Source organism: Pan troglodytes, chromosome 16 (genome assembly GCF_028858775.2).
Source record: "Pan troglodytes isolate AG18354 chromosome 16, NHGRI_mPanTro3-v2.0_pri, whole genome shotgun sequence".
Lineage (NCBI taxonomy): Eukaryota > Metazoa > Chordata > Mammalia > Primates > Hominidae > Pan > Pan troglodytes.
Genome location: NC_072414.2, coordinates 51,646,376 through 51,718,464, shown reverse-complemented (window position 1 = coordinate 51,718,464; position 72,089 = coordinate 51,646,376). Strand labels below are relative to the sequence as shown.

General features: G+C 39.1%; 2 protein-coding genes and 1 pseudogene across 8 annotated transcripts; 2 read left to right on the top strand and 1 right to left on the bottom strand.

The window, feature by feature from the left end:
• Positions 1 to 18,275: 18,275 nt before the first annotated feature.
• BNIP2 (BCL2 interacting protein 2) lies at positions 18,276 to 44,934 on the top strand. Of its 6 annotated transcripts, XM_063795086.1 has the most exons (12): positions 18,294 to 18,671; positions 25,299 to 25,405; positions 27,504 to 27,571; positions 28,036 to 28,212; positions 29,724 to 29,900; positions 35,040 to 35,142; positions 36,465 to 36,596; positions 38,421 to 38,507; positions 38,793 to 38,891; positions 39,647 to 39,682; positions 42,340 to 42,432; positions 43,667 to 44,934. In XM_063795086.1, exons 1-11 carry the CDS (start codon positions 18,459 to 18,461, stop codon positions 42,428 to 42,430), a joined length of 1,290 nt encoding a protein of 429 aa, XP_063651156.1. In that variant the 5' UTR covers positions 18,294 to 18,458; the 3' UTR covers positions 42,431 to 42,432; positions 43,667 to 44,934. The 6 variants fall into 6 exon arrangements, 5 of the variants coding, with proteins under 5 accessions (XP_063651156.1, XP_024204999.1, XP_510453.2 ...); XR_010151719.1 differs by lacking the exon at positions 39,647 to 39,682 and having other exon boundaries at positions 18,276 to 18,671; positions 42,180 to 42,432; XM_024349231.3 differs by lacking the exon at positions 42,340 to 42,432.
• Positions 30,395 to 31,053, bottom strand: LOC107968633 (phosphatidylinositol N-acetylglucosaminyltransferase subunit H-like; annotated as a pseudogene).
• Positions 44,935 to 50,175: 5,241 nt separating the features above from the next.
• GTF2A2 (general transcription factor IIA subunit 2) lies at positions 50,176 to 69,033 on the top strand. Of its 2 annotated transcripts, none has more exons than XM_001173111.6 (5): positions 50,176 to 50,364; positions 55,446 to 55,566; positions 56,979 to 57,083; positions 65,477 to 65,603; positions 68,742 to 69,033. In XM_001173111.6, the coding sequence occupies exons 2-5, from the start codon at positions 55,495 to 55,497 to the stop codon at positions 68,765 to 68,767; spliced, it is 330 nt and encodes a 109-aa protein (XP_001173111.1). In that variant the 5' UTR covers positions 50,176 to 50,364; positions 55,446 to 55,494; the 3' UTR covers positions 68,768 to 69,033. The 2 variants fall into 2 exon arrangements, with proteins under 2 accessions (XP_001173111.1, XP_016783801.1); XM_016928312.4 differs by having other exon boundaries at positions 50,340 to 50,652.
• The last annotated feature ends 3,056 nt before the right edge of the window (positions 69,034 to 72,089 follow it).

Below are 72,089 nucleotides of genomic sequence, written 5' to 3'. Positions count from 1 at the left end.
GACTTTGACAGTCTCTTATGGAGCTAAATATACATCTACCATACAATCCAGAAATTTCACTCCTAGGTATTTACCCAAGAAAAACAAAGACATAGATACACACAAAACCTTGTACTTAAATGTTTATAGCAGCTTTATTCATAATCATCAAAAACTTAACCCAAATATACCTCAATTAATGGATAAATTATGATACATCCATACAATGGAATACGAGCAATAAAACAGAATCAACTACTGATACATGCAACAACATGGATAAATCTCAAAAAGCATTATGCTAAGTGAAAAAGGCCAAACTAAAAAGACTACATGCTGTGTGGTTCCATTTATATGATATTGTCAAAATGGCAAAACTGTAAGAACAAAGAGTAGATCAATGGTTGCCAGGGGCTGAGGGTAGGTGGCGGGTAAAAGGATTCTCAGGATAATGGAAATAGTCTCTATCTTCATTGTAATGGTGATTACAAGACTGTACACATTTGTCAATCATGGAACTGTATATCCAAACAGGGTGAATTTAATAGACAGAAATTATACCTGACTTAAGACAAAAAAAAAAAAAAAGAGAGAGAACTGGCTGGGCACGGTGGCTCACACCTGTAATCCCAGCACTTTGGGAGGCTGAGGCAGGTGGATCACCTGAGGTCAGGAGTTTAAGACTAGCCTGGCCAACAAGGTGAAACACCGTCTCTACTAAAAAAACAAATATTAGCCAGGTGTGGTGGCGGGTGCTGTAATCCCAGCTACTTGGGAGGTTGAGGCAGGAGAGAATCCCTTGAACCCGGGAGGCGGAGGTTGCAGTGAGCCGAGGTCGTGCCATTGCACTCCAGCCTGGGCAACAAGAGCGAAACTCCGTCTCAAAAAACAAAAAGGTAAAAAAAATTAAGCACTGTATAGTAGTTTTAGTATCTGTCTAGTGAAACAGGCCTCTGTCTAGATCTTTAGGGCTTTTCAAGGCTGGAGTCACAACATACTATGTAATATCCTCCCTTCTTCTACCTCCCAACCCCCAACCTCTGCAAGAAATATATGTGTATTGAATTAAGTAAAATAATTTATTTTTACACAGAGAAATCTAACAAAACAACAACAATTGTTGTTTTAAACAGGAAAAGAAGAAGAGGAAATATTTCTTTTTTTTTTTTTTTTTTTTTTTTTTTTTTTTTTTTGAGCCACAGTCTCACTCTGTTACCCACGTTGGAGTGCAGTGGCATGATCTCGGCTCACTGCAACCTCCACCTCCCAGGTTCAAGTAATTCTCCTGCCTCAGCCTCCAGGGTAGCTGGGACTATAGGCGCCCACCACCATACCTGGCTAATTTTTGTATTTTTTGTAGAGACAGGGTTTCACCAGGTTGGCCAGGTTGGTCTCAAACTCCTGACCTCAGGTGATCCACCTGCCTCAGCCTCCCAAAGTGCTGGGATTACAGGTGTGAGCCACAGCACCTGGCCAGAAATATTTCAAAAGGCGATGTTCAGGGTGATGAAGAGGTCTGCGGTAAGAAGGGCTTCCAAGCCCAGACAGCATATTTATGCAAATATGCACCAGGATTTCCAGTTTGGTTTCGGCACCAACTGACAGCATCCTTTTCTCCTCCACTCTCTTTGATGCCATGTAGCAACCGCTGCTTAAATCCTGAAAAGTTTAGAACTCCAAGCACAGAATTCTGGGCAATTTTATCCCTATTTTTAACATCCTAGGGAGGTTCTTGCCTACAGGTTAACATGGATATCTGTGACAGGTCAAGCCTTAAGAAGGTCTGTGGCAGCATTCCCACGGTCATCCTTCTTCTGATACAAAATGCACATACAACTGGTGATTTCCTATTTATGTTTGACCTGACTTGAATGTTATCTCTGCATAAACAGAGGGAGTAAACTGTTGTAAGACCTATCACTCACCTTAAGGGAAACGGGAGGATTTACCCCCATTGTTTTCTTGCAATTTCATACAGAAGCACACAAACTTCCCCAGACACCCAAATGGCACAGTTTAGGAAAGAATGTCAAATGAGAAGTAGGTGACATGTGGGAACAGAAAGGAACAGTAAGAATAGTAGAAGTGTTTGTGAAAGCATTCATACTGAGAGCACATTAGAAATTAAAGGCAAAAGAGCTGTATTTTAGAATGATGGCAACTTGTACACTCTGATTTACTATATTGCTTGCCTTTCTTGAGTTTTACTTTTAAATTCAAGGTAGGGGTACACATTTTTTTAATGGTTAAGCACTGCTCCTCTGAGAATAAAGAAATTTGAGTTTTAAATTAACAATATTTTCAATATGTTGAAAGTTAACTACCGCCCATATTCAACATTTTCTTTAAAAATGATTGTATATAACAGGCCATTCTGAAGTATAATAAATGATGTCTTCTAAATTCTAATAATGGTTGGAATTACTTATGACCCTTTCTGTAGCAATAGCCAATAAAAAGGATCATATTTTTAGTATATACATATCATTTTGAAGACCCTAATGTTCAGAAGTGAGTCAATTTATTTAATTTATAGGTATATGAAAACCATTCTAGGAATAACATTTTATGATTCTACTCTCATCAATATCTGATACTCTAAATTTTCTTTTTAAACATCTCCATTTTCCATTGTCATGTCTGAATTACCTTCATTATTGTATTTTACCTATTTCAATGTCTACTTTTTTCTTCTATAAATGAATTCACTAGTTGAAGTCAAAATGAGCCAAAAAACCCTTAAGATTTAAGACACACTTTAGTTACCATATATCATGCTATTAAGAAAAATCAGATATAGCTCCCTCTCTGATACGAATTATGTTTACATTTATTTTATCATTAAATTGGACTTCTTAAAAATTATCTTTTAATAGCAATAAAATGGAAGTACATACTAAAATTGACTTTATTCTTATCTTATTATTTTTAAATTTTTAAACAATGTGAATGTTATTGTAACTGTATTTCCATCATTCTCACTGCTTGTTTTACTTAAGAAAAAGTTACCCACTGAAAGATATACAAGTAGCCAGGGGCAGTGGCTCATGCCTGTAAAAGAAAAAATTATCCATTGAAAGATATACAAGTAGCCAGGGGCAGTGGCTCATGCCTGTAATCCCAGCACTTTGGGAAGCCAAGGCAGGTGAGGTCAGGAGTTGAAGAACAGCCTGGCCAACATGGTGAAACCCCATCTCTACTAAAAATACAAATAAACTAGCCAGGCGTGGTGGCATGCACCTCTAATCCCAGCTACCCGGGAGGTTGAGGCAAGAGAATTGCTTGAACTTGGGAGGTGGAGATTGCAGTGAGCTGAGATCACACCACTGCACTCCAGCCTGGGCAACAGAATGAGACTCTGTCTCAAAAAAAAAAAAAAGATGCAAGTAACAGAACCTATACATAAATAAATACATAAAATGAATACAGACTATACTATAAAATGACTCTGTAAAACCAATACTATAAAAGATGCTTCAAATACCAGAGGTAAGAAAATTATCAAAGATTTTTTAGTTTAGAGAACAACATAATTAATTTCAGATGAGCCCTTGTCTGGTCAATGAAGTCCATGAAAACTTTCTTCTGGGTTTTCATTTATCATTTATGTTTCCCCACTGGGCATTTTATGACAAATCAGAAAAATAAATCCAATTTGTTATGTTCCAGGCATTGTGAGTGTTTACAACATCTTATTTAACCTTCACACTGTAAAAGATCCAGACATTTGCCTTCACTTTGAATAGACATTGAGAAAAATGAGAAAGAAATATGGCTTTATTTCATAAAAACTAAAAATCATCTAAAAAGTTAGTTTATTGTCCATGGTTAAATATTTGACACATAAAGAAACTGCATATGTTTTTAATCACTTCATATTATTAATTGTGTTAAACCTTTTTTCACTCCTATGATTATTTTCAATTCTCACCCATCCCTTCAATTAATTTTTCCTTTGAATAGTTTATTTTCATTATCATGTTCATTTTACTCAAACTAAATTTTATATTTTCCATTATAGAATGAATGAAATTATCCTTGCTCTAATAACCTAAATATGTTACTAGTATACATATTTTTCAGTGTGTTACAGCATTTTTAGGATAATTAAATAACAAAGACAGAAACTGATTCCAGGTTTTAAACATTTTACTGGAAGGTTTGTGACACTGTGCTCTGGTCTCAACCTATAATTTTAAAACTTGGAGCAAAATAACCCAATATACAGATCAACGAATAAACAGCCACACCTGATATAAATGCCTTATTTCTTACGAACATATCTCATCTCCTGTTAGATAATCAGCCTCTTCAGGACAGAGCCTGAGTAACACCCACAGCACCTAGCATATGCCTCATAAATATTAGGAAATAAATGTTAGTTGGCTTTGTAAAACCATTGAATCTTTGCAGTATATATTTATTTATCCCAAAATGAAATGTTCTATCATTTCAGATGTACAGCTGTAAAGTTATTTGCACATGTTATGAGCTCTGCAGAAGTCTAACAAACCAATTAACTTCACTGTCTATTGTGAGTTCTTGAGTTTACATTTCTTCGATACACCCGTCATGGGGGACTGGGGGTTGCTGCTCTTTTCTTAGATTGCATGTCAGACTTCACAACATTGCACAAAGCAGAACATGTTTTTAGAAAGTAATTTTTGTTCCTGACTTACTCTTTTTGCTTTTGACATTGTTTAGACATTTCATGCTGGTAGAAAAAAAGAAAATTATCTTAAATGTGTAAATGAAATAAAGGCCAACAAAAAAAACTGTTCCCTACATTGGATAATAGGGTTTTAATGTATTTCTGCTGTCGGATTGGTGTATTTATGTGATAATTTTATGTGACAGTATAATTAAATTGTAAAACAATTCCCATTTCCTATGTATTTTATCTATTTATCATCATTTATTTCTTTACCTTCTTTTTCTGCAATAAATATTATTGTAAGGAGAGTTAAGTTAAACCAATGCAATTACTTCTACAGACTGAAATTAACTTCATATATCAATTTGTACACATTTATACAAAGTACCTACAACTTGCCTGGTATAAATAAATGTGTTTATTGCAGTATATTTATGATGTCACTGTGGTTTCCATGTTTGCCTTCCTTTTGAGTAATGATCTATATGTTTAAACTTGACATTTTAACAGTATTTTCAAACAATTTCATTCATTATCAAATAACCATTTACTACACTATGGCAATTTCATACCATTTACTGTACCCTTTAGACACTCCTAAACAATGATTTATCAACCAATATATAGATTTTAATGCTTATCACAGCAAATGTAGAAAGTAACATTAAATAGTGACTTGACAAGAGATAACTAAATTATCTTTTAAAAAAACTTGATGAGTCATGTTAGTAATAGCCAGTATGCCTTTATAGCTGCACTGAAATTAAAAGAAGTATATTAGATTGTTATATTCCTTATGTATTAAGGTGGTTCATTTTAAAATCTATATGAACACCAGCTATATAAAACCTCAAGTGTTGATTTTAATGGAAAAAAAGCAGAAAGGGTATTTTAAATGTTTTAGATGTTAACCTGCCTGATAGATTTTTGTATCTTGGCTTCTCCATAGGAGGGAAAATATTCTGGCTCAGAGAAGTCATCTCTAGGTTGATCAAATCTGGGATGATTCAGATGGATCGTGTTGGGCGAGACAAAAGGCTACTTACAATAATCCTATCTGTTTGCTGCACACGAGACATACCCAGATCCTTTTAATCCTCATGAGGTCTGATCATATCCTTGCTGGAGCAACCCACAGAAGTTACATGGTTGTGAACTTTTATGAGAGGGGAAAAACTGAAGAATTTCTCTGTGCAAAGCAGTCAAATCAGCGGCAGAATGTGTTACCTTTGTAGGATCAACACAGTTGATCCAGTGAATGGTACTATAGTCCTGAGAAAATGCTGAGAGAAAGTTTAGGTTTAAAAACAATTAACAAGGACAGAAAGGGAGGAGGGAGAAACAAGACAACTTCCTTTCGAGTAGAATCATTTACATAAAACATTAAACCTGATAAAGGTGTCTGTCAGTGTGTGGGAGGGTCTGTATTTCTTCAGTTATTCACATCCAGAATGAATTAACTGACACTAATTGCAGAAGGATTAAATTTATTCAATCTTTATAGACTACTCCTTGACTATTAAAATTAAATGAAGATAAAAATGAATTATTCTTTCCTAGATCAAAAATGAAATACCAAACCATTTTATAAGGGTGTAGGAGAAGATGGGCAGTGAAGACCACAACCTGTGACTTAAAAAAAGATAAATAAACAGAAATAAGAAGCTTAATTTTGAATAGGTTTGTTAATTTAACAAAAAGATTCCTTATTTAAGAGGTCCCTAGGACACCTTCGGAAATATAGTGTACCCTAGCTAGAAGAACCTAAAAATACACACATTTTTATTAATACTTTACAAATATATATAGCTGAGCCAAGAAATTCATTTGCTAGGGAGTGGTTTTTTTAATAGTCAAAACACAAAAAAGAATTATTAAAATGAAAAAAAGAGCAAGTTTCAAGTGATTACATTTCAGCATGTGTTCTCTATACCACCAGGTTGGATAAGGAACTGAAGCAAAAACTATTACAAGAAGAGGCAGTCTTGGCCAGGCGTGGTGGCTCACATCTGTAATCCCAGGACTTTGGGAGGCCGAGGCGGGCAGATCGCTTGAGGCCAGGAGTCCAAGACCATCCTGGCCAACATGGTGAAACTCTGTCTCTACTAAAAATACAAAAATTAACCGGGCATGGTGGCACGGGCCTGTAATCCCAGCTACTCGGGAGGCTGGGGTAGGAGAATTGCTTGAACCTGGGAGGCAGAGGTTGCAGTGAGCGGAGACCATGCCATTGCCCTCCAGCTAGGGCAACAGAGCGAGACTCCGTCTCAAAAAAAAAAACAAAAACAAAAAAGAAGAGGCAGTCTTATAGACAAAACTTTGAAGGAATTCTGCATTTTCAGAATGGGCCTTAAACAAAAAACAATCAGTTCAAGGGAATGCCTGAAACTGTCATCTGTTTCTTCATATGCTGTTGCCTGGTTTCTAGTCTTAGGTAAGCAGATAGGAATGAAGTGGGAGGGAGTAGGGGGAGGAGGATCTACAAATTCAATGGTCGGATTGAAATTTTAAAGAAAATTTGCTGATTCTGAGTTCAGGGCTCTATCACCTATACTGTGCAAACCTGAAAACTGTAAATACCAACATACTTTGTAAATATTCAGATTTTTAAAATCTTTCCTATTACCTGGTTTGGAATTATGTACGTATTTGGATGGTCTTCTTGTGTTATGCCATTTTTTGAAAAGACAGAATATAGACATGTAAAATATAATTTTCAGATGCTTGTACTTAAACATCCACATAACATTTTAGTGAATTTCTAAAAATCGAGGAAATAATCATCTCAGCTTCAGGCAAAATGCTAACTTAGATGAGTCATAGGTACGTCAGAAATTAATGATAAGGAAACAATGTCAGGGGAAGTTAGGTAACTTGCCTAAGGTCACAGAGACTGTAGAAAAATAGTAATTAAAATGCTTCTCCTAACTCCAACCAAGTTCGCACGCCTTCCATTTTAGCATAAGGTTTATGTGTTGAGCCCTTCTATGAAAAAGAATTGCATTTTAACATGGATCAGTGTCATAAGCTAATTAAGGAAAGATGAATAATGTAATTTCAGGCATCAGTCATCTTACTGATTCAAATCCTGCCCCCATACCTCAAACTACACACAAGGCGTATAGATGGAATGGCATCTCATTCATGTATGTGTGTGTGTATGTCTTACATTAAAATCATTCATATTAAATGAGTAATCTGCTAAGGAATTAGTATTCCACTAAAAAAAAAAGAATCTAGATGTTAGATATTAAGGATCTTTTAAAGATGATACTTCATAATAAACTTCTCATTTCATTTCTCCCTATTATGTATATACCTGAAATTGGAAAGCTTTCTTCTTTTTCCTAGTAAGTACAATTTGGTGTTTTAGCAATTGTATTAGGAGAAGGTGTTTCTCCTTCTTTATCATAAAGGAACCACATAAATGAGAAATAATGTTACAATTTTAATATTTTCTTCTCAGTTATACTGAAATTCATTTTTAAAACTCAGTACATTTTTATCAATTTACAGAGTTCCCATGTTTTAAAATACAAACAATAACCTAGATTCTCTCAGCTGAGTAAGTTACTTTTAGGATGTAAACTATTTTTGGAAATACACTTGTAAAACATTTACCCATTGCAACAGTGCATTAGATGCCACCTTTTAATTTTTATATTTGTATTAAATAAAAATGCATGTGCCTTACATAGGGCCATATCAGTGCTTTGTTTTGTTAAATGTAATAAAATTTCCAATTGACCCAACAATTACTTGCGTATTTTGAAATGCATTTGTTTTCTCTAAACAAATAAGATTGCACTTTGACTCTAAAGATGCAGAATGAATGATTAATGCTTTGATGAAGGACAGTGTTATATCTAATTTTGTGTTAATCTGGATAAGGAGACTGAAACTGACCGCAAAACAGTTAACTTTAGTTGATCAATTCTTACTTCTACTTACCCACCCCAAAAATAATTTTAAAAACATTATCACTACTAAAATTATCAATCAATCAAACAAACTGCTTTTTTCTAATTGGAGGCTATTGCTTATTCATGTTTTTCTAAATATAGTTGATCACAGTGTTACTAACATTTCATATCCTGAAGAACAGAAGAAAGCAAAATCTACTTCCCTCATCAAGATTAATCTTTAATTATAAACCAAGCATGCAGATACTATGTATTAATACTTTTGCAAGAGCATTAATTATTTCAGTGAAGAATCATTTTTGTAATGACCCCTGTTGAGTGTAGAAGATCTTGTATACTATTCAGTGTAGAGGATTCAGTGTACATGCATCGCTATCCATCAGCTACTTTCCAAATGGCGACCATGACAGTAACCAAGTGGTTGCTATGATTTTGCCAAAGTTTATGATTTTATAATATAAAATTTATGTCCTCAGATAATTTTAAACTCATATTTGTAAGTTTTTATGACTGCAGAAATATCCTCACAAAGGACTTGAATATGAACTCTTAAGATTTCTTCACACTGGCCAGGCACAGTGGCTCACACCTGTAATCCCAGCACTTTGGGAGGCCGAAGTGGGCTGATTACCTGAGATCAGGAGTTCCAGGCCAGCCTGGCCAACTTGGTGAAACCCCATCTCTACTAAAAATACAAAAATTAGCCTGACGCAGTGGCATGCCTGTAGTCCCAGCTACTCGGGAGGCTGATGCAGGAGAATTGCTTGAACCTGGGAGGTGGAGGTTGCAGTGAGCTGAGATTGTGCCATTGCACTCCAGCCTGGGTGACAGAGCGAGACCCTGTCTCAAAAAAAAGAAAAAAAAAAGATTTCTTCACACTATTGGTTTTGATGAGTCATTTAAGCTAGTGTCAGCCTTTCTCAACTTCTGTTGGATGAAATGCACACCCCCTCCTCCTCAGCAAACACGACTATGTCGATATCTGAACGCTCAGTCTCACTTCACTGCAAATTATAACCTAGCTATTTCTTTGAATGAGTTGAATCTCTAAAGTTCTGTGCAATAAAATCCTCTGACAACTAAGCCTAGTTTTTCCCTTGAATGGCTACAATCTAATTGTATATGGAAGTATTTCTTTTTTTTTTTTTGAAATGGAGTTCCACTCTTGTTGCCCAGGCTGAAGTGCAATGGCACAATCTTAGCTCACCGCAACCTCTGTCTCCCAGGTTCAAGCGATTCTCCTGCCTCAGCATCCCGAGTAGCTGGGAATACAGGCATGCACCAGCATACCCGGCTAATTTTTTTGTACCTTTAGTAGAGACAGGGTTTTTCCATATTGGTGAGGCTGGTCTCAAACTCTCAACCTCAGGTGATCCACCCGCCTCGGCCTCCCAAAGTGCTGGGATTACAAGCGTGAGCCACTGCGCCCAGCCGGATATGGAAGTATTTCCTAGAAATGTATATTGCTACTTCTCTCTTGCACACTCTGGGATGTGGAAGCATCACACAACGGTGATGTGTAATTGTGTACAGTCCAATTTGATTTTCTGAAATTGGGAAGCACAAATTCTCTCTGGAACAATTTCTTTGACTGGTTCACTGTAGAAAGGAAACTTGTCACCATGCCAAAGACAAAACTGCTGCTGGGTTTAGTTTTGAATTTTATAAAGTGAACAAGTGAAAAATATGTACACGTTCATTTCAACTCAAGTTATGAATTATTAAATGAATATATAATTGTATCCAGTTTTACCCTCAAGCTTAACCAGCAAAGATATCTTCAGCCCATGTAAAAAGGTTACTTCATGTTTTTTTTGAAAATTATGAGCAAGCTGCCAAACATCACTGAATTTATATGCTTGTAAGTGAGAATAACAATCTGCCTATAAAATCCTACAGTGAAAAGTAAAGCAGCATGCGAGTTTTGTGCAATGTATCTTTTATCTTCTAAAATTTGAACTTACACAAGCATTTCCTAAGCATCGTCTCAAATATCTTCTTCATCCTCTCTCATCTTCTAGTCCAAGGTTGGCTTGGGTGCTGGGAAGCAGTTCTAGTGAACATCATTAAGTAGCATATGTAAATGTATCTAAAAACAGAATCTTCATGTAGAGATCCAATCCTCCAAAGATGCTTTATCGACAGAACAATAAAGGAGTCTTTTTTTTTTTTTTTTTTTTTTTTGAGACAGGGTCTCAGTCTGACGTCCAGGCTGGAGTGCATTGAGCGATCTTGGCTCACTGCAACCTCCGTCTCCTGGATTCAAGTGATTCTCCTGCCTCAGCCTCACCACTAGCTGGGATTACAGGCGTGAGTCACCACACAGGGCTAATTTTGTGTGTGTGTTTTTAGTGGAGATGGGGTTTCGCCATCTGGAACAGGTTCATCTGGGACTCCTAATCTCAAGTGATCCGCCGGCCTCGGCCTCCCAAAGTGCTGGGATTACAAACGTAAACCCTGGCCCAAGGAAGTCTTATTATAGGGAAAATAATTACATGCGATTCCAAAACCTTGGTGGGGAACCAGGGCCAGTCTGTCCAGCTGAGCAGGTTGTGGCCTACACACAGGACTCAGCTGAGGGAACATCTATTTATCAAGCCACATGCTCTGGAGCAAGGCTCTACCTGCCCAGGAGTGAGGCCTAGCTTTTGAAAATCTGAACAAAGACGTCTATTGAGCTTTATCAGCTCAAGACACCAAGGAGCTTTATCAGCTCCTTGGGGCAAGGTTGTTGAGCTGAACGGGAAGGGCTCAGCCCATTCTAAAGGCTTCTCCATTAGCCAGAAGAGATTCCTTGGCTAATCTACAGAAAAGTGTCACATGGGATGGCAACAGCTGTGTGAGGAACTTTCCCATTCTAATAGATACCTTCATTGTGCCATCTGTAAGGTAGGAATTATGAGAAACATTCAGAGGAAGACTGTGTGAGGAGATGCTTTTAATTATTTACAAAAATTATTTGAAGGAATACAACATGCCCTGTTAGTACAGGGTAATAGCATACCCCAAATTCTCCATCTGTTGGGAGATGCTATGAGGCTGGTTTGATGAAAGGAGGAAGGATGAGCAGTGGGAATAGCAAAGCACAAAGAAGCAGAAAAAAAGCTACCCAAGAATCTGTGTGCTGAACAGAACTTAGCACAAGACTCTCACACTTCATGGCAGAATGGGCCAGATGGAGCAGGGAAACAGGATACAAAATGTATCCCAATACAGAATAATTACAAACAAAAAAAGGAAATCTGGGGAGTGGGGGACCGGAGGAGTAATTACTAATTCCCAGGCTACACATGATCCTTCTCTGTGGAAACCATGTGCCTAATAACAGAGAGAGCTTCCCAGAGAAAAGCCGCTCCACCACTCACCCTGAACACTGTTATCATTCTTTGTTTTTTTTTTTTCTTTTTCTTTTTCTTTTTTGACACAGAGTCTCACTCTGTCGCCCAGGCTGGAGTACAGTGGCATGATCTCAGCTCACTGCAACCTCCGCCTCCAGGTTCAAGCAATTCTCCTGCCTCAGCCTCCCAAGTAGTTGCGATTACAGGCACGCACCACCACGCCCAGCTAATTTTTGTATTTTTAGAGACGAAGTCTCACCATTTTGGCCAGGATGATCTCAATTTCTTGACCTCATGATCCGCCCACCTCGGCCTCCCAAAGTGCTGGGATTACAGGTGTGAGCCACCACACCTGGCCTATTATCATTCTTTCAAGAAGTTGTCAGAGGGCCTGTTCTCATCAGTCTGATACATCACTCCCTGTTAGCGTAGGTCAGATGGTGTCTTCTGCCTCCCCGTCTAGCCATCATGTCCACGCCTTCAGCCTTTCATCACTACCCACCACTCTTGGCACAGGCTCAACACCTCTTCCAAGTCTATGTTGGCTGAGCACTTTCATTTTAATGTACAAAGTGTGACAAAGTATCATAAATGCTTTTAACACATACTGAAGCATATATTCAAATGAGTGCTGCCTTTCTCAAAGTTCGTTGTCTTAGGAGGACTCATCCTAACACTGCTGCCACTGTGCAGGATACCTTTCAATCTCTTCTTTTGGAATTCGATTATAAATTAATAGGTGATTGCTTTTCCACATTGCTCATTATATTGGCTACAAATAAATCCTTACCATTAAAAAATCCCTTTTTAATCTGACCTTTGACTACTTCCTTTTTGTTAAAGGCTGTTCACAGCCACCCCTTCTCCCATTGCTTGTGCTCTGGTCATGCTGAACACTGCAGTTCCTAGAAGCCTCTGTGAATTTGCATATGCCAATTCCCTCTGCCAGAAAGATCATCCTCTTGTTACTAAGCTCAAGATCTCCTCATTCAGAAAACCTCTACTGCCTTTATCTCCCACTCTCTAATCTGTTTAGCTCCCTTCAATTTGGCTGCACCTTAAAAGTACCAAGGTCACCTCAATCCACCAAATTCTTTATTGTCTTCATTGCTCCTCTCCCTAACCAGTTGATAAGTTCTTTGAATGCAGATACTATGTCTTTTTTTTCCTGCATCCTCGGGGCCCAGCAGCATTGATTTATTATATTGTTCAATAAAGATTTACTGGCCAGGTGTGGTGGCTCCCACCTGTAATCCCAGCACTTTGAGAGGCTGAAGCAGGCAGATCACTTAAGGTCAGGAGTTGGAGACCAGCCTGGTCAACATGGCGAAACCCTGTCTCTACTAAAAAATAAAAATAAAAAGATTAGCCGGGTGTGGTGGCACACGCCTATAGTCCTGCTACTCTGATGGCTGAGGCACAAACCTGGAAGGCGAAGGTTGCAGTGAGCCAAGATCGTGCCACTGCATTCCAGCCTAGATGGCAGAGTGAAACCCTGTCTCAAAATATATATATATATACATATATATCAAGCGGGCATGGCAGAGCATTTCGAGAGGCTGAGGCAGGAGGATTGCTTGAGGCCAGGAGTTCGAGACCAGCCTAGGTAAAATAGCAAGACCCCATTTCGAAATAAATATTTAAATAAGTAAATAAAGATGTATCAAATGAATGGATACTTGAAAGAAGTGGGTAATCTAAAATGACAACTTTGAAAGTAAACATGCATTTGACTGAGTCCTAGGTGAGTTCAAGAATTACTGGATTATTCAATAAATGCTTTTACACAAACTCTTTAGTCAGTTTAGTAAAGTCAGACTCCCTATTCATATCATAAGCACATACACAAAATGCCAATTGGATTTAATATTCATATGTAAAAAAAAAAAAAGAAAAAGAAACTATAAGACCACCAGAAGAAAACAACAGTGATGGGCCAGGCGCAGTGGCTCACTGTAATCCCAGCACTTTGGGAGGCTGAGGCGGGCGGATCACGAGGTCAGGAGTTCAAGATCAGCCTGGCCAAAATGGTGAAACCCTGTCTCTACTAAAAATATAAAAATTAGCTGGGCATGGTGGCAGGCACCTATAATCCCAGCTACTTGGGAGGCTGAGGCAGATAATTGCTTGAACCCAGGAGATGGAGGTTGCAGTGAGCCGAGATCACGCCACTGCACTCCAGCCTGGGCGACAGAGTGAGACTCCATCTCAAAAAAAAAAGAAAAAGAAAACAACAGTGACTATATAATTTTAGTGTGAGGAATGCCTATTTAAACATAACACCAAAAACTACACAAGAAAAGGCTGACCATGGCTCTGAGCTAATGTATCACTCTCCAAGTGTTACCTGCTATGTAGGGCATAAGGGCTGGAAGCCATGCTTTTTTTTCCACGGAATTTTTCCCCAATTTTTAAGAGCTTAAATATCTGCCTATTCAAGGAAACAATAAGTAATTGTAAAAATACCCTAAATCTTGTCCAAAAAGTCTGGAAACACAGGGAATACAGTGGGTTTTTTTGTTTGTTTGTTTTTTGAGACAGAGTCTCGCTCTGTCATCCAGGCTGGAGTTCAGTTGCGCGACCTCGGCTCACTGAAACGTCCACCTCCCAGATTCAACCGATTTCCCTGCTTCAGCCTCCCAAGTAGCTGGCATTACAGATGTGTGCCACCACACCAAGCTAAATTTTGTATTTTTAGTAGAGGTGGGGTTTCACCATGTTGGCCAGCCTGGTCTCCAACTCCAGATCTCAGGTGATCCGCCCACTTCAGCCTCCCAAAGTGCTGGGATTACAGGCGTGAGCACCACGCCTGGCCTACAGTGTATATTTAACATCGTATTTTGGATTAACAATTCCATTTATTTCTTTAGAGACACTTACCTAAGACAGTATGTGGAAGTCAAAGGAAAATATATTGAGCAATATTATTTCGAAAAGTTACTAATACATTGTTTGAAAATAAATTAGTCCTATGTTTCTGACTTTTTGAACAGCTATGAAGTGTTGTCCAGTGCTTTGGGAGGCCAAGGCGGGAGGATTGCCTGAGGTCAGGAGTTCAAGACTAGCTTGACCAACATGGTGAAACCCTGTCGCTACTACACAAAAATTAGCCAGGCGTGGTGGTGCATGCCTGTAATCCCAGCTACTTGAGAGGCTGAGGCAGGAGAATCACTTCAACCCGGGAGGCAGAGATTGCAGTGAGCCGAGATCGCACCACTGCACTCCAGCCAGGGCGACAGAGTGAGACTCCATCTCAAAAAAAAAAAAAAAAAAATTGAACAAGGCCGGGCGTGGTGGCTCACACCTGTATTCCCAGCATTTTGGGAGGCCAAGGTGGGCAGGAGTTCACTTGAGGCCGGGAGTTCAGGACAACCCCAGGCAACATGGCAAAAACCTGTCTCTCCAAAAGTACACAACTTAGACATGGTGGCACATGCCTATAATCCCAGCTACTCCAGAGGCTGAGGCACGAGAATCACTTAAATCAAAAAGTGGAGGCTGCAGTGAGCTGAGACCATGCCACTGCACTCCAGCCTGGCAACAAAGTGAGACCCTGTCTCAAAAGAAAAAAAAAAAAGGAACAATCTAAAAGTTCAATAAAGGATTGTTTAATATATACATTATCCATAATGAAAATAATAGCATTGGAATGTATTTATTGACTTGAAAAAGAGTTCATAATATATTTTATTTATTTATTTTTATAATATAGATTCCCATATCTTTCCATAGACTGTAGAGGGTGAAGCCTCAGAATCTGTATTTTTATTTATTTATTTATTTTTGAGACACAGTCTCACTCTGTTGCCCAGGCTAGAGTGCATGGCATGATTTTGGCTCACTGCAACCTCCACCTCCTGAGTTCACGTGATTCTCCTACCTCAGCAACCCCAAGCAGCTGGGATTACAGGTGCCCACCACCATACCCAGCTGATATTTGTAATTTTAGTAGAGACGTGGTTTCTCCACGTTGGCCAGGCTGGTCTCGAACTCCTGACCTCGGGTGATCCACCCACCTCAGCCTCCCAAAGTGCTGGGATTACAGGTGTGAGCCACTGCACCCAGCTCATATTTTAAATGAAAAGAAGAAAATGGAGATTATAAACCACTAAGTACATTATCTGATTTTTATAAAGACTTATATGTGCAATTTATACATAAAATATATATGTGTGTGAATATATATATATAATCTGAAAGGCTATACATAAATATATTAATAATAATTATCTTTTTGGCTTACTTGTAGTTTGTAATGTTTCAACAATAAGTATGGATAATTAACAAGATAGGGATAAAAAGATAAGTAATAGGATGGCTTACTCGAAACCAAAGCAAACACTGATCAAGCTTATTAAATAATAAAGTTACTAAAATGAAGAAGGAACTGAAGATCTTAAAAAAAAAAATCACATAACTATATATGATTTCCAATGATTTTCTGCCACCCTGTGGGGAATTCTGCACATTGCAGAACTGAAGAAGCAAAGTATGAAACTACAAAAACTTCTGTAAATCAAGATGAAATTTCTTGGCCCAAGTAGTTGTTTAGCTAAAGCTCTGTTGATCAGTTTTGTTTTCTCTACTAGCTATTTAGTGAAATTGCTAGACTAGGATAAAAAGAATACCTAATACTTAAATGTGATTACAATATGACAACCAAGGTCCTAATACATATATATGAATTCATCTCACAAAAACCCTATAAGGTAGGTACTATTTTCTTCCCATTTTATCAAAGAGACGGACTTTAATCTACCACTGGTGGGTAAATGTTGCCAAAGCAATGTGAAATCCAGGCAGAATGCTGCATTTTAAGTCAATGATTTAAATTTTTGAGCTTTTCTGTTCCCCTCAGGCCTGATCGTACCCCAATGGAATCACCCAAATACTTGATGCTGAGCCTTTCTATGGATTTATCAGATGAAACTTTGGAAAGGGACTTTTTTTTTTTTTTTTTTTTTTTTAAGACAGGGTTTCGCTGTCACCCAGGCTGGAGTGGAGTGGCGCGATCTTGGCTCACTACAACCGCCACCTGCCAGGCTCCAGAGAGTCTCCCACCTCAGCCTCCCAAGTGGCTGGGACCACAGGTGCATGCCACCAAGCCCACCTAATTTTCTTCTTTTCTTTCTTTCTTCCTTTCTTTCTCTTTGCTTCTTTTCCTTTCTTTCTTTCTCTGTCTCTTTTTTTTTTTTTTTTTTTTTAAGAGATGGGGTCTCGCCATGTTGCCCTGAGGTCTGGCGATCTACCGACTCGGCCTCTCAAAGTGCTGGGATTACAGTCATGAGCCAGCACGCCCAACTGAGAGAGACTATGATGTTCTCCAAACAAATCTCATTTGGTTGAAACTCTACAGCTGAGTATGGTCTAATTTGAGTAGTTTACCTTGAGTACTCTAACCATGGTCTATAGACCTGGGCTCTTCTGAGAACTGTTTGCAAATGGTCCACAGAGAGAGAGTAGAAAACTCTATGGCAATTTTGCAGGTAATTTTATGGCTGTTAACTCTAACGATAAAAAGTTTTGACTTGGACTTTGTATGTCTTTTCATTTTTCTGTTTTATCAACTTGTCAAAAACTAATTGAAAATTGAAAAAAATAAACCGACCGTTCCCCCAGTGAAGAGAAGCACTGCTGTAAAGCTTTTCACACTCAAATATTACCAAACTCTAAGGTCGCTTCTGAGGCCTAACTCCCCAAAATGAGGCCTCGGATATTTTTCCTCGCCTTATTTCTTTTTTTTCTTTTTCTTTTTTTTTTTTTTTTTTTCCTTTTTCCTTTTATTTGAGACGGAGTTTTGGCTCTGTTGTCCAAGCTGGAGTGCAATGGCACGATCTCGGCTCACTGCAAACTCCGCCTCCGCCTCCGCCTCCGCCTCCGCCTCCGCCTCCGCCTCCGCCTCCGCCTCCGCCTCCTGAGTAGTTGGGATTACAGACGCGCGCCACCACGCCCAGCTAATTTTTGTATGTTTAGTAGAGACGAGGTGTCACCATGTTGGTCAGGCTGGTCTCGAGCTCTTGACCTCCGGTAATCCACCCGCCTCGCGCCCTCCCAAAGTGCTGGGATTACAAGCGTAAGCCACCGCGCCCGACCTCCTCCCCTTATTTCATCCATTTTATAATTCACATTATTATTGATCGCTGATAATTGCACCTATTGTAATGATACTGATAATTGCACCTGTTGTAATAATATTGATATTGATAATTGCACCTATTGTATTACAATATTATTATTGATATCGATAATTTCACCTACTGTAATGATCAATAAAGGCAGGCAGAAAGAAAACAAAAATAACTGAAACTACCAGGCAGCGTCCCTGCGGACAGCAGAGGGAAGAAACGCCTTGAGGCGTAGTAACGCCACCAATAAGGAGTCGACGCGACGGGTCCGCCCACAGGCAAGGAAGGCCGACCCCGCGAGTGCAGGCGCGAGCGCTAGCCCGTGACGTCTGAGGGGGTTGGGGGGTTGCTGTGTGGGTTTCAAGAAGACGCCACGCCTCCGCCGCCGCCACGCCTCCGCCGCCTCCACCGCCGGCTGCCGCGCCCGGAGGAGGTCGGGATGTTATCACTTCCGCCGGGGCCTCTCACTGTGTCCGGGTCAGCTGCTGCCGCCGACGCCGTACCGCTGCGGCCGGGGGATTGGGCCGGGGTCTCCACCGCCGACCGAGGGGAGCGGGCTCCGCTCGGCCCTGCTTTTTGCGACCTGGCCGTCAGCCCCACGTCGCCGGCCTGGAGGGGCGAAGAGGACGAGGGGGCCAAGGCTTCCTCCGGGGTGAGTGCGGCCTGGGAGAACTCGGCACGGTGGCTCCGGAGCTGGACTGGGAACCGGCCTAGGGGCGAAAGTCTGTCGCGCGTGCCCACGACGTCCGGGGAGAGGAAACTCAGAGTTACCCTTGGTAGGGGGAGCCATAGAACCTGCTCGGGAGGTGCTTCCTGGATCCCCGCCCAGCTTAGGTCCCCGCCCTTGGCTTGGGTCCTGTTTGTATTTGGCAGTTTGGCCCCCCACCCCGTCGCTTTTCCGTTTCTGGTAGTTGTGCTCGGGATGGAACCTTGCCCCTCCTCCGCTCCCCCACCCTTTTACCCTGGTGTGGGTGAAGTGGCTGGGCTACGATGGTTCACTATTTATGACCAGCGTCCGTCCTGGTACAGAACAAAGAAACTTGCACTTCTGGTATGCCTCGTAACCTCGGGGAATAGACACGGAAGCAGCATAAGTAATCAGGGCTTTAATAGATCTTCCCTAGTACGCTAAACCAAATACAGAGTGTGTACGTCAAAAGCCGAGTCCCCGCGTGAATCTAGACACAACCCTTTCTGTTTAAATACCTGGAAAAATGGTTTGGATTTCTGGATGCATTTCATGCCGCTGGAGAGTTACTTGTCTGTGTGTCTTGTGAGCTCTTTGACGAAACAGCTTTTCCGGTGTTCATCAAGATAGTTACGGTGCCACCTATTTATTTAATTGAATAAACTATGTGATTGCATTTTAGTGTTGCTTTTTTCATTCTCACCTTCTCTTGATTAGGATCTCTATTTCACCTAATACCTGATTTCTTATTTTCAATTAAATGTAGTTTTTCTAACATTTTATAGGAATCTCTGCAATTGTAGAAACAAATTCTGTAATTTGTAAATGGATGTTTCCTCAAAGTTACAACTGACCTTACCCAATTAAGTTACCCCTGCAGACTAGTTTCTTGATCATTTTGCACATATTCTTAGTTCTTGTTGGTTTACATTTTCTCTAAACTCTATTCCTAGTCTTCATAATCTCTAGTGCAGCCTAATACTGCTGGGCTTAGACCGGAAGTATGACAGATCCACTTCTGCAAACGGAACTTGAACTAGATTATCATAAGTCAGTGCTATTATGGTCTTCAGGCATTACAAGACCTTTGAAGCTAAGTGCAGCCAAATCAGGCATTACAGGCTTATTCTGTATAAAATTGCCAGTGCACTGGAGACGGTGTGCTATATTAGAAACAGTTCCGGACTAGATATAGGGACCAGGATGTAGTGTCATTGCCTCGTATATAAGATAAAATGATGATAACACAAGTGTCATGCATCCCAAAGTTGCTGGTTGGAACATGAGATGATGGATGTAAAAGTGGTTAGTAAATGTGAAAAGCACTCTGGAAAAGTTCTGTTCATTCTATCTGGAGTAATGCTGGTAGAAGGAGCAATAGGGAGGAAGGTGTCAGAGAAAGTATATGTAACCAGATCTAGTAAGTTACCGGGCTGATAGATTGAAAGATGTCTTGTTACTTTGGGTGGCCAAGGTGGGCGGATCACCTGAGGTCAGGAGCAAAAAATGATAAAGCAATTAGATGAGACAAACCTGGCCAACGTGATGAAACCCCATCTCTACTAAAAATACAAAAATTAGCCAGGCATGGTCGCTTGTGCCTGCAATCCCAGCTACTCGGGAGACTGAGGCACAAGAATCACTTGAACCTGGGAGGTGGAGGTTGTAGCGAGCCGAGATTGCAGCACTGCACTCCAGCCTGGGCGACAGAGTGAGACTCCGTCTCAAAAAAAAAAAAAAGATGAAAAGATGTCATGTTACATCCTATAAAGTAAGTTTACATCCTGTAAAGCAGAATACTAGTATAATGTGGTGATAGTAATATTCCACGATTATAGTTTTATATTGCAACTAATATTTCTAACTACAACAAACTGAGACATCAGTTAGTAGATTATCTTTTTAAAGATCTCAGCATTTTCAGTGTGTTCCACAGTGACAATAAATGTAACTTTTATAGGTGGTACAGTCATCTTTTGATTTATTTTCACAATTTCGAGAGAACTCAGCACCATTCTAGTTTTTCCTCTAAATTTTGTGTTAACATTTATTTTATTTTATTTAGCTTTTTTGAGATGCAGTCTCGCTCTGTCACCCAGGCTGGAATGCAATGGTGCAATCTCGGCTCACTGCAACCTCTGCCTCCCAGGCTCAAGCGATTCTCCTGCCTCAGCCTCCCTGATCGCTTGGATTACAGGCCAGTGCCACCACTCCCGGCTAATTTTTGTATTTTTGGTAGAGATGGGGTTTCACCATGTTGGCCAGGCTGGTCTTAAACTCCTGACGTCAGGTGATCCGTCCCCCTCAGCCTCCCAAAGTGTTGGGATTACAGGTGTGAGCCACCACGCCCGGCTTGTGTTAACATTTCTGATAGAGCACTTCGTTTCATTGTTTGAAAACTACCCTCAAGGGAGCAATGACAAGCACATGTCTAGGATTTTTTCAAGCATGTTTGGTGATCTCCTAAACATACAGGCTGTTGGTTAAAAAGTGAACATAAATGTTTAGAATGAAACCTTTTTGTTTAAATGGGGAAGTGAAAGGCTTGCCCGGGCGTTTCCATCTGCCTACTGTAATTGATTTCCGCATAAACGGTCATTACTGGCACCTATTGCAGCACCAGTATTAAACTGCATATAGTAAAATCACTGTGTAAAATTGTGTTATAATCTAAACAGTTCTAATGCGATCTTAAAAAAAATTGTAGAGACAGATCTCACTGTGTTGCCCAAGCTAGGCTTGAACTTCTGGGCTTAAACCATCTTCCCACCTTGTCCTCCAAAGGTGTTAGGATTACAGGAGTGAGCCACTGAGCCTGGCCTAAATGTGATCTTAACATTTAATTTTTGCTTATGTTGCTAAACTGCCTGGGGAAAGCTGCTTCATCCTGGTTGGATTTACCAGTACTCCTCCCCCTTGAAGCTATGTCAGAAGGAATCAATTATCTCTTTGATTTTTAACCTAAGGTCAACAACTGTTTTGAATTTATCTTTATGACTGCAACTAGTAAGTGGCATAAGGATGTGCCACCACTACCAAGAGTCAATCTATTGAGAAATCAAGTTATTCCTGTGCCAACAGGTTATTTTAACAAATATCATCTTAAAGTGTTATTTCCCATTCTAATTTCCAAAAAAAAATACATGAACAAGAAATGGGAAGCAACAACAGTTAACTTGAGTCAGCAGTATCCTGATTTTCTTCAAAGTGGTTGTGGTTATATTAACTCCTTTCTTGTTTGTTTCCTGTTCTTAACAGCTGTTTGATGATAAAGTGCTTCCAAGAAACAGTACTCCCTCAATTGTTTAAATTGTTTTGATCTACCTAGTGTACTTTTCCCCTAAAATTCATGATGAAATGGTAGAGTAAATCTATCTATATCTCTCTCCCCAAGTTCTGTTTAACTAGATAATTGATTATCCTCAAACTAAATATCCATGTCTATGTGCTGAGGTATTAACACATGATTCAATATGATATTAAGGTAAAAATGGAATAAATAGGCTGAGATAGCTGAAAGACTTGGGCTGCCTGTGTTCCGAGGAGCTATTTAGTTTTTGTTGTTGTTTGTTTTGTTTTTTGTTTTGGTTTTGTTTTTTGAGACAGAGTCTCCCTTTGTCGCCCAGGCTGGAGTGCAGTGGTGCAATCTCAGCTCACTGCAACCTCCGCCTCTGGGGTTCCAGCGATTCTCCTGCCTTAGCCTCCATAGTAGCTGGGATTACAGGCAGGCGCCACCACGCCTGGCTGATTTTTTGTATTTTTTGTGGAAACGGGGTATCACCATCTTGGTCAGGCTGGTCTCAAACTCCTGACCTCAGGTGATCCGCCCACCTCAGCCTCCCAAAGTGCTGGGATTACAGGTGTGAGCCACCACGTCCAGCCTCAAGGAGCTGTTTTCACAGAGACAAACTTGTTCCATTGGTTAAGCAGCTGAAAGGAATGGATTGTCTTCTAGAATTTCCCAAGATAAACCTTTCCTCTTACCAGTGAGGAACAATTTTACAAACAGAAATTAATATTGCTGGTGTGTAGGTTCCCACAGAATATTTTTGTTACATTTTTATGGGGTAACACGTGACAAATCCTATTCATGTAGTTTAATAAGCAAAATAAGCCTAAGAGATTGAGCAAAGGTTTGCTGACCAGTGTCCATACCCTACAGGTAAGTATTATTTACTTAATTTTTATAGGCCTGTTATGTGCTAGGCACCATGGTAGGTGTTGGGAATATTTTGGATACAACTTTCAGTTTCTACTTTTATTTTTGAAATGCTAAATGTTTTTCTGAGTATTTGAGATATTTGAAAAAGACACCCAGACAACATCCTGGTATTTTTTTCAACACACAATAAAAAGGTACGACAAGATAATAGAAAGCTTTTCTGATTATTGAATTTAGGAAAAAACATCGTTCGCTTTAGAGTGAGTACCAAAGACTTAAGAAAAGTTAAACATTGGGAAATGCAGTAAATTAAACATCTAGAAAAGACTTACCAGTTTTCAGCCTTTAGTCATAGAATGCTTTGGTCTCACTTGAGCATTGTAATTCTAGAGTAGTAAGTATTTTCACCATTTGGGCTTGTTGATTGTAATTGTGGGCTCCTTTCTACTATTTCTGTTCTAAACAGAGGGGATTGTTTGGTAAGGTAGGTGTCCCTCTTTTTGTTTATTTTTCCCTCCCAACAGAGAAAGTGCTAAATAAGTAAAGATTATTTTAAATGTTTTTCATTAACTTATCAAAACTGCCTAGATCATTGTTTTCCCAGAGAATTAAAAACCTTACTCCTATATGTAAATGACTTTTTCAAGCAAATAAGTTGGTGTGGAAAAGTCAGCATCTACCATTTTTTTTCTGTGCTAACAAGTGTATCATCAAACATTGAAACCTTTTGGGAATGTTTAAAACCTTCTCTTGAGTATAAGTAAAAATTCAAACTGGGAAGAGAGCCTTCCAGCCTTGGCAGAGATACAAATTTAGTTTACCTTGTGAAATCTAACACTTCAGGATATTTCCATTGTAATTTTGTCATTACGGAACGTAAGGCTTTTTTCTATGTAACTTTGTGCATCTTTTGAATGTTGACGTAGCAGATAAGATAGCTATAGGACATGACCACATTTTTCTTTTAGAAGACTGGTTGATGTGAATGGCTGACATAATTGATTTTATTTAATAAATATCTTTTAAATTCACAGATAGTATTGTTTTAAAAATCAAATGGTATAGACGGACTTACTATGAAAAGCATTAGTCATTTTCTGCATTTCACCCTCTTTCCTCTTCTACTGGTTTTGCTCTGTCACCCAGGCTGGAGTGCAATGGTGTGACCTCGGCTCGCTGCAACCTCCACCTCCCAGGTTCAAGCGATTCTCCTGCCTCAGCCTCCCAAGTAGCTGGGATTACAGGCGCCTGCCACCACATCCGGCTAATGTTTTTGTATTTTTAGTAGAGACTGGGTTTCACCGTGTTGGCCAGGCTGGTTTTGAACTCCTGACCTCAAGTGATCCGCCCACCTCGGCCTCCCAAAGTGCTAGGATTACAGGCGTGAGCCACCGCGCCCAGCCTAGTGTCAACGACTTTTAACTTTATTTTTAGTACTGCTAGTGATGCTCCGTATCTCTTAAATATGTTACTGCAAAAAGAAAAGAAAAGAACAGAAATATGTTACTGCTGTTTGTTGAATAACTTTAGACATCTATTGACTTGAATGTAAATGAACTAAATACTTGTGTATACCTCTTTCCTTCTATAGTTTTCACTGTTTTGTTGCATTGTTAACCAGTTGATCTTTACCTTACCTAAACTTCTATTTCTTACTCCATCACCAGAGGGAGTATCTCTAGATTTCTTACTTTTAAAATGAGGATATTGGCACTCACGTGATTCCTTGGAAAAACTAAAACTAAAGTTCATGGCATATGTTAAAATATGTAGTTGCATAAAAGGGCATTCACCAAGTTCAGTGTTTGAAAACATATGCCGAGCTATATGAGAAGGGCATAGTATAGATATGAAACAAATCAAAAGATTGCATAATTCATTTACGGGACAAGTTATTGAATAGACTTCTTTAAGTGGCTCAGGAATTGTGGCATCAAACTATTGAGAAGGAAATATGAAAGACAGCACAGCACCTGACTCTGCTGAATCATGAGTTTAAATATTATTGATTTACTATTATTTACTGTGTAGAATCAACCTCTATCCAAGGGACAGAAAATTTAATTATGAGTCTGTAATAAAGAACATTTTTATTTCTTACCCCACTTCAAATTTTTTAATATAATCCATAGTATGAAATATATTTTCAATCATAACCTGAGATACTATACATGCAACTGAAAACAAGTATTTTCACTGAACAGTATCCTTACTATAAACAGTATTTAACTTTCCCAGAATATATGTAGTCTGAGTATTCTCTTTTCTTTAAAAAAAAAAAAAAAAAAAATTGCAACCCTGTAAATGAATTTCATGACCAGACCATTGTACTAAACATCAAGTATGAATTAATATATAAGATTATCATGCCTTTTCAGTGGATAAAAAGTAAAGTGGAAATTAAGTTATACATTTTTCTCTCTTCATAGGACATTGGCTCCCTGGATTATCAAGAGTTTGTAGTTGACATTGAATCCAGGCTGAGGATGGAAGGTGTGGAACTTAAAGAAGAATGGCAAGATGAAGATTTTCCGATGTGAGCAATGCTTTTAAAAGAAAACAATTTTAGAACAAAACTTCAAAATTTCTTTATCGAGATGTTACTTTTTTTTTTCTTTGAGACAGAGTCTTGCTCTGTTGCCCAGGCTGGAGTGCAGTGGCGCGATATCAGCTCACTGCAACCTCCGCCTCCTGGATTCAAGCAATTCTTCTGCCTCCACCTCCCAAGTAGCTGGGACTATAGGTGTGCGCCACCATGCCTGGCTAATTTTTGTATTTTTAATAGAGATGGTGTTTCACCATATTGGCCAGGCTGGTCTCAAACTCCTGACCTCGTGATCTGCCTGCCTTGGCCTCCCAAAGTGCTGGGATTACAGGTGTGAGCCACTGCACAGCTGAGATGTCACTGAGAAACTCAGTAATACAAGGCGATCATTTGATACTAGGAAGTAAAAGTTTCTTCGGAACAGTTAGATTGATTCTCTTGTATCTTACTTTCCAACCAAGTATATATATAATCTTCTATAATCTTTCATTTTTGTTTTGGTCACTTAAGTTTGCAAATTTTTGCTTTTATAATAAAGTGTTTTAGTGTGGTTTGTTTGTTTTGTTTTGTTTTTGTTTTCATTTAAACAAGATCTGAGGGATTCCTCAGAGAAGGAGGTCTTTAGTTGTCTTTAAAATTTTTCTTTAAATTTGTGGCCAGGTGCGGTGGCTCACGCCTGTAACCCCAGCACTTTGGGAGGCCGAGATAGGCAGATCACTTGAGGCCAGGAGTTTGAGACCAACGTGGCCAACATGGTGAAACCCCGTCTCTACTAAAAATACAAAAAATTAGCCAGGCTTGGCGCGCGCCTGTAGTCCCAGCTGCTTAGGAGGCAGAGGCACAAGAATCACCTGAACCCAGGAGGCAGGGGTTGCCGTGAGCCAAGGTCGCGCTGCTGCACTCCAGCTTGGGCGACCGAGCAAGGCTCTGTCTCAAAAAAAAAAAAAATTTTTGTGGGTTCCCCCCCACCAAAAAAAAAAAACCTTACTAAGTAAATTAATAAGGATTTTCTAGCTTATCTGGCCAGCCACCTTGACATGTTTGCATTTGTATTTACAATTATATTGGCACCAGGTAGGCTAATGAAAAAGAGAGCAAAGGCAGACCTTATGTTTAAATAGTGCTTCCGTGCCATACTTGTCAGAAGACATCCTAGTGCATAATCAGGTGCCTTAGCAGTTGGATAGCTTAGCAGTTGGACAGCTGATAGGAGACCTGAGTCACTGTTGCATATGGTGGTGATAGTAAATATAGGAATGCTGATCTCAGAAGAATTGAACCATTGTTACTGTAGTCTCGTGAGTAAAAATTGAGCTTCATACATTGCATCATACATCACATTATATTTGTGCATTTCAGTCATATTTGTTTAAAATTGTTACATGTTTTATAATTGTATAAGAGCTGTTGCATAAGGAATTTATATCTACTTTTATGTGTTACCTATATATAATAAGTGTATAAGTCAGCTCTGACAGTCAGAATTTTTACTTTGAAAGTGTAGCCAGGCATAGCAGCTCACGCCTATAATCCTAGTGCTTTGGGAGGCCAAGGCAGAAGGATTGCTTGAGACCAGCCTGGGCAACATAGCAATACCCGGTCTCTACCAAAAAAACTTTTAAAATTAGCTGGGCATTTTGGTGTGCCACTGTAGTCCTAGCTACTCAGAAGGCTGAGGCTTTATCTTAAACACTGCTAGGCTGGGCACAGTTACTTATGCCTGTAATCCCAACACTTAGGGAGGTCAAGGCAAGAGAATCGTTTGAGCCCAAAAGTTCAAGGCCAGCCTGGGTAACATAGCAAGACCCTGTCTCTACTAAAAATTAGCCAAGCGTCGTGGCACGCACCTGTAGTCTTAGATACTCGGGAGGATCTCTTGAGCCCAGGAGTTAAGGCTGCAGTGAGCCATGATTGTGCCATTGTATTCCAGCCTAGGTGACAGACAGCAAGACCCTGTCTCAAAAACAACAACACTGCTTTATTCCATTTTCCAAATAATTATTTCTATAAGCTGTATGTTTAATAGATTGAACTTCAAAAAAAATTCTTTCTTAATTTCTGGATTAAAAAGTATGCCTGTGTCTTCTAGACCTTTACCAGAAGATGATAGTATTGAAGCAGATATACTAGCTATAACTGGACCAGAGGACCAGCCTGGTAAGAGCTTGACACTTACTTTCAATGAAATTATGGACTTTGTGTTATTTTTTATAACACATTTCTTTGTCCAAAAAAAAAAACTTGAGTTTTTATTCCATCATAGAAGTCAAAGTATAAGTTGAACATTGAGGAAAGCATTTTTAGAATGCTTTAAAAAAATTCCAAAAACATACACTTGGTTTTTGGAAGGTTTTACAGTAAAGGGGTGGAGGAGATCATTTTTAGTGGTAAGAGGTATCTATAAGGTCTGCCTCTATTTAAAAGACATTGATACTTTATTGATCTCTTGCCAACGATGTAGAAGCAATAATGATCAGAATAAAAATTTTGTGAATAGGTGCTTTGAAATTATGTTTAATTAATATTATTTTTTCCCAAGAATGGGGTAAAATTTTTCTTATTCAACTTTAGCATCTAAGCATTCCTTGTTACGTATCTTTTTCTTTATTTTCCAATTCCAGGCTCACTAGAAGTTAATGGAAATAAAGTGAGAAAGAAACTAATGGCTCCAGACATTAGCCTGACACTGGATCCTAGTGATGGCTCTGTATTGTCAGATGATTTGGATGAAAGTGGGGAGATTGACTTAGATGGCTTAGACACACCGTCAGAGAATAGTAATGAGTTTGAGTGGGAAGGTAAATGTTTCACTGTTTTTAATCTGATCTTTATTAATGCACTAAGGGATTTTGTTTGAAATACATCATTCTTTCTAAAGTTCATATATTTGTTACTAAGATAGGAAATTCTGCTAACCCTTGAATATTCTCAAGGACTTGAAAAGTGTGTATATAGTAGAGTAAACCAGTGGCTTTTTTCCCCTCTTATTTGCCCACTGCTGTCATGTTTTTTTCATAGCTGTTTCAAAAATATTTCTTGATAATTATGGCATGCTCTTTTTCAGTCAATCAAGTAAGAAACTTTTGAAGAGACATATAGTTAACAGTTTGTGGGAAGGGAGTTCTGAAAGGAGGCATTTGAGGTGACTTTTTAAGTAGGTTTGCCTGACATTGCTCTACTTTGTGAAATGACCAACTTAAATTAATGTATACTTTTAGCCCCCGAACCTAGTATTCCTTATTACTTGTAATTCAAAGGAATTGTGCTGTGTTTTACTTTGCATGCTTTCTTTAATTACAAAATTGTCTACAGTATCTTATATATAGTTGTTATAATTTTTACATATGTTTTTTCCATCTTGAAAATGATTTTGTTTTCATAGTAGTGTTTAGCATTCAGTATTTTACTGTAATAAAGTGTGATATGCTATATTTTTGGTTTCTTTTTTCTTCCCTGTTTTACTGGTTCAATAAACAGTCCAGTAGTAAGCAATACTTTGTAAAGATACTGAAATAGTTTTGTGCCTATGTGTTTTGTCTCTTCTTTCTTTAATGCTGCTGTAGTCATTTCCTGGAAGGATATTTTCCGTTAACAGCTTTGTCTTGGAAACAACTAACATGCAGTAGGTTTCCCCCTCCCCCCATCTTTTGGTAAGGACTATAATACTGAAATTTTGAAAATTATTACTACATTGAAAATCAGCTAAACTGCAATCTCAAAACATAAATTACACTTAATCATTGGTGCTTATGCTTTGGCTAATGCTAATTTAAATAGACTTCTGCATGTATACTTCGAAGTATTATAAATACATTTCTGCTTTATAAAACTGATCAAATGAGAAGTGATCATTGAGTAGTTAACCACTTCCTATCTGGTATTACAGTTAATTTATGTGCTCAACAACAACAAAATTTGCTCCAGATAGCTACTTGAAGTAACCTATAGTCATAACTGCCAGGGAGAATATTGTCACAAGTTGAATCTGGAAAGGCATTGTAAGGCCAGTGTACTAAGATTTTGATGACTCTACGAATTATATTTTCTGAACTTGTGGATATACGTTGCACTATGATTAGGTGGTTTTTGCTAAATTGGGCAATAAAAGTTAAAGAACCATGATTTCCAAAGACATAAAACAGCCTCATGTTAAGAATAAGCCTCTTCCTCCTTTATGGAAGAGAGATTTAAAATTGTGCAGATGGTATAATGAAAATTCTCTGTAAAATCTAGGTAGTAAAGTGGTTAACGTATAATTTGATTTTTGTTGTATAACAATTTGTGATTCAAAAGCTTTTTATTTTGACAGATGATCTTCCAAAACCCAAGACTACTGAAGTAATTAGGAAAGGCTCAATTACTGAATACACAGCAGCAGAGGAAAAAGAAGATGGACGACGCTGGCGTATGTTCAGGATTGGAGAACAGGACCACAGGGTTGATATGAAGGCAATTGAACCCTATAAAAAAGTTATCAGCCATGGGGGTAAGAGTTACTGAGGATTTTTCAGATTGTTTAATGCAATATCAGAATTCTTTTTTTTTGGAAGGATATCTGTTTATTAAGAGTAAATAAGCCCTGTACAGAACACAGGCGCTAGGTTGACAGACTCGTCTTTTGTAGGACATTTCTTCCTGCTAACCAGTACGTGGAGGGCTTGTTTTTTTTTGTAACTTTACACAAGGGGCACTATTGGAAAATATAGCTTTCTCAAGACATCTGATGTCAGTTTCCCATTGTTTTGCTTCACAAACATCAACAAAGTAAACCTGTACACGCTTAGCAATTTCCCAATGTTCTTTGCTGACATTACTTTTGACGTACTGTGTCAAAATTCTTAACGTCTCCCCTCCTTTGGTAAAGTAGGCAAAACCTTACAAGGAAAACACTATAATACGTGGAAATATACTGAGTTAGATTTCCAGTCAACTGCTCTATGGCTCTGAGATGCACTATATCCATAATGGTTCCTAGGACTGTGTCCACCTGATGGTTTGGAGTACGGAAAACCAACCCCTATGGCTTAAGAGTCATCTCCCATGGAAGACAATGCTGGCCTTCTGAACGTTGGGGCTCATGGGCTTGTTGATGTGGCTTTCTGGTGTGCCAGGATCCCCTGGCAGCTCCTGTATACTTCAGTCAAGCAGTCCACCGGGGCTTGGCACTCTAGAAGACGGGTACTACTTGGGATATCCCATGTGGTTCCACTGGATCCTTCAATAAGATGCAGAGGTAGTAAATCACCTTCTGCATGTAAATAGCCTCATTGATGACAATATCCTTGACCTTGCCCATTTCTATGACGGTAGTGCTTTCTTAGCCTAAAGCATAAGATGAAGTCATCTGAATGCCAAGGGAATCAATGATTAACAGTCTCCTGATCAATCTTCACAAAATGGAGATAACCAAGCAGACCTAAGAGGGTGATGAAGATGGCAGCAGAGAGGATCATGCTGTTCTCGCAGAGGGTGAAGAGTCCGTAGGCTGCCAGCCACACCGTGCAGGTGACAGCGGTGAGCGAACGCAGCGAGAGCCCAGGGCAGCTGAGGCAGAATTCCCGGCAGGAAGGGGAGTAGTAGCGGCGCTGCAGGGCCAGGCGGCCACCGCAGATATCCGAAAAGCTCCGCTCATCCTCCATGACACCCCAACTCTGCCGCCCGCACCGCACCGCGCGGCATTCCACTGCGCTCGCCCGCCCTAGCCGTCTCCTGCAATATCGGAATTCTAAATACTTTTAGAAACTCTGCCTAGAGATATTATGTAATTTTGAAAGAATAATAAGCGTTTCTCATTCATTTTAGAAACATGACAGGTTTAAAGTAAAAGAATAAAAGTACCATTTAAAAATGATTATATGCATACAGTAAGTTGAAAAAGTACAAAAGAATTTGTAGTGAAAGCTGTCAGGTTGGGCACGGTGGCTCAGGTTTGTAATCCCAGCAATTTGGGAGGCTGAGGCAGGAGGATTACTTGAGCCCAGGAGTTCAGGACCAGCTTGGGCAACATAGACCTCGTCTCCACAAAAAAAAAAAAAAAATTAGCCAGGAGTGGTGGCATATGCCTGTAGTCCCAGCTACTTAGGAGGCTGGGGTGGGAGGAGAGAGAGCTTGAGCTTGGGAAGATGAGGCTTCAGTGGCCGTGATCATCCCACTGCACTCTAGTTTTTTGTTTTGTTTTTTGACCCTGTCTCAAAATGAAAAAATTTTTTAAAGTGTCTCTAGGCTACCCAAAACTGGGACTGAACAGTCTCCCTAATTTATAAACAGTGAAATGCTCTGATCTTATGTGTACAGTTCAATGAGTTTTGACAAATGCCCATATAACCATATATACCCATATATATAAAACCCATACCCCTAAAAATATAGAACATTTTCATTGTCCCAGAAGAATTCTTTAATACCCCTGTGCAATGAATACTCACCTTCGGTAGCCACTGTCATATCTACCCCCTGATTAGTTTTGCCTCTTCTAGAATTTCATATATAGTAACTAAAATCATCCTGTGCACTCTTGTTTACTTTTCAGCATGCAGTTTTTGAGATTCATCCATGTTGTTGCACGTATCCACAGTACATTCCTTCTTATTGCTGAGTAGTTTTCCATTGCTTGGATAAACCATAATTTGCTTATCCATTTTTTTTACGTGCATGTGAGTTGTTTCCAGCTTGGGCTGTTATAAACAAAACTGCTTTGAACATTCTTGTAGAAGTCATTTATGGATATAAGTAAAACTTGGACTCTTTTTGTTTTGTTTTGTTTTGTTTTGAGACAGAGTCTTGCTATGTCACCCAGGCTGGAGTGCAGTGGCATGACAGCTCACTGCAACCTCTGCCTCCTCGGTTCAAGGGATTCTCCTGCCTCAGTCTCCCGAGTAGCTGGGATTACAGGTGCACGCCACCATGCCCAGCTAATTTTTTGTATTTTTAGTAGAGAAAGGGTTTCACCATGTTAGCCAGGATGGTCTCGATCACCTGACCTCGTGATTTGCTCACCTCAACCTCCCGAAGTGCTGGGATTACAGGCATGAGCCACCGTGCCCGGCCCTAAAACTTGGACTTTTTAACCTTAACTCTTAATTTGCCTTAAAACCGTGAACAAATTTTTTTTTCTTTTTTTTTTTTTTGAGATGGAGTCTCATTCTGTCACCCAGGCTGGAGTGCAGTGGCGCAATCTCGGCTCACTACAACCTCTGCCTCCCAGGCTCAAGCGATATGCCAGCCTCAGCCTTCCAAGTAGGTGGGACTACAGGTGCGCGCCACCACGCCCGGCTAATTTTTGTATTTTTAGTCGAGACGGGGTTTCACCATATTGGCCAGGCTGGTCTCGAACTCCTGACCTTGTGATCTGCCCGCCTCAGCCTCCCAAAGTGCTGGGATTACAGGCATGAGCCACAGTGCCCAGCCCAAATTATTTTTTAATAGAGAACTAGTTCACTCCATACTTCTATACAGCACCCACTTTCCATACTTATGGGATATACAAAAATACAAGGTTTAAGTCCCTGCCCTTAAAAAATAGGAAAAGCCATAAAAGTTTAAGTTATAAATCCTTTCAGTCTAACAGTACCATATATAGAAGTTAACCTAGGCACATTGTAAATAGTGCTAGAATGTTAGTGGTAAGTCAGAACACAACTCACTGTAGAGCATGTCATACTACCTTAAATCCTCCTAACATAGGACGGAGGGCATATGGGTCAAGCAGATTGATTTTTTTTCAGGGTCATTTCCACTTGATTTACTCTCTGCCAGATGCATTCCCCTGCTTATTTCTACAGTCTTCATTCATCTGAAAGCAAATCACATGAATATTTGTAGTTGCATTCTTCTGCCTAATTTAATCGTACTCAGATGAAGAAAATGGCGTAATCTGCATAAGGAAGTCCACAGACATACATTATTCAGCTAGTTCACAGGAATCAAATTATAAGACCTGATTGATGGCTTAAATCTCTTATCTTTCAGAAATAGCACTTTTTTTATGGGGAAAATAAGACCACCTTATTTTATTGCATTATCACACTTAATATATTTTGTGACTGAGTGATTAAGAAAGGTAGCGAAGATTCTGATGTTCTTGAAATGTTCAAATCTTTTCATGTGCAAATTTGTAAACAGTAGAAATGAAGGTTAAAGCAGAAGTATTTGCTACTAAATATTGGCTTAATATCTAAAGACTGCTGTTGAAACATACATATTTTAGTGCTGTTTTCCATTACTGAAAATTATGTCAGAGATGTAATTTAGTTTTTTTTTTTTTTTTTTTTGAGACCCACGTCTTGCTCTCTTGCCCAGCCTGGAGTGCAGTGGCGCAGTCTCGACTCACTGCAACCTCCGCCTTCCAGGTTTGAATGATTGTCCTGCCTCAGCCTCCTGAGTAGCTGGGACTACAGGTGCACACCACCACACCCAGCTAATTTTTTATATCTTTAGTAGAGATGGGGTTTCGCCATGTTGGCCAGGCTGGTCTCAAAATTCCTGGCCTCAAGTGATCTGCCCACCTCAGCCTCCCGAAGTGCTGGAATTACAAGCATGAGCCACCTCGCCCGGCCTAATTTAGTTTTAATGTCCTAATTTCTACAAAATGCTAGCATTTTTAAATATAAACTTACCTTTTAAAAATCACCCACTTATGGCTCTGGCGATGTGGCTCATGCCCAGTGCTTTGGGAGGCCAAAGGAGGAGGATTGCTTAAGGCCAGGAGTTCACGACCAGTCTGAGCAACACAGTGAAACCCTATCTCTACAAAAAAAATTTTTTAAAGGTTAACCAGGCATGTTTGTGTGTGCTGTATCCCCAGCTCCTCTGGAGGCTATGAGGTGGGAAGATCCCTTGAGCCCAGAAGTTCAAGGCTGCATGAGCTGTGATTGTGCCACTGCACTCCATCCTGGGCAATAGAGCAAGGTGCTATCTCTAAAAAAAAAAATTAAAAATTAAAAAGCACCCACTTTGCCGGGCACGGTGGCTCACGCCTGTAATCCCAGCACTGTGGGAGGCTGAGGCAGGCAGATCACGAGGTCAGGAGTTCGAGACCAGTCTGGCCAACGTAGTGAAACCCCATCTCTACTAAAAATACACAAAAAATTAGCCGGGCATGGTGGTGTGCGCTTATAATCCCAGCTACTCGGGAGGCAGGAGAATCGCGTGAAGCCAGGAGGCGGAGGTTGCAGTGAGCTGAGATTGTGCCACTGCCCTCCAGCCTGGACGACAGAACGAGACTCCATCTAAAAAAAAAAAAAGCACCCACTTTAACCATAAGCATCATAGAAATAAATAAAAATACATTGCAGATATTGTATTGTGTCTGTATTGTATTGGGTTATATCACTATATTTGTCTACCTGCTAAAATAGGGCTGCCTTTTTAAATATGTGAATTTAAGTGGTCCTGGGTTTTTTTGTTTTTTCTGTCCAGCGTCCTCTTTAAATTTTACTGTTCTCTTTTTGGGAAGAAGACATTAAAATTCTATATAAGACCATATAAGATTTACAAAACATACATTTAATACAGAAATCTGTGAAAAGTAAACTCTTATTTATAATTTACTAATCATACAGATGTCTTCTAAAAATGCCTAAGAGTAAAATCGTGCTGGTGATACTGTGTTTGGTTTCTTTTTTAGGATATTATGGGGATGGATTAAATGCCATTGTTGTGTTTGCTGTCTGTTTCATGCCTGAAAGTAGTCAGCCTAACTATAGATACCTGATGGACAATCTTTTTAAGTAAGTATATATTTAACAAAAACATTTGGACAGAATTCTGAGCTAATTAGATCTACACCTTAAGAAACTTAACCTTTTTAAAAATCATAAATATTCCAGTTCTTTGGGAGACTGAAGTGGGCAGATCACTTGAGTCCAGGAGTTGGAGACCAGCCTAGGCAATATGACAAAACCCTTTCTCTACAAAATCAAAAAATTAGCCAGGCATGGTAGTATGGGCCTGTAGCCCCACTTACTTAGGAGGCTGAGGTGGAAGTATCACCTGAGCCCATGTGGTCAAAGCTGCAGTGAACTGTGATTTTGCCACTGCACTCCACCCTGGGTGACAGAGTAAGACCCTGTCTCAGAAAAATAAATATCCCAGATCTTTTCACGTGCAAGTTTGTGAACAACAGAATGAAGGTTAAAGTAAAAGTATTTGTTACTAGATACAGGACTAGATGAGTCCTTATTCTTTGATATTATGGAACAATAGTTTTCCAATTCAAGAGAAAAATTGTCATTTTAAAACTGGGAAATATATCTCAGATTATTTGTTCCAACTTTGTTTTGTTTTGTTTTGATATGGAGTTTCACTCTGTCACCCAGGCTGGAGTGCAGTGGTACAACTACGGCTCCCTGCAGCCTTGACCTCACGGGCTCAAGCCATCCTCCTACCTCAGCCTCCCTAGTGGCTGGGACTGCAGGCACATGTCACCACATCCTGCTGACTTCTTAATTTTTGGTAGAGACAGAGTCTCACTATGTTGCCAGGGTTGGTCTCAAACTCCTGGGCTCAAGTAAGCCACCATGCCTTACCTGTCCCAACTGTTTTATGTTAACATTTGCAGGCACGTTAAGTGTAAAGAAGTGATTTTTGTCTCAAAATCATGTGGCTAAATTACATTTACCCCTAGAAGGCCAATATAATTGAGCCAAATCAGTTCTTTTTCCACAAGGTCATTCTATTTCTCAGGTTAGTGCAGTTTTTAAAAACCGTATTGTGGAAAGTCTCAAACATACACAGGGGTAAAGAGAAGCATATCAAATCTTCATGTATCAGTTACTTCAACAATTATCAATTTATACTTCTTTCCCACTTCTAACCCCCAGTTTACAAGTTTGAAGCAAATCCCAGGAGCAAATCATTTCAACTAGAAACATTTCAAAATATATCTCTAAAAAATAAGATAATCGTAATACTAGCTAATGCGGTTTGAGCATTTTCATTGTTGCTCTCATTGTAGGAGGGAGGAAGTAATTGTATAATGGTACAATTTAGAGAACCTAGTTCAGTTATGCACAGTGATTTTTAAGGCTTAAACTTAATTTGTTTTTTACAGATATGTTATTGGCACTTTGGAGCTATTAGTAGCAGAAAACTACATGATAGTTTATTTAAATGGTGCAACAACTCGAAGAAAAATGCCCAGTCTGGGATGGCTCAGGAAATGTTATCAGCAAATTGATAGAAGGTAATACAAATACAAGTTGAAAGCTAGTCTGAAAAAATTTTATAATGGCTTTAGGAAATCAAACTTTGTTTTTTGTTGCTATTTTTTTTTTTTTTTTACTTTTTTTTTTTTTTGAGACGGAGTTTCACTCTTGTTGCCCAGGCTGGAGTGCAATGGCACAATCTCGGTTCACCGCAACCTCCGCCTCCCAGGTTCAAGCGATTCTCCTGCCTCAGCCTCCCAAGTAGCTGGGATTACAGGCATGCGCCACCACGCCCAGCTAATGTTGTATTTTTTGTAGAGACGGGGTTTATCCATGTTGGTCAAGCTTGTCTCAAACTCCTGACCTTAGGTGATCCGCCCGCTTCGGCCTCCTGAAGTGCTGGGATTACAGGCGTGAGCCACCGCGCCCAGCCTTCTGTTGCTATTTTAAAACACCATTTATTTTTTAAATTTTATTGATTTATTTCATGGCAGGTTTCTGTTTTCTAAAGATAGCATTTTAGAATATTGTGAGGGAAATCAATTTTGATTTTTCTATAAAGAATAACCTTAATTCTTCAAACTTATAAAGTAGCTTTATATTTCTCCTTATTTAATTGAAGACTTTCTCCTTATTTATAAGATGCAATTTTCTCCACATTGAACACTTTTTTTCCTATTATTTACGTCTTGGCAAAGGATGGAGAATGTAGTATGTTTCCTGTTTCATTACATTGAGTTTTGCCTAATTTATAGTGCTTAGCATGTTTTATGTTTTTGTTTTTGTTTTGTTTTGAGACAGGGTCTCACTCTGTCATCTAGGCTGGAGTGCAGTGATGCAGTCTCTGCTCACTGTAGCAGCAACCTCCCAAGCTCAGGTGATTCTGCCACCTCAGCCTCCCAGGTAGCTGGGACTACAGGCATGTGCCACCACACCCAGCTAATTTTTGTATTTTTTGTAGAGACAGCGTTTTGACATGTTGCCCAGGCTGGTTCTTGAACTCCTGGACTAAAGCAATCCACCTGCCTCAGCCTCCCAAAGTGCTAGGATTACAGGCATGAGCCACAGTGCTCAATATTTATGTTTCTTAATGGTGCTTATTTAGTTGTAATCTTTCTTTGGAACAAGCTTTAGAAGTGTTTTGTCTTGGGAGTTAGTCATCAGTACTTAATGGAAGGAATGTGATCTTCCGATTGGTTTGATCTTGCTGTGGCTAATTTAAATCAAGTCAGACCCATTAATAGGTTTCTCTTCACATCTAAATTTGACATTGGCTAGCTCTTATGATTATATATGTATCTCACTTTATGTGTGAAATATGCATAATACAAAGAGTATTTAGTCATTTAAAAAGGAGAGGTCTAGGATAATACCTTTAATTTTTAATCAAAACTTTAAATTCCTTAAGAATAGGAGTTAGATCTGATTTGTTTTTGTTCCTGTGGTCATCTTCTCCACTCACACTTCTCTGCCTGCACAGTGCTTTTCATGGTTTTGAAGAACTTAGCACCAATTTCTCCCTAGTCTTGGAAAATGAGAATAGTTTACTTTTACATTCAGTATTGGCCTCTTTCCCTGTTAACAGAGTCCTGAAGACAAGTGAATGTGTATGCTAGGAGACATTTAGTAACAGGCTATACTGTGGACGTAAATCTGGCCAAATGAAGTAAAGTTCATTTCATAGCAGTAGGAGGGACCATAAGAATTTAAGAGTGCATTTTCTTGTCTACAGGGGTATCACACCTAAATGAGAACTTTTGGGTGAGATTTTTCAACTATTATTTTGTATAAACTTGCAGCATTAGAATTTATAGAAATTTTTAATTTTCTTTGTGTGTGTGTTTTTTTTTTTTAAACTCCAGGTTACGGAAAAATCTAAAATCCCTAATCATTGTACATCCTTCTTGGTTTATCAGAACACTTCTGGCTGTTACAAGACCATTTATTAGGTAATTTTTGAGAGCCATTGACTTTAATTTTATTTTTTTTATTTATTTATTTTTAGTTAACACATAATAACTATACATACTTATGGGATACAGAGCTATATTTTGATATGTGTATACATTGTATAATGATCAAACCTGGGTGATTAGTACATCCATCACCTCAGACATTTATCATCTTTTTGTGTTTTGAACATGCAAAATGACATGATTTTTGTATCTTGTAAACATTGTATCCATTGTATTTGTCAGAAATATGGAAGTAATTATTTTTATTTTCTTCCATAGCTCGAAATTCAGCCAAAAAATTAGATACGTGTTTAATTTGGCAGAACTAGCAGAACTTGTCCCCATGGAATACGTTGGCATACCAGAATGCATAAAACAGTATGTTTTGTTTTATTTCCTTAATTGTATTGGATCTTAACATTTTGATGTGCAATGGATAATACTTTTCAATACTCATTCTTTATGTATTATATTTTATAACTGCGCGCGCGCGCACGCGTGTGTGTGTGTGTGTAACAAAGAAAAAGAGGAAGAAGCCATTTTCCCACACCATCCCCCTAAGTTAGCATTTTCTTCAGGCTGTCAGTTGAAGAACTAGGATAAATTATTTCCGGTTGTGATTCATGTTATACTTTTATAGACTACTTATAATCTAAGAGATGATTTCTCTAATTGATCAGTACTAAAGAGCATTCTCCAAACTTGAACATAGTGCTCAACAAATTTGAGTAAACTGATCATCAATATTATTATTGAATAATCATGTTGCTAAATAAATAAAAATATTTAAATCATCATAACCTTAATGTTTTCCAGTGACTGAAATTCTGTTCTGATTATCAGATTCACATTCTTCCATGTAACTTCTTGGACTTGGTAGAAGGCTGTTAACATAAATAACTGAGTATTACAATGCATGTGGAAAAGTTTCTTTGTTCTGCTCACCTGAGGTTTTAGTCTATTTAATGTATGAAAGTCAGATTTATTAAGTAAATTTTTACTTTCTACATCATGTAGTAAATATTTTTGGTTTTGCTGGAAAATTTAAATGAGTTTATTTTTAGTAGCTTTTTTCAAGTTTTTATTCATTTTCATAACATGTGTATTTACTGAAATAACTCTTCCCTACAAAGGTATGAAGAAGAAAAGTTTAAAAAGAAACAAAAAAGGTATATGCACACCTTGACTGGGTTGCATCTAGACTAGTCCATTTGCATTGCAGACTAACTCTTCCTTATTGGTTGGTTAGCTTGTAGACAAAGATAATAGCATTTGCAAATATAAATGTACCCCAACTTCCAAATACAGGGTGAACCCAGAGTTCCTAAGGCTGAATATGACTTGGATTCACCATGTTTTATTGCCATATATGATGCCAATTAGCAATTAAAAACCACAGACCCTTCTCTCTCCTTCTTAGTCTAAGTACTAATGGTGAAACCAGAGAAATTACTAAAAATGGTATTTGGAACACCAAATAATTTTAAGACTTTATCTGTTTCACCATTTTCTTTACATCGCTAACTTGTGCTTTTGAAATATTTTTGCAGACTTTTTAAAAGTCCTCAATTTATTTCCCTGGGGTTGATTATTATATTTGCAATGCATATATACTTTGGCTAACCAACATTGATTTCCTTTTATGCTTAAATTAAATGGCTTGCTAACCAGTCAAATTCTACATGTGATAAAATACCTAAAATCTCAGTGTCCCATTTAACAGTTAAACACTTCACTTTCTATTTTAAATTTAATTTTGAACACTTCTGCTTTGAGCATAACAAACTATTATCTATTGATACCTTGACATAGATGATGAAAGGCAAGGGTATAAAATACTTAGAATTTTATATAATAATTTAGAAAAACGTAGAATTTAGATCTAGTTTGTTAGATCTTTAAAATATTGGCAATTAAATTAGCAAAACATAGTTTAATACAATCTTAAGAGTTATGGTGAGAGATTTATATGTAATTATCTTGACCATTCTAAGGAGCCAACTGTAACTAACTGGAACATTCTTAACTTTGAACACATTTTGTTTCTGTTGATGAGTGAGAATTTAGTAGACTTTGTGATAGAATCAGTTTTACACTTCTATATGACACTTCACAGTTTAACCAACACTTTAACATAGAAATGTAGACAGTGATTTTAGATCATGCTGATTTCACATTCCTTTCTAGGCATTGCTGTGCATTCGACAGACAAGTGGCTGAAATTAAAAATATGATTTGTAATTGTAGAATATTTTGAAGCCAGCTGCTTCATAGATTTCACAGTGAATTGCCTTTGTTGATAAAATATGCTGTATTAAGCCTTTTTAAAAAAAGTTTTTAATACTGTTAAGTAATTTAGACATCAGAAAAAATATGGAATTTGTACTTTTTATTTAAATGTATTGTTTGAAACCTGTCACTATTTTATCTTTTTTTTTACTTGTGTTTAACCATAAATAGAATGATTACATGTATCTTTCAAAAACGTTCTGTTTTTTTTGTAGTTTCTTTAGTCTTAAAAAATAATAAATTTTTGTCAATCTGAAAATGATAAAATTTAATTTTTAAATTAAATTTAGGTAGAGAGGCATGTTTTGTTTTGAGACAGAGTTTCACTCTTGTCACCCAGGCAGGAGTGCAATGGCCCAGTCTCAGCTAACTGCAATCTCTGCCTCCCGGGTTCAAGCGATTCTGCTGCCTCAGCCCCCCAAGTAGCTGGGATTACAGGCACCCACCACCATGCCTGGCTAATTTTTGCATTTTTAGTAGAGACTGGGTTTCACCATGTTGGCCAGGATGGTGTCGAACTCCTGATCTCAGGTGATCCACCCACCTCGGCCTCCCAAAGTGCTGGGATTACAGGCGTCAGCCACCACGCCCAGCCTAAACCAAACTTTACAGAAGCTAGGTGCAAGGGAGCTTATTTAAGGTGACAACTGCATGTTATGATAAGTAGTGGTGCTAAGAAGAGTATGAAGCTATGAGTCCCTATGGCAGGTTTTTGGGGAGCAGGGGAAGAAGGGGCAAAACCATTTTCTTGAGGGGCTTGTGGGGAAGAGGGTTGAAGAAATGTTGACAACAGTGAGATCCAGTGTCCCCAATGACAGAAAAAGGATAGCAGTTTAAATGTTTAAAATGTTTCTTTCAAACAACTGGATGCAAGTGTGGCCATGCAGATACAGATTGTTAAAATGTTTCAGGGGAGTTTAAAAATAATTATGAAATTAGTTGGTAAGGATATTTCAGATGTTAAGAGGATTTGATATATTTTGCATGCCTTATCAGAAATACATTCCAAAATTTTTATAACAATATTTTAAATATTTTAAAATTTTACTTTGGCTTTACCACAGACCAGGGCTTTTAGGTCTGTTTCACTAATATTCAGGTGGGCATAGTAATGGGTGATGAGAATAAAAACATATGAAAAATATTTTTCTTTATCTAATACCGGATTGTTTTAAAGGTCCCTTCATCGGTTATTCAGACCACTACAAATGTAATAGTAATAGACTGTTAGCTTTGAAGGGTTGTCTGTAATTATTATGTGGTAATTATGTAATCCTTCTAATGCCCACATGCGTAAATTTTGATATGACTGATGTCCAACCCACCACTAAATAAATAAGCTTTTTGATGGGTTTTTGTTTTGTTTTTTTGAGACAGGGTCTTCCTGTGTCACCCAGGCTGGAGTGCAGTGGTGCAGTCTTGGTTCACTGTCGCCTCCGTCTCCAGGGCTCAAGCAATCCTTCCACCTCAGCCTTCTGAGTAGCTGGGACTACAAGTGCACACTACCACACCTGGCTAATTTTTGTATTTTTTGTAGAGACGGAGTTTTGCCATGTTGCCCAGGCTGGTCTCAAACTCCTGGTCAAGCAGTCCGCCCGCCTCGGCCTTCCAAAGTGCTGGGATCATAGGTGTAAGCCACTGTGTCTAGCCAATAATTAATTTATATTAGATATTTTTGAATGTTAAATTCTTTTTTTTAATTTTATTTATTTTTTTAAGACGGAGTCTCACTCTGTCACCCAGTCTGGAGTGCAATGGCATGGTCTCAGCTCTCACTGCAAGCTCTGCCTCCTGGGTTCAAGCGGTTCTCCTACCTCAGCCTCCAAAGTAGCTGGGACTACAGACGCGTACCACCACACCTGGCTAATTTTTGTATTTTTAGTAGAGATGGGGTTTCACTGTGTTGGCCAGGCTGGTCTCGAACTCCTGACCTCGTGATCCACCCGCCTAGGCCTCCCAAAGTGCTGGGATTACAGGCGTGAGCCACGGCATCCGGCCTTGAATGTTAAATTCTTAAGGCTTCTTACTGTCAAAACAAATTTAAGGCATTCACAAACTGTGTACCAATAAGTTTTGGAGAATAATTATGGGTTCTATAAGGATGCATTTTTTATCACTGAATTTTAAAATATTGATTGATAATTGGTGGCCTTCATGGCATTTTCATATTTTAGTTAACAGAATCATTTTTGAGGGAGTTGTTTTTCCTGCCATTTTCGTACCACCTGGATCCCTACCACAGCCAAGTTACAGGTCAAGATTTTAATATGCCATGTAATTTGAACTTTTAAGAAAGTTTATGGCTGGGCACGGTGGCTCACGCCTGTAATCCCAGCACTTTGGGAGGCTGAGGCAGGCGGATCACGAGGTCAGGAGATCAAGACCATCCTGGCTAACATGGTGAAACCCCACCTCTACTAAAAATACAAAAACTTAGCCGGGCATGGTGGCGGGCGCCTGTAGTCCCAGCAACTCGGGAGGCTGAGGCAGGAGAATGGTGTGAACCCAGGAGGCGGAGATTGCAGTGAGCTGAGATTGTGCCACTGCACTCCAGCCTGGGTGACAGAGCAAGACTCCGTCTCAAAAAAAAGAAAAAAAAAAAAAAGTTTATATGCATTTGTATGTAAAGTATTTTATAATCTTTAAAGAAACAACAGTCACATTTCTTGCCAGTGTCCTCCTGCCTTTAAAAATTCTCTTTTCTTGTTGGGGAAATGATGTTTGGTAACTGTTTTTACTATGTCTGCTTCTTTGCAAAGCTATGTCTTTAACAGAGTAATATTCTATGCTAAAATAGTCATTATTTTTAGAAAGAAAATTGTTCAGTTGCTGGTTTCTTATTTTATATATTCTTCATTAAACAGAGTTGATCAAGAACTTAATGGAAAACAAGATGAACCGAAAAATGAACAGTAAGTTTGGCATCTAGTCCAAACAAGACTGAAGAATGTGCTGATGGAGCAGTGCTGTTTCTGCATTCATAATGCATTTATTGGCCCATATTTTTATGTAACCTGTTACAAAATAGACTTGACTTTTTCATAATGGACTTTTGTATTATACAAGGGACTGTTCACTGCTGTACTGGTTTGCAAATTTCTTGAATTTAGCTCTTTAATAGCTAACTGTATTATTATCATTTTATATTTTATATTGCTAAATAGAGAACCACACTTTATATAAAGCAGTTTTTGCATTTGTTTATTGAATGATGCATCTTCTTCGGTGAAATATTTATATGCATAAATGGCAAAGGAAAGAAATAATATATATTTTTATGTCATTGAGCAATATTTTTTAATGTGTACCTGTCTTATGGAAGAAATATGCAGGTACATAAGACCACGATTTTCTAAAGTGCATATTAGAATTTTTGTTTTTGTAAATGGTTAAATACATTTCCTGGGTAACTTAGAAAATTAAGTTTTTCATAAGGCAACAGATGGTTAAACTGATTCTCATGAATACCCAAAGATCATGTATATAATCGAAGTGTATTAGTACCATCCCAAGGTTTTTTTCTCATTTAACATATTTGTTTCATAATTCAGCAAGTACAAATGCAAGCGCATTGCACACTTTTTCCTTTCTAAACTTAAAGACAAGTCAAAAAGCCATTCTTAGAACTAGAGGATTTAAGAGGGTAGGAATTAGGGTTTGTATATATGTATATATGGGACATTTTATCTTCTGGCCCAAAGTCAGAACTTTATAAAAATCTTGAGTTTGTTCACTAATGTGAAATAAGCTATGTGTCCAGGGTATTGCTCCCCTGAGTGTGTATGAGTGCTGAGTAGTATTGCAGAGAATGTGATGAGTTATTCACTGTCACAACTTTTTCTATAGAAAACAGGGGCTGCTTTTTAAACTGCTCTCACTATGGGCACTTTACCAAAATTCTTCCATATCAATTATTTGAACTCAGTAGTTGTTTGACCTAGTTAGATGTGGTGTTTATTCAAGTTTGTATGAAATCATGTTTGACAATACTGTAAATTAGGTTAATTTTGTAAGTCTTAGCATCATCATATTGTGCTGTTTTGGATAACACGTTTGTTACAAGCATTTAAACTGTTTCATTTGGTAGTACCTTTACATTGAAATAAATTGTGTTTGTGCCTCCAAACAAAAAGTTTAATTACCGACAAAATTATTTCTAAAACAACAGATTGATCTAATATTGTGTCATATACTTGAAAGGCTCATACACAGCTGGTAAGCATAATACCTTCCAAATTTGAAGGTCATGGCTACTCTTCAACCCTTCCTGTAAGGTATTTTACAAAACAGTGGCCTAGAGTAGCAAAATTGAAGTGGATGTGAGCTAACCTTTTAAGATTTATCCTACATTGAACACACATGTGGCTGTGACCATTCTCATGTACTTACAAACCTTCTGTTACAAAAGGGAACTTTCCTATATTTTTTGTCCTCCTCAGTCCTAAACTTGGCATGCTAACTTAAAACCAGTTATAGGAGAGAGATGCTGGAGGATTCCCAGGATGAAACATTCCTCAGCAGCCTCCTGACTTAACTCAGATCCAGCAGCTCTTGGCAGATCCTGAACTAATGTCATTACAGTGAATTAAGCCAAAACGATTATTGCTTGCTCACATTTTAGGAACACTTTTTGTTGAAGAAGAAAACTAACAATAACAAGTTAGGCATTCCTTCTGAATTTACCATATAAGGATTATGTATAAACAATTATATTGAATTTGTCATTAGATTCTATATTTGTAGACGATTTAACGTAGTCTTTCATCTGTACATCTTTATCTTGTTCAAAATGGGCTGAGGTTTTTAATAGGTGGTTTTCTACCACATTAAGTACTTGGTTCTTCAGTTTAAAAAATATGAAGAATAACTTCAACTCTTTTTTGCATTATTTTGATTTTTGATTTTGCAGTCATTGCTCCTAACTGTAGATACATGTTGCAAAAGTGACGTTTTTCTGAATTTTTTTTAAAAGTAGAAGACTATTCTGTTAAACATTAAAATTCAGAGACAACAGTGATAACACCTGGGATATAATGAAAATGAGGTGCTGTGAATCAGTAAACTAAAGGGATACCTGCTTTAACCTGCACCTTAATGGAATCTGGTATAGAGATGTACCCACAATAAATGTTTTATAAGATTTAAGATCATAATAGTAGGTTAGAGGAAGAGCATTTATTAAGTCTGTTGTTTCTAATCTATAGCTAAGTTAACATTTTCCCATATTATTCCATTTTAATTTCCCATTACTGACCAAGGTGAAAGTATATGTGATTGTACTTTTATCTTTCTGTTGGGATCATGGATCTAATTTAACTGGCTTAATTTGATGCTTCTGTCACTAGGCTCTAAGTGCCCCTTTTTTAGTCAGAAGTTTTTCATGTGAAATAATTTGATTCTGTGTTCTGCTTGATCATACTCCTAAGCAAGCACCAAGGGAAGACGTTCTATTCACCCCACAATTTAAGCTTAACAATCTTTAACTCAGAGGGAGATATGAAGAAATACGATTCTAAGTAGGGTCTAGCAGAGGCATTGGAAAGTGATAAAGCTAGGAAGTAAGAGAAAGCAAATCTTTATAAAGGGATAAAGACATAGTTGTTACCTCTTTTTTTTTTTTTTTTTTTTTTGGAGACAGAGACTCACTCTGTCACCCATTCTGGAGTGCAGTGGCGCAATCCTGCCTCACTGCAACCTCTGCCTCCCGGGTTCAAGCATTTCTCCTGCCTCAGCCTCCTGAGTAGCTGGGATTACAGGCACACGCCACAATGCCCGGCTAATTTTTGTATTTTTAGTAGAGACGGGGTTTCGCCATGCTAGGCTGGTCTCGAACTCCTGACCTCGTGATCTGCCTGCCTCAGCCTCCCAAATGCTTGGATTACAGGCTTGAGCCACCACGCCCGGCCATGTGTGTCCTTTTAAGGGAAGTACCATATGTGACTGCTGATGGTAACATTTCTTGTATGCAGCAGGAAAACCTGCAGGCTATACGCAAGGTATGTGAATAAAGACTGTGGATTGTAGGGGGAAAGGTTGATAATACATACCCATGATAAGAATTCATATTTTCTCTTTCTTTGTCTCTTCATACAGAAGCAAGTTCGAGCAGAGAAGGTTAGCAGTTACAGCACTTAAAAGTTTAGGATTGAGGGTTTTTGGTTGGTTTTTTTGTTTTTTTGTTTTTTTCATATTTCACTGTTGCTGAACATTGATTTAGTCTTCCAAAATGGACATCACTAGTAAGTGCACTGAATACTGAAATACGCTGATTGGCAAGCATGTATCTGTAGCTAGAATTTTTTTAACCGTAATTCCAGAATTTAAAAAGGTAAGAGATCTGCTTTTTGATAGAGGCCTTTTAAAAAGACTATATAACATTTCTGTTTGGCTGTTTATGTGAATGCTCAGGGAATTTGGACATGTGTTTTATACAGAAGTGGCTTTTTATATTTCTTCAAGTGATAAATTAGCATTAGGACATATCAGATAGAACAGGCCAGTTTCCTGATGAGATTGGTAGAGACGTTACGGTAGGTTCATCCTTCCTTTTTCCATGTTATATGTGGAGAAGTGTTAAACTTGGTCAAGCAAATGGGAGTAGGAGATAGGCTGAAAATAGAGATTGCTACACCATTCTATTTTGTTTTCATGCCTGTTTTTTCTCCAATCCTGTATGGACATTTGGAAATGGACCACAAATCTGAGAGGGATAGAGTAAAAAGAGGCATTAATGTATGTACTCACAAGTTAGACCTATTTTGCTGTTAAAATAGGTCTGGTCTTGTCATAGGTCATAGGAATTGTGTAGTTTGAGTTGCTGGGAGAAAGAGTCAAGAACTTAGACTTGAATGGGAAGGCCAACTGGTGAGGGAAGTGGGGTATTATCTACTCAAATGTTCTAAGCTAATACAAAAGAATTACCTGGCAAGCATCCCCCTCTGCCCTTCTTGAGATTCTGAATGAACTTAGAATCAGATCAATGGTGAGACCCAGTTATGTAACTTTCCTTTGAAGTTCTAAAGGATAATTGAAAATAAAGTAGTATGGCATGTTTAACAGTAAGGAGTGACACTAAAATTTGAATGTAACAGTATGTTGCAACTATTTATAATAGACCTATTTATGTTTTGAGAACTAAGTAAAATGCTATGAAAAATTCACATAAAGCACTTAAGCACCAAATGAAAATCATTTCGTGCTTTCAAATTAATGATACTAGGCTTGTAGGATGTCTTAGAATCATGTTTAACAAGAAGTTAAAATATTTGCATTTTGAAATTTTTATGCAGTTTGGCTAAGGAGGAACTTGGAAAATAACATTCATCAGCTTCTACACTGCACTTTTTGTATGTGGACTTTGTAAAGTTTAATGTCCGTTTAACAGTTGCTTGTTTATTTGTGTAAACCTAGCTAGTAAATATTGATGATGTTCAGGGCCACTGACTTGCACAGCCCTTGGAGCACTATTCACACAGAACACAATTCAGAGTTTGTTAAGACATTAACACACTTTGATATCTATTCCAAAAATACTTTTGTTACCACAAGTTCATTGCTGTCATTTAGACAAAATTAATGTACTGTGATATTTTCCTACTCTTAAGATGATGTTGCCCAGCCTCGTACTGTCAGAAATTCAGTTCTGATGTCTGTGTGTGCAAGATATTAATGTGGTCCCTGTAAGAAATACCAGAGTTGGTCATGATTTACTAAGGAGATGTAATATTTTCTTTGACCTGTTAGGAATATAACTTGTGTCTTGATTTGTTGCACATCATATTTTTTGCAACATTAATGAATTTAAATAAATTAATTGGAACGTTCGTCTTTGTCTTTTTATCACATTTTTCTTTCATTATGCTACTAAATTTTTGCTTTGAATTATCCTATAAACCTCTTAAATAATTTCAGACCTTTACACTTGTTTCCCTTTCTATAGTCTAAGTGCTTCTATTCTTTGGGGATTAGAGAGTTCAGCCTGCTTTATTTTAACATCAAAACAATAATGAAACTTTGTGTTTCATAGTTGAGAATTTTTTTTAATTAATGGGGAATCCAAGGATGAAACCATGAGTGGCTTAAAATGAAAACATGGCTTTTATTTATTTATTTATTTTGAGACAGTTTCGCTCTTGTTGCCCAGGCTGGAGTGCAATGGCGCCATCTTGGCTCACCGCAACCTCCGCCTCCCAGGTTCAAGCAATTCTCCTGCCTCTGCCTCCCGAGTAGCTGGGATTACAGGCATGCACCAACACGCCCAGCGAAATTTTTTTTGTATTTTAGTAGAGACGGGGTTTCTCCACGTTGAGGCTGGTCTCGAATTCCTGACCTCAGGTGATTCGCTCACCTCGGCCTCCCAAAGTGCTGGGATTACAGGCATGAGCCACCGCGCCTGGCCGAAAACATGGCTTAAATAAGAAGAACTTGTTTAGTTCATAGACCTGCTCAGAGGTTCCAGCTGATACCACTTGGTAAGTGTTTTTTGTGGTTTTGTTGTTGTTGTTTTGCACGTACTCTTTAATCACTATTCAGCTATTTTGTAGGATAAACTGCTCTACACATGACTGCTGGGTTTAAGCCAGTTAGTGTACCATGCACCCTGACACCTAAAACAATTTGTGATTTTGCAAACTTGAAATTTATATTGAAGTATTTATCTTGCATATTAGATGCAAATTTTAAATATAACTTCTCCCAAATTAAAGTTCTTCATGAACTGGTCACAAACTAAAAACTTTGCCTGCAGCCCTGTTTCGAGGGGTAAAGAAGATACCCTGCTTACCCTGCTATAATTTTTTTTTTTTTTTTTGAGACGGAGTTTCGCTCTTGTTTCCCAGGCTGGAGTGCAATGGCGCGATCTCAGCTGACTGCAACCTCCGCCTCCCAGGTACAAGCCATTCTCCTGTCTCAGCCTCCCAAGTAGCTCGAATTACAGGCATGCGCCACCACGCCCGGCTAATTTTTTGTATTTAGTAGAGACAGGATTTCACCATATTATGCTGGTCGCGAACTCCTGACCTCCGGTGATGGACCCGCCTCAGCCTCCCAAAGTGCTGGGATTAAGGCGTGCACCACCGCGCCCGGCCCCTGCTATAATCTTTTCAGAATTCGTCTGCAAGGTCTTCAACAGTGTTACCCTGAACACACTTCCGGCATGAAATATGAATGCCCTACATTTCTTAAATTGTGCATCTAACAATGGAGAAGATTAGTCTCTAAAAATTATAATTCCCTTAGGAACGATTTAGTAAACCTGGTGAATTACTCGAGCAGCGCGCCTGTCCACCACTTTAAGGCTTCAAGCTCCAGCCCGACGCCCCTCCTTCCCTCTCCACGCCCTTCCCTGACAAGGCTTGAGTGGCGGGCGAGAGCAGGGCTGGGCGGGGCCTCCCGGCCCTCGGGCGGGGTGTCACTTCCAGGTTCCGCGAGCACTTCCGGGTCGTCAGCCCAGTTCTGCGGTTTCTGCGGCGGCTGGAGAGGTGGTGGTCGGAGAAGTAGGAACCTCCTGCTGGGCTCGTGACGGCTTCTGTGCGCTCCGCGGCGGGAAGCGCCTTCCCCACAGGTAGTGGGTTAGGGAGGGCAGGGTTAGGGAGGGAAGCAGGGCCGCTCTCCCTGTCGCCCCCCCCCCCCCGGAGTCGGAGTGCGTTGGTCGGGTAGTCTCTGAGGGCCCTTCGCTCCTGGGATCTGCCCGTTACCGACCGTTGCCGGCAAGGCCCCGCGGCCGGCACCGGAGAAGGGCGGCGAGGCGGCGGGGATGGTCGCGTCCCGTGGCGGGAGGCTCGTCGTTCACGGGGCGCCCACAGAACCCACCTAGGGGAGGTCCTCAGCCCACCACCGTATTTTCAGCCAGGTGAATGTCTTAAAGCATCCACTAGCGTCCTGTGAGTTTTGCCGAATTTCGGAGAGCATTTTTTAAATGTCTCATTCCTGTGCTTTGTAGCTTGTTGTTTGAAGTCTGCCTTCCAACTTTCTTCGTGCGAACTCCGACAAAAGGAACGAATTTTAAACTTGGTGGTTTAATCAAAAAATGCTAGGACGAGTTACTTCCGAATTTGACTTCTAATTTTCTGAACTGCAAAACAAGAAGGGAACAATAAATTTCTGTGGCTGATACCACATCTAAAAGATTAGAACACTTAACAAGGAATTTTTAAAGAATGTAAGAACATTGAAATCAGCACTTTTAACAAACGTTTAACGCAGGGCTATTTTCTAGATAAACTCAAAAATTTGTCAAATGGGACACGATGCACGATTCTGTATTCCTACTCTGTGGAGTTTTTATCTACCTATTGGGACTTCTTGCCCTTTTTAACCCCCTCTCCCCTCCCACACGCATATTATACTTACTGATATTTGCCTTCGTTTACTGAACAGATTTTTTTTTTTTTTTTGGCTCCCATTGTGTGCCAGGTACTGTTCTAGACGCCTATTTTACTTAAGTGAACAAAATAAAAAGCTTTGCCCTCATGGAGCTTACATTCTATTAGAGGATGCAGAAAATAAAATATATAATGGTGTTAGAAAGTGATGGTGCCATCAAAAAAAAAAAGAGAAAGATAAAGGAATACGGGAAAGTTCCAGAGTGGAGGTGGGAACTGGTATTTTAAAGATGACGGTGGTCAGTTTGAGTCTCATTTAGTAGGTGTTATTTGAGCAAAGACTTGAAGGAATTAAGAAAATTTGCTAAGTAAATATCAGGAAGAGCATTCAGGCAGATAGGAAAGCCAATACAAATGCTTTTAGGCCTGTCATGTTTGAGGAATAGCAAGGAAGCCAGTGTATCTGGAGAGGGATGAGCAAGAGTTTTGGGGGTGGAGGGACAAGAAGATAAAGTCAAAGAGATCATGGTAGCCGGATCATTGTAAAGGCTGATAGAAGCCATGGGAGATTTTGAATAGAGGAGAGGTATGTTGTAACTGAAGTTTTAGAAGATCACCCTGGCTGTGAGTTGTGATTAGAGTGTAGGGGTGAGTGTAGAAGCAGGGAAATCATTTAGGAGATTTTTGCAGTAATCCAGATGACGAGAGTGGCCCAGGTCAGGGTGATAACCGTAGGGATGGTGAGAAGTGGTTGGATTCTGAATGCATTTTGAAGGTAGGCCTTACAGTATTTGCTAGGAATTGGATATGGAGAGTGAGATAGAGGGAGTGGAGGATGAAATCAAAGGTTTTACCCAAGCTCGTAGAAGTATGTTCTTTAAGCCACGATGCAAAAGATAACAAATAGAGATGTTGAGTAGGCAGCTAGATTCAGGAGTGAGAAGTTCTATGCTATATGAATTTGGGGATCATCAGCAGTGGTACTTAAACCATGAGAATAAATGTTATCAGTAAGGAATGGGTGTAGACGGAAAGCAGCAGAGGCCTAAGGACTGTGTCCTGTGATATTAAGAGTTTAGCGAAAACGGGATCAACCAGCAAACAGTATTAAGAAGGATGAACTTGTGAGTTAGGACAATCCGAAAAGGGCAGTGTCCCAGAAGCCAAGCTAAGATCCTGTACGAAAGAGGAGGGAGTAATCAGCTGTGTCCAATATTCTGAGTGAGGCTAGAGAATTAGCTTTAGCATTGCCATTGATGACCTTCACCAACCTGTTTCCTTAGAGTGCTAGAGGCAAAAATTAGCTTAAGAGAAAATAGGAAAAGAATTGGGAGACAGTGAATACAGACAAAACTAAGGGATTTTGCTGCAAAGGGGAACTGAGAAATAGGATGTAGCTGGCAGGGGATTTGGGTTGAGGGGTTTTTGTTTTGTTTTACTTTTTAAGGTGGGAGAAGTAGCCACCTATGTGTTTGCTAATGGAAATAATCCGCAGAGAGGGAAAATTTGATGGTGAGGGAGAGAAGTAAAAACTGAATTGTCAGAACAATATCCTTGAGTGAATTAGAAGACAATGCCTGATACAAAGGTAGAAGGATTGGATTTAGATAAAAATAGGTATAGAGTTCAACTATAGTGACAGGGAGGGAGAGTATATGGGTACAGGTTGGGCATCCCAAATTCAAAATGCTCCAAAATCCAAAACTTTGAGCACCAACATGACACTGAAAGGAAATGCTCTTTGGAGCATTTCAGAGCTTGAATTTGGGGTACTCAATCACTAAGTATATACGATGCAGATATTCTAAAATCCAAAAGACTTCAGGTCCCAAGCATTTCAGATAAGGAAGGTTCAACCTGTATAGCTATTGGTAGGTAGCTGGATGTGGCTGTGAGTCTGGAAGTTATTGCTTCAGTTTCCTCAGTAAAGTGGAATACTTTGTGTCATACTCAGATACATTTCTAATATATTAGCACTTTAACATACTACCAAGTATTTCACTCAACAAATACTTAATAGATACTACATACGTTGTTCTAGTTGGTAAATATGTAAATGAACAGAAGTCCCTGTCTTCAGTGTGTCATCTATTTTAGTAGATGGAGACAGAATAAGCATATATGTTAGCTTCAGTTATTGGTATGAATGAAAATAAAGCAGTGTGAGGAAGAAGGGAGGTAATTCTTTCTTATAGGTTGATTATAGAAGGCCTTTCTGATGGAGTAATGTTTGACCCAGAGATCTGAATCAAATGAGAGAGTGAACTATGCAGGTATCTGGAAAGAATACTGTCAGCAAAAAGAAGACCACAAAGGCCCTCAAGCAGGATCATGCTTCCCCTGTCAAAGAACAGCAGGGGACCAGTATGACCAGAGCAGAGTGAGAGGGTGAGTGGGCGAAGATAGGGAAGTAGGCACTGGGGGGCCCAAATCACATAGGCCTTCGAAACCATGGACTCTGTGGTTTTCACTGAGATGGGATGCTGCCATTGGTGGTTTTGAATAGACCAGTGATGTGATTTGCCTTATGTTTTAAAGTCTTAGTGTGGCTACTATGAGGGTGGGGTTGGGATAGGCAAGACTGGAAATAAGGAGACCATGAGTTACCACATTAACTTTAGTGACAGATGATGGTGACTTAGGGTAATAGCATTGAAGATGGTAGAAGCTGTCACATTCTGGCTATAGTTAGAAGGACAAGCTGAAAGGTTGGCTGATGGATTGGATGCCAGGTAAGAAAAAGAGAAGTTACTCTTGACTCAGGTTTTTGAGCTGTTACAGGAAGGCTAGGTTTACTGTTTACCGAGGTGGGTAAGACTGAGGACAGAGCATATTTGCAAGAGTAGCATCAGAAACATGGTTTTTGACAAATTGAATTTGAGCTACCTACTTGATATTTTTATCCAGTGTCAAGCAGGCAGTTTTATATATGGGTACAAAGGGAGAATTGAGGGCTGGAGATACAAATTTGAGAGTCATCACCAGATAGTAGATGGTATTTAAAGCCGTAAGTCTGGATGAGGTAACTAAGAGAGTAAAGTATGTGGAAAATAGAAGACCCAAGAAAACTTAGGGCAGTTCAACAGTTACAAGTCAGGGAGCTGAGGAGGAACCAGCAAAAGAAAATAAAAAATACAATGGTATCCAGTGACATGAGAACTGAGAGTGCTGTCTCAAAGCCAAAGAAATGTTTCAAGAAGGCAGAAATGATCTGTTGTATCCAGTGCTAGCAAGGTGTGAAATGTAAGGACTGATGGCTGGCCATTATTTTTGCTGAGTTTTATCTGATGATTGCTCCTCAAATGTATTTTCCCCCATCCATCTCCAGACTGAAAGGGCCGTGAGGTCAAGATCTTACACCTGACGTGTAGTGGAAGCTCAGTAAATATTTATTGACTGTGTACTGCTGCCACCCTTTTCGAGCCCCCATCCCTCATCTGTTTCTAAATCATGCACTGAAGCCCAGCTGTCTGACCTTTCCTGCCTAAAATTCTTCAGTGACTCCCCACTGCTTGCACCTATCCTGCCAAACAACTCCATCTATGCTGTCTCTTTCAGCTTCATCTCCTGCCACTCCCTATTCGTACTTATGCCCTGATAATGTAGAACAGTTTATGTTTTTCCCCACAAACATTTCATCCTTCCATGGCTTTACTTATTCTATTCTGTCAGCCTGTGGAATGACTTCCCTCCTCTGCTTGGCTAAAGTCTAGCTTAAAGAACCTGGAAGCTTTTCTGAGCCAGCTCACTTCTACAGGCAGCCTCCATGGTATGCTTTGTATCTTTATCCCAGTTCTTATCTTTTTGTATGTTTGTTACATTCTCTAGAGTATAAATTTGTAGGATTGGGAGCATGCCTTTAATCATCATCTTCTCTCTGGAACCTGTCACAGTGCCATTCTCTTGGTAGGCACTCTGTAAATACTGAATTTAGAGAGAACAGGAAAATAAAGGGGCAGACATGCAAACATGAGCTGAAGATTTTACCAGTGACTTGACAGCAGGTAGAAAGGACAGTACATGGAAAATTCTAGATTAAGTCAGAAGGCAGACATTTGAAGGAAATGGTAAAGACATTTTAATAAATATAACAGCTATACTGCATAAAGGAGTATAAATGCCCATGTCAAAATCATGGGGAAAAAAACTGGAAAATCATTTGTAGCAATTCCTTGTAATTCTAAAATGATTATCTAGTAATTTGCAACCACTAAGCGTTCTCCTAGTTCTATATTAGAATATTTGAGGTAGATGATACTATATACATAATTTATGATGTTACAGTATGATCTTTTTTAACAATTTTATATTAAATTTTTAGGACATCAATGCAAGCTTGAATAAGAAAAACAAATTCTTCCTCCTAAGCCATGGCATATCAGTTATACAGAAATACCACTTTGGGAAACAGTCTTCAGGAGAGCCTAGATGAGCTCATACAGGTGGGAGACTGAATTAAAAATCAAACATTTTTATCTTGATGGGTTTACAGTAATTCTTGTCATATCACTTAGGCAAAGAGATATAAGGTAAAATATCTTGGACTATTTGACCCAGCAAGTCAGTAACACTGATTAAATTACCTCAAATTCTTGTTTATTACACTGTCCTGACAACAAAACATGATTGAATGATATCATTAAATATAGCTAAATCTGGGTACGTGCAGTGTTTCATGCCTCTAATCTCAGCACTTTAGGAGGACAAGGTGGAAGGATCGCTTGAGGCCAGAAGTTTGAGACCAGCTTAGGCAACATAGCACCACCCATCTCCACAAAAAATAAAAAAATTAGTTCGGTGTGGGCGCATGCCTATAGTCCCAGTTACTCAGGAGGCTGAGGTGAGAGGATGGCTTGAACCCAGGAGTTTGAGGCTTAAGTGCACTATGATGGTACCACTGTACTCCAGCCTTGGTGACAGAGCAAGATCCTGCCTCTAAATAAATAAAGTTAAATCTTCAAAAATTTTTGTTCAACATAAAAATTGAGATTATTGGTTTCCCCCTTCTCAAATTTAGGGAAGAAAGTCATATACTTTTTAGCTTTAAGATAGTTTTGTCCAATTTAAGTCTTCTGAGATTTACAAGTCTGAATTTATATTTCAATTTTAAGAGAATTAACCCTTCTGTATAATTCTCCCAAATAAAAATATATTAAGTATTTCCAGCTGGGCACCATGGTTCATGACTGTAATCCCAGCACTTTGGGAGGCCGAGGCAGGCGGATCACCCAAGGTCAAGAGTTAGAGACCAGCCTGACCAACATGGAGAAACCCTGTCTCTACTAAAAATATAAAATTAGCTGGGTGTGGTGGCACACATCTGTAATCCCAGCTACTTGGGAGGCTGAGGCAGGAGAATCGCTTGAATGCGGGAGGCAGAGGTTGTGGTGAGCTAAGATTGCGCCATTGCACTCCAGCCTGGGGAACGAGAGCGAAACTCCGTCTCACAAAAAAGGAAAAAAAAACGTATTAAGTATTTCCATTTGTTGGTATATTTTATGAGATTCAATGAAATTTAATAGGTTTTTTGTTAATATAGGCCCTGTGTATTTAAAAGAAACACCTCTTTGTCTATCTTCTCCTTTCCAGCCACTGTAAGGGAAAATTGACAAAGTTTTGTTCTGGCTTTGTAACATCACTGCATGTTTTCTCTTCAAGATTGTGTCAAGATAGTACAAAAGATGTCTTCAAGCTTGGTGCTTCATCATCAGTTATGGCAAAGGAGATAAAGGAATTCTAGTTTAGAGGCTTTGGTTAACCTCAGTTAAATTTTAGATGATAATTTGTATATTTTTATTTACTTTGTCTTTAATGTTCTTCCCTAACGGGATTTATGACCTTTACCTTTTCTCAGTCTCAACAGATCACCCCCCAACTTGCCCTTCAAGTTCTACTTCAGTTTGATAAGGCTATAAATGCAGCATTGGCTCAGAGGGTCAGGAACAGAGTCAATTTCAGGGTAAGGATATTTTCCTGAATCTAGAAGCCTGTACCAATGGTTGTTAAAACACTGTTTTTTTTTTAGGACCCCTACATATTTATTAATCATAAGAGGAAGAGGTGGCTTAGTCAATTTTTGGAACTTGTTTTATAGTAACTAAATTATACTTTTCAATCAACTATAAACTAAGTTGATCCACTTAATGTGAGATACAGAGATGTTTTTAGATTTTTATTTCATTGTTTCACAAATCAGCCTTTGTATGTTTGGCTACCTTCCCTGAAGAGTTACTGAGTTTCCAAACACTGAAATATTATCTGCAGGATTAAAGGTAAGTGGCAGAGTAATCCCCAAGGTTCTGTTATGGTTTTCAAAGTCTGGCCTTTCCCCGTTCCCGGGAAGTAGAGTTATTTCTAGAAACTTCATGTTGCCTCCCTCCGACTCTTAGGTAACTTGGCTGATAAAAACCTGATCTCTAATGGTAGATAACAGTCTATTCTGGTAGCTTGGTCTCACTTCAGTCACTTATACTTTGAACAGTGGTCATCCAAAGCTGAATAAAATTATCTGTCTCAATTTCCTGATAACTTCAGATTAAGTGCCCATTGAAAGAGTCATGGTGCAACAGAAATAATTTTACCACATTATGGTATTGATGGAGTCATATAATATATGATGATGTTTGCTTATTATTTATCTAACTTTATGTTTATATTGTATTATAAGGCATAACCTGTAGAAATATAGTCAAGGTTAAAATATGATTACAACCAAAATTTGATCATTAGTTAACATCTGCCTACTTCATTTGGTACTTAAACATTCAATAAACAATTTGAGTGTCTGTTAACATACCAGGCATGCTCTAGATACACAGAGATGAAAAGATAACATACCAGGCATGTTCTAGATACTCAGAGATGAACAAGATAGACAAAGCCCCATTTGACTTAAATTTTAGTGAAGGATAAAATCTCCATGTATTTTATATTAATATAAATAAGTCTCATATATCAGTTTCATGTGCCAAAAAATTATCTGGAGTAAAATATGCCTTCAAGACTGTATAATTTGACCAGTGGATCCATGAATTTTTAACAGTAATGATTCTGCCAAAATTAGTTTGTGCTTTTTTATATACCCATATGCAGAAGTCTGCCCAGATGATCCATGTTAATACATAAATTTTGCTCTAATAAGAAATTTGGTGGACTACTTATCAGAGGCAATATAGTTCACAAGGCCTAACTAGTCATCTTCTAGGTGCATTATTGTAGGTTTCTAGTTTGGATTTCTTTAGCTAGAGTTAAAGTAATTTGACATTTACATTTATCTTGCATAGTGTTTTGTAAGTTTGTCTATTTTCGAAAAGCTATAAATAATTGCTCTCAGCCTTGATCAGAACTTTTCCATTCTTGCTTTTTATTTTCCTGCTGCTACTATTCTAACTCACGCTTTTTATCACCCTACTCCTGGGTTACAGCCAACTTGATCAATTTTAAATCCGGAATGTTTGCAAATAACATTCTGTTTAGCTTAGTGTAGCATATGGCCGAGATAAAAGATAATACGTTAGAAATACCTAATTTTCAGAGCCATTTTGCTAGATCAAATTTAGGTATATATTTTTTATGTATAATTTGCTGACATAGCAACGAGTAAGCATCCTTTACAAGAATAGAATAATCCTATATAGCATGTTAAATTGTTTTTTAGTTTTTTTTGTTTGTTTTTGTTTTTTGAGACAGAGTCTTGCTCTGTCGCCCATGCTGGAGTGCAGTGGCGAGATCTTGGCTCACTGCAAGCTCCGCCTCCTGGGTTCACGCCATTCTCCTGCCTCAGCCTCCCGAGTAGCTGGGACTACAGGTGCCCGCCACCACGCCTGGCTAATTTTTTGTATTTTTAGTAGAGAGGGGGTTTCACCGTATTTGCCAGGATGATCTCTATCTCCTGACCTCGTGATCTGCCCACCTCGACCTCCCAAAGTGCTGGGATTACAGGCTTGAGCCACTGCGCCCGGCCTGTTTTTTGTTTTAAATCCTTTTATGGGTTCAATATAAGTGAAATTATTTAGTAGAGTGTTTAGGAGAAAATCCTCTTAAGTATGAGAGCTAAGGTTTTAATCATTTATATGTTTTAATTTATTAGTAAAAAACTCATATGTACCATGGAGCTTGAACTTAATTAATTTTTAGGGAGAAAATTCAGATTGAAGTAGTATGTGTAACTAGGCTAGGCTTTTATTTATTTATTTATTCTTTTTTTTTTTGAGACGAAGTCTGTTACCCAGGCTGGAATGCAGTGGCGCAATCTCGGCTCACTGCAACCTCTGCCTCCTGGGTTCAAGCGATTCTTCTGTCTCAGCCTCCTGAATAGCTGGGATTACAGGCACACGCCACAACGCCCAGCTAATTTTTGTATTTTTCATAAGAGATGGGATTTCACTATGTTGGCCAGGCTGGTCTCGAACTCCTGACCTCATGATCCGCCCGCTTCGGCCTCCCAAAGTGCTGGAATTACAGGCGTGAGCTACCGCACCTGGCCATAACTAGGCTTTTAAAGAGCCATTGTATGTTTTTGGGAGAACATATGCCCATAGATAAAAGTAATGGTTACTTTATGGTGTTGAGCCTCAAACAGTAATTAAACAAGCGTTAAAAGATTTAATGCCACACCCCCAAAAAATAAGATTTAGTGATCAAGAAAAATAGCCCTTCTAACAAAACTGAAAGTTTCCTTTTCCCTGTTTTTTGATGTTTCTGTAACAAACATTTATTATATAACTTTTAAGATGTTCTTTTAGGCTGGGTACGGTGGCTCATGCCTGTAACCCCAGCACTTTGGGAGGTCAAGGTGGGCAGATCACTTGAGGTCAGGAATTTGAGACCAGACTGGCCAACACAGTGAAACCTCATCTTTACTAAAATGAGCTGGGCATGGTGGTGCATGCCTGTAGTCCCAGCTACTTGGAAGGCTGAGGCGGGAGAATCGCTTGAATCCAGGAGGCGGAGGTTGCAGTGAGCCAAGATTGCGCCACTGCACTCTAGCCGGGGCGACAGAGTGAGACTGCATCTTAAAAAAAATACAAAAACATGTTGCCCCATTGTGGATACATGTAAAACCAAAAATGTATTTATTAAAAGTGCATTGAAGATACAATTTGGCCAAATGATTAAGTGTTAAAAGTAATATTTGACCAAAGCCAAATATCTTATAGAAGAAACTTTTTGAATTTAAAGAATAAATCTAAAATTACACTTTGAAAAGTATAATTATCTGGCACTGCAGCTCAAGCCTGTAATCCCAGCACCTTGGGAGGCCAAGGTGGGAGGATCACTTGAGGGCAGGAGTTTAAGAGCAGTCTGCAAAATATAGTGAAACCCTGTCCCTACAAACAAACAAAACAAACAAAGTAGCTGGGTGTGATGGTGTGTGCCCATAGTCCCAGCTGCTGGGGAGGCTGAGGTGAGAGGGCAGCTTGAGCCCAGGAGGTTGTGGCTGCAGTGAGCCATGATCATGCCATTGCATTTCAGCCTGGGTGACACAGCTAGACCCTGCCTCAAAAAAACTATATGTATGTAAATATGTATAAACGCATATAAATTATGTAATATTTATAATTATATAATATATACACATATAAACCGAAAGACATGTATATATTATGTTTGTAATTATATAATTATAGAGTATATGTATATATAGTATATACATATATATAAACATCGTTTTTATACTAGAGATACTAAATGGAGTCTGACTTTCAAATCAGTGAAAAAGCAAGATATTTAAATAACTAAAAATTATATACAGAAAAGCTTATTTCATGTTAGAGATTCTAATTCAAATTATTCTAAAAAGATTATATTATTTCTTACGTTTAACTTTTTAAAAACATTTGTTGGCTCAGAAGTTACGTAGCTAATGTGCACTTTGATGATGTTAATTGTCAATTTTCATCTACAGTTGGAAGGCATTTAATATACTTTAATATCTTTCAGTCAAGTTTTGTAGCATTTTATTTTTGTGGTAAAATAAATGAAGCATATACATTTATACTGCAACTAATGGAATTTCAGCATATGATATGTAAGATTTTTCACTCCAATCTACATCTAAAATGCTTTATATTTGAAAGTGAATACTCACATACTGGCTCATAAATCCCAAGGACTTGCTTTGTTTAAATTATTTACATAACATTATCCAATGAAAGTAATTTACTGCAAGCTAAGCTATGAGGACACAAAGGCATAAGAATGATATGACTTTGGGAACTTTGGGGAAAGGGTGGGAGGGTGGCGAGGGATAAAAGACTACACATTTTTTAAAAGAGAAAGTAAGGCAAGGCACAGTGGTTCATGCCTGTAATCCCAGCACTTTGGGAGGCCAAGGCAGGCAGACCACTTGAGGTCAGGAGTTCAAGACCAGCCTGACCAATATGGTAAAACCCCGTGTCTACTAAAAATACAAAAATTAGCTGGGTGTGGTGGCGCATTCCTGTAGTCCCAGCTATTTGGGAAGCCAAGGCAGGAGAATCACTTGAACCCAGGTGGTGGAGGTTGCAGTGAGCCAAGATCACACCACTGCGCTCCAGCCTGGGCAACACAGCAAGACTCCGTCTCAAAACCAAAAAAGTAATATACACATTTTTTTTTTTTAAGGCGGAGCCTCACTCTGTCACTCAAGCTGGAGTGCAATGGTGTGATCTCGCCTCACTGTGACCCCCGCCTCCCGGGTTCAAGCGATTCTCCAGCCTCAGCCTCCCGAGTAGCTGGGATTACAGGCACCCGCCATCATGCCCGTCTAATTTTTATATTTACGTAGAGACGGGGTTTCACTTTGTTGGCCAGGCTGGTCTTGAACTCCTCACCTCAGTGACCCTCCCACCTCAGCATCCCGAAGTGCTGGGATTACAGGTGTGAGCCACCACACCCGGCCAGTAATATACACACTCTTAAGATCGTGGATTACACACAACTTCAGGATGCTGGAAATGAACGTTGAGTTTGGCATCTAGCTGTTTAGCTTTCCAGAGGTTCAGACTGTAGCAAACGAGGAGATCTAATTTTTAAATATATTTTATAGGCTTACAATTTTGTGTCTTTTTCCCTTAACATCATGGGTGATTTTCAGTGTATTTATCACTCCACTGAAATTGCTGTTGCCGAGTTATTTTTGCTAAATCTAATGCATCATTTGTAGTGCTATTGATGATTGTTTTTTTGAACCCCTATTTCCCTTGAAACCATACTGTGTGAGCTTTTCTCCTATTCCCTGGCCTGTTGCTCTCAGACTCCTCTGTAGTTCTGTCTCTGCTTATCATTTAATTTTTGGTATTTCTTAGGGTTATAGCGTGCGTCCGCTGTCCTTGGTCTCATCCAACCCTCTGGCTTTGGTTAAACTGAATATCATGATCACATGCTTTCTCCTATACTCCAATTACTTATTGGACATCATGACTTAGATATACCTGAAATTCAACAAGTTCCAAGTTTAACTTTACTCCCAAACCAGCTTTTTCTGTGAATGCATTGACATTCAAGTCAGAAACTTGGGAGTTACCATGGATTTCTCTGTCCCCCAACCCCACCATATTTATAGTTGTCCATTCCTACCGGTCCTACTTTAAAAGTCTCTCCATTTCTATTGATCCCTTTACTATTAATGTAGTAAAGCCACTTTCACCTCTCTGATTCACCCAGCTAACAGACATCAGCTTCATAGTTGGTCTTACTTCCTTTAGTCATACTCCTGTCTAACCCATTATGTCATCACCAAAAATGCAAATCTGATCAGACTCTTATGCTTAAAATCCTTCACTGACTTCCCAGTACCGTTAGGATGGGGCAAAGGTTTTCCAAGGTTCTCCTTTATCTTAGGACCTCCTGACACGTTCTGTTTTCTGGAATCGACCACCCCATTCCAAGTGTTTGTCTTCCTTTCCATTATCCCTCCTCTCCATTGACTCTTACTTATTCTTTAGGACTCAACTTAAACTTCACTTTTTGAGAGAAGCTCTCTGCCTTGTGTCCTCCATACTCTTGAGTGCCTTTGCTGTACTCTCATTGTACCCAGTAACTGACTCTTTCATAGCACTGTTATACTACGTATTTACCCAGCTCAGCTCACCAGTGACAGGGACCTGTGCTTACCATTGTATCCTCAGAGGCCAGCATAGTCTAGCACACAGTAATTACTCATTTATTATATTCATTCATTCATAGCTATCAGTTTCCTTAATCATTCTCACTTGATAGACTATTTAGAATGAATCCCATTTTTGCTATTACAATAATATTGCAAGGAGCATTTTCATGCTTGGTGGTTTGTTTCTGAGTTGAAGATTTTAGGCATTTAAGTGTTGCCTACTAAATTTCCTATGTGACTATATGTGTGCATGTGTGTATCTCAGGTTTTAATTGTATTCTGTTGGTGTCTATGCACGACTTTCATCACATTCTTTTTAAAAATTTCCGGCCGGGCACGGTGGCTCACACATGTAATCCCAGCACTTTGGGAGGCCGAGGTGGGCAGATCACCTGAGGTCAGAAGTTTAAGACCAGCCTGGCCAACATGGCAAAACCCCGCCTCTACTAAAAATACCAGAATAAGTCTGACGTGGTGACAGACGCCTGTAATCCCAGCTACTTGGGAGGCTGAGGCAGGAGAATCACTTGAACCTGGGAGACAGAGGTTGCAGTTAGTCAAGATCACAGCACTGCACTCCAGCCTGGGCAACAGAGTGAGACTCCATCTCAAAAAAATAAAAATAGGCTGGGTGCTATGGCTCACGCCTGTAATTCCAACACTTTGGGAGGCCAAGGTGGGCAGATCACCTGAGGTCAGGAGTTTGAGACCAGCCTGGACAACATGGTGAAACCCCATCTCTACTAAAAATATAAAAATTAGACAGGCATGGTGGCCTACGCCCTGAAGTCCCAGCTACTCTGGAGGCTGAGACAGGAGAATAGCTAGAACCCAGGAAGTGGAGGTTGCAGTGAGCTGAGATTACACCCCTGCCCTCCAGCCTGGGCCACAGAGTGAGACTCCATCTCCAAAAAAAAAAAAGTAAAAATTTCCTTTTGATGCTCAAGTATATATATATTCCTACTTTAAACAATTTTTTTTTCTTAATTAGAAGAATGTGTCCTGGGCATGGTGGCTCACGCCTGTAATCTCAGCACTTTGGGAGGCTGAGGTGGGAGGATTGCTTGAGGCCAAAAGTTTGACTAGCCCGGCCAACATAACAAGACCCTGTCTCTATTTCTTTTTAAATATTAAAATAGGCTGGTGCAGTGATTCATGCCTGTAATCCCAGCACTTTGGGAGGCCAAGGCGGGCAGATCATCTGAGGTCAGGAGTTTGAGACCAGCCTGGCTAACGTGGTGAAACCCTGTCTCTACTAAAAATAAAAAAGTTAGCTAGGTGTGGTGGCATACACCTGCAATCCCAGCTACTCAGGAGGCTGAGGCAGGAGAATAGCTTGAACTTGGGTGGCGGAGGTTGCAGTGATCCAAGATCTCACCACTGCACTGCAGCCTGGGCAACAAAGTGAGACTCTGTCTCAAAAAAAAAAAAAAAAAAAAAAAAAAAAAAAAAATTATATAGGGCAGGCGTGGTGGCTCACGCTGGTAATCCCAGCACTTTGGGAGGCTGAGGTGGGTGGATCACCTGAGGTCAGAGTTCGAGACCATCCTGGCAAACATGGTGAAACACCATCTCTGCTAAAAATAAAAAAACTAGCTGGGCATGGTGGCAGGCGCCTGTAGTCCCAGCTACTTGGGAGGCTGAGGTAGGAGAATCTCTTGAACCTGGGAGGTGGAGGTTGCAGTGAGCCAAGATCGCACCACTGCACTCCAGCATGGCAACAGAGCAAGACTCCATCTCAAAAAAATAAAATGAAAACGTATAAAAAATTATAAGTTGCACAAGACAATGAATGTTGTAGTCTTAGTGACCGATGCAGTAATGCATCTGAGCCAAGTCACAGGATTAAAATTTAGTGTTTCTAAGAAATCCCTGCTTTTGTACATTTGGAGAATTAACATACACAATAAGATGTGTAACTTTTAACAAATATTTCCATAATTTGAATGAACTTTCATAACTTAGCCACATGAGGGCAATAGAAATACAAACGCAAGTTTTTATTTTTTCTTCATATTTCAGGTAAGTAATTTGCAATGCAGACTAAAAATACAGTCTGCCAACTAAAATATTTTTGAAATCTTCCCTTAGCAAATTTGTCTGGTGGTTTTTTTAAGTAGCTAGGATTAAAGTTAAGGAAAATCTTAAGCTAAGCATTAAACTTATTATGTTCTTGGTAGCTAAGATCTCTTAAATTGCTTTGGAGAAAAATGTGAGGGGAAAAAACGTTTCACGGTATTTCTAAATGTTTTGTTTTAAAGGGCTCTCTAAATACGTACAGATTCTGCGATAATGTGTGGACTTTTGTACTGAATGATGTTGAATTCAGAGAGGTGACAGAACTTATTAAAGTGGATAAAGTGAAAATTGTAGCCTGTGATGGTAAAAGTAAGTGCTTGCCTTATTTCTGTGAAAGCTACTTGAAACCTTGTTTTTATGAGCCTTTAGAAGATCTGCATCCATAAGAAAAGCCTAACGGGTAAAATGGCCCTATGATCAACTCCCAGATAAGCCCAGGCTTTTATTTCCGCTAAATTCTGATTACATATCTCAAACAGTGCTCTTACTGACTTTGTGACTTAATAACATATAGACTGCTTACACAGGTTGGATTTGTGTGGGTAAAATAAGCAAATTAATAAGCATTTGTTCCCTATTTCCATTACAAATTTTAAGTGTTTATCAGGCTTTTCAGACACCTTTTACTTTAAGGAATAATTTTGACAATCCTATGGTTTCTATGTTGCTGGAGACCCATATATTTAAAGAGTTATTTTAAACAGGATTTTAATTAGCCATAAGAACTTTGGAGTCATGATGGTAAATATTCATCTAATCTGTTAAATATGACATGTGCAAGTGAACTTTTCACACCAGACCTAGGAACTTCTTCAGGTCCTTAAATGTTTCAAAAACTATACACCTAATTTCTGTTTCATGATTAGTTTATTTCCTTTTTGCTAATTATATTATTTTAAATATACTTAATAATCTGAATCATTTGTGTTAAGAGCAGCTATTCCAGAAAGTAAATAGAAAAGACTGCTGCTCTTTGACAGGGAGTTCTGAAAAGCAAGAGAAAGATACGTAGAAAGTAACACCCTCCATTTCCCTGTTTGAGTCGGATTTGTTTTATATATTTTGCATTTCCAAAGAAATAGCTAATCAATCACTGAAGAAATGTAGAGAATACAAAAAAGCACATGGAAGAAAAATGTTCTCTATAACACTACCTGATGGTGTTATAACTGCCCTATTGAATATTATATAACGTATTTTTTTTTGCAAAAAGGTATGTATATGTAGACATTAGTAAATGTATTTTTGAGTTTACTACTCTTAAGCCTTAAAAAAAAAAAAAAAAAAAAGAGTCTTGCTGTATTGCCCAGGCTGGTCTCAAACTCCTGGGCTCAGGTGACCTTCCCACCTCCTTCTCCCAGAGTGCTGGGATTACAGGCATGAGCCCCTGCACTTAAGCCTGATTTTTAGTGGCTATATAAAATTACACCTTAAGCCCTTTTTAAAGAAATAGTCTCTTCCAGATATCAGAAAGTCTCTGAACCTAGCAGCATTACTGTTGGTGACTTGTTATAGTTCAGAAGGTTACCTAGGAATAATCAGTCTAAGAACTTTGGGCATAGTTAACTTTTTATTATAGTCATTAGATACATCTTTGTCATTACAGCAAGGAACAATATTTGGGTCTTTTTTAAATTCCTGTGAAGGTGGTGCTGTTTCCTGAATCACAAGATAACATTTCTATATTTGAAATTGTGTACAATTTTTTTTCATATTTAAGCTAACAGCATCCTCGTAACCCGTGTTATATTTTTATTAGTCTGTAGAATTTAGGGATTAATTTATAATACCTAGATCTCTATCAAAATGAATTAATGACATACACCAGTACTGCTTAGAATTTTTTAGCATGGACATGTTCTGTTGCATTTTCCAATAGCCACTCATGGCTGTTGTACTTGAAATGTGGGTATGCGCAGCTGAGGAACTTGACTTAAGCTGAGGAACTTGACTTAATGTTTTAATTTTATTAATTTGAATTTAGCCACATATGGCTAGCCAGTGGTTACCATATTGGACAGAACAGATGTAGACTAGTAGAGTGTCAGTTTCAGTCATTTGAACCATAGCTGAGAACCAGAAAATCAGTAAATAAAGCCTCTGAACAGAATAAATACTGGTGTATAATATCCAGAATAAATACTGGTGTATAATATCAAAGAATCCATGTAAAGATATGTATTTTACTGATAGGAGCTCCTGTCTGGTAGTCCTTAGAGTGTGTTGCTCTTTACTATACAAGATTGTTTTCCAAACTTCAGTGGATGAGAAGTAGCAGATTGGCCTTGTTTATTGCAGTAGTTTTTGAGGATTTTTCCCTCACACTTCAGCACAGTGTAGTAATTGATCTTTAGTGAGAAGATTGTTGAGTCAAGGAAAGCTTAAATTGTATTCCATTTACTTTATATCTGCAGAAAAGAATGCAGTGTTAAAAAGAATGCAGTGTTAGAAGTTTGGGACAGTAGGCCAGGTGCAGTGGCTCACGCCTGTAATCCCAGCACTTTGGGAGGCCAAGTTGGGCAGATCACTTGAGGCCAGGAGTTCAAGAGCAGCCTGGCCAACATGGTGAAACTCCATCTCTACTAAAAATACAAAAATTAGCCAGGCATGGTGGTACCCACCTGTAATCCCAGCTGCTGCGGAGGCTGAGGCAGGACAATTGCTTGAACCCGAGAGGTGGAGATTGCAGTGAGCTGAGATTGCGCTACTGCACTCCAGCCTGGGCAACACAGTGTGACTCTGTCTTTAAAAAAAAAAATTGCCAGGCACAGTGGCTCACACCTGTAATGCCAGCACTTTGGGATGCCGAGGTGGGCAGATCACGAGGTCAGGAGATCGAGACCATCCTGCCTAACATGGTGAAACCCCGTTTCTAAAGTACAAAAAATACAAAAAATTAGCTGGGCGAGGTGGCGGGTGCCTGTAGTCCCACCTACTCGGGAGGCTGAGACAGGAGAATGGCGTGAACCCCGGGGGGGCAGAGCATACAGTGAGCCAAGATCACGCCACTGCACTCCAGAGAATGGCGTGAACCCCGGGGGGACAGAGCCTACAGTGAGCCAAGATCACGCCACTGCACTCCAGCCTGGGCAACAGCTAGACTCCATCTCAAAAAAAAAAAAAAAAAAAGTTTGGGACAGTAAAGGACCTGGGGAAAAAAAGGGTTATGTAACAATTATATGAACCAAATGTAGTTCAACTTGGTTTTACTCTAGTATGAATATGAGGAGCTAAGCATCTTTGTATCTCTGCTTAAAAGGAAACTTACCGAAGTTCAACATATTTACAGTGTCACCTTTCCTCTTTAACCTTGCCTTCTGTTCTTCCCCACCCCGCAAGCCACCACCACTATTAGTCCTGTGTTCTCATTTTTGATAGTCTTAAAATAGTTAATTGTAAAATTAAATTGCTCCTTGAATTTACTTTACTTTCTCTTTTGTTTCCTAGATACTGGCTCCAATACTACAGAATGAATAGAAAAAATATGACTTTTTTACGCCATCTTCTGTTATTCATTGCTTTTGAAGAGAATCATAGAAGAGACTTTTTATTTATTCTAGAATTGCAGAAATGACTACACTGTGCTATACCAGAGAATTCCAGTAGAAAGAAACTTATAACTCTGTAGCCTCTTACATCACCTTTATTATACAGCATGAAAAACCATAACTTTTTTTTAAGGACAAAAGTTGTTGCCTTCCTAAGAACCTTCTTTAATAAACTCATTTTAAAACTTTGAGTCATAACTGGTGAAGCTATTAAGGTAGCAATATGAAGATATTAGATAATGCATTTTCCCATTTCCTTTGCAAGGAACACGATGCTCTTTCAGAATGCTTATTTCAATAAAGTCATGTTTTGTCAGTTGTAACTTTACCTGATGAAAGCATCAGCAGGGGCAAAACCAAACTCTGGATGGAATTTTTTAAGAAAATCCCTTGCTTTTTAAAATACAAAACCAAAGTTAATCATTGGTATAAAAAAACCCAAGTACAACTTGATTAGGAAAAGTTAGACAATCATAGCAAAAACAAAACCAAAAAACTTTCCTTCTTAGACCAGGTAACATGAGGAAGGGGGAAAAAAACCTAAACAAAATAGTTCCCCCCACAAGACAGGTGTCTTCAGCTTGCCATATTGATCCAAATTTCATACATTTTATCATGTACATGATACATTAGACTTACAATAAAGTCTAATTATTAGACTTTATGTCAGTGGATTGTGTTTGCAGAAATACAGAAGTAACATACTGACCCTAGGTGAGGAGTTTCTTACATGGTTAACTGGATTGACCCAATTGGAGTAAAAGATTTTTGCTGTTACCTCGATGCTCCTGCAGTTGTTACCTCAGCATGCCACTGTAGTCCTTGACTCTCACATTAAAACTAACTTTGGCTAGGTACTGGTGGCTCACACCTGTAAGTAATCCCAGTACTTTAGGAGGCTGAGGCTGGAGGATTACTTGAGTCCAGGAGTTGGAGACCAGCCTGGCCAATATAGACTGTCTCTACAAAGAAAATAAAATTGTTTCATCCTCCAATTCATTCTATGCATGTATTTCCATGTTCCCTTCCTAACCTCCACTACTACCTATTACATAGTCTGCTCCAGTTAAGCTTGAGAAAGAAACAAAAAAGACATGATTTTTTAATGTTTGGTTCTGCTGTTTCCTCCAGTTTTCATGCCTTTCCTGTCAGCATCAAAATCCTACCCATCCTCCAAAACTTAAACCCAGTTGTATCTGAGTGTAATCCATATTTCTTGCTTTCTGACCTCTTACAAATGAGTGGTTTAAATACATGAAAAGGCTGGGCATGGTAGCTCATGCCTGTAATCCCAGCACATGGGGGGCCGAGGCAGGTGGATTGCTTGAGCTCAGGAGTTCAAGACCAGTCTGGTCAATATGATGAGATCCCTCCTCTCTACTAAAACCTACAAAAAAAAAAAATCCAGGTGTGATGGTGCCTGCCTGTGATCCCCCAGCTACTTGGGAGGCTGAGATGGGAACATCAGCATTTGAGCCAGGGAGACAAAGGTTGCAGTGAGCCAAGATCACACCACTGCCCTCCAGCCTGGGTGAAAGAGTGAGACCCTGTCTCAAAAAAATACATGAAAAAACAATCAATCAAGGACAGAATATAAACCTTTTTGAGAACAGAGGCAGTAATACATGTTTCCTCCCAAAAGAGGGCAGGATAATCATTCAGGTATGTTTATTTTGTATTACAGCTAACATTTGAATAATATTTTCACAAATGCTTACTAAACTCAAGTATGCCAGGCACACAGACTAGAAAACTGCAATTGGAGTAGAATATGCACTTCAACCCGGACTTTTCCCTTTTTGACATGGAGTCTTGTTCTGTCACCCAGGCTGGAGTGCAGTGGCACGATCTTGGCTCACTGCAACCTCCGCCTCCCGGGTTCAAGAGATGCTCCTGTCTCAGCCTCCCGAGTAGCTGGGATTACAGGCACATGCCACCATGACTGACTGGTTTATTGTATTTTAGTAGAGACGGGTTTTCACCGTGTTGCCCAGGCTGGTCTAGAACTCCTGAGCTCAGGTAATCCACCTGCCTCGGCCTCCCAAAGTGCTGGGATTACAGGCATGAGCCACCGCGCCCAGCCCAAACTTCAAACATAGCTCTGTACTGTGAAGTGCTCTGTACCTAGAGCTTTGCTCAGCATTATTTAGTGGGAGATCATTTCTGTGATGGGACAGGTATTTCAGGCTGACTGAAGTTGAGTCAGTTATAATAGATGCTAGAGTACTCATTTAGGTAACCGGTATGGAATACACCTAGAGTTTTTACATTTCATCCATTAAAACCAGTTTTCATATTTAGCTTAGCCACCATACATACCTCTGCATTTGCCTGGGCGGAGGTGCAGAAGTCAAAGCCTGGCATTTCCTCCTGTCACTTCTAATTATCGCATACACATCACATGACTGACACTTGCACTGTGGCGTGTCTTCCAATATTACCATAGTGTTACTCAAACCACTGGAATTAAAAGGGTCACAGCAAGTGCATGTATCACTTTGTGCCCTCCCAGCTGGCCACAGGTTTCAGTGATAAGAGTCTTAGTTCCCTGCTGATTCCTCAAAGATCTAGAACCAGAAATACCATTTGACCCAGCAATCCCATTACTGCATATATACCCAAAGGAATATAAATCATTTTATTACATAGACACATGCACGTATGTTCACTGCAGCATAATTCACAATAGCAAAGACATGGAATCAACCCAAATGCCCATCAATGATAGACTGGATAAAGAAAATGTGGCACATACCCACCATGGAATATCATGCAACCATAAAAAGGAATGAGATTATATCCTTTGAAGGGACATGGATGGACCTGGAAGCCATTATCCTCAGCAAACAGGTACAGAAAACCAAACATCACATGTTCTCATAAGTGGGAACTTAACAATGAACACATGGACAAAGAAAGGGGAAAAACACACTGGGGCATGTCACGGGGTGGGGTAGCAGGAGGGAGCACATTAGGAAAAATAGCTAATGCATGCTGGGCTGAATTCCTAGGTGATAGGTTGATAGGTGCAGCAAACCACCATGACTTACGTTTACCTATGTAACAAATCTGTACATCCTGCACATGTACCCTGGAACTTAAAGAATCTTAGTTGCCTATTAATGTGGAAGAAGAAGAAATCCATTAATTCACCTACTGTCAAGATTGACTGAAAAGAAAGCTGGGCTTTTTGTGATAGTGTAGAGTCAGTCCTCTAGATTCACAGCTATTTGCTATTTTAACACCC

Coding starts and splice junctions, on each gene's coding strand:
- GTF2A2 (XM_001173111.6), top strand. CDS start 55,495: ATGGCATATCAGTTATACAGAAATACCACTTTGGGAAACAGTCTTCAG. Junction 55,567..56,978: donor GCCTAGATGAGCTCATACAG/GTGGGAGACTGA, acceptor ACCTTTTCTCAG/TCTCAACAGATCACCCCCCA. Junction 57,084..65,476: donor GGAACAGAGTCAATTTCAGG/GTAAGGATATTT, acceptor TTTGTTTTAAAG/GGCTCTCTAAATACGTACAG.
- BNIP2 (XM_063795086.1), top strand. CDS start 18,459: ATGTTATCACTTCCGCCGGGGCCTCTCACTGTGTCCGGGTCAGCTGCT. Junction 18,672..25,298: donor GGGCCAAGGCTTCCTCCGGG/GTGAGTGCGGCC, acceptor CTCTCTTCATAG/GACATTGGCTCCCTGGATTA. Junction 27,572..28,035: donor TGGACCAGAGGACCAGCCTG/GTAAGAGCTTGA, acceptor TTCCAATTCCAG/GCTCACTAGAAGTTAATGGA.